Raw genomic sequence first — 72089 nt, 5'->3', positions numbered from 1 at the left:
TTTAGAGAAATAGTTCCAATTTGAAAAGGGATTTAGAGAAATGGCTCCAATTTGAAAAGGGATTTAGAGAAATGGCTCCAATTTGAAAAGGGATTTAGAGAAATGGCTCCAATTTGAAAAGTGTGTGAATTGAAATTTTAAGTCTAAATGACTTTAACCTGAGGCAAAGTACCATGATGAAAACATAGGGCAATTTTATCTAAACGAAGTCGACAAGTCGTACTTTCTAAAATCAAACGACGGATCCTTAAGCTTTTTAGTATTTTATTGGTACGCCCATTCCATGATACATTTTGCGTGCTGATTCTTATAACGGGATGCTGAGAGAGTCCTTACTTCATCTGGTGGCAGAAACCTTAACTAAACATTCGCAGGGCTTCCCCTTAAGCCCAACAGCGAGTGAATTCAGCGAAAACTAATTTAATGACATTTCACCCTGACAAAATAAAAGTGAAGTACATAGATTTAAGAAAACGTTTTTGGCGATTCCTTTTAAAACGGGCGAGGGGTGGCGCTTAAAAGGATATAAGACCGAATTAAATAGAATCGGGTTGCCCTCCCCTTCCTCCAAATTGCACTCGACCAAAATCTGAGTTTTTATTCCAGCGCATCAGAAATAGCGCCGGAATTATACTCTGATAAAGAGACCATTTTCATAAATTGCGTTTTAGTTGACACCGTTGCCTGAGGTAAAGCAGCCATTGCATATCAGGTTATAACTCAGGTTTCGTCGCTGTCTGCTCTAAGAATTTAGAGCCTTTTATCTAGTGGGATTAGAGGTTAAATTTAAAAGCGTAATATTAACTTAAAATTAAGAATTTAATTTAATATTAACTTAAAATTAAGAATTTAATTTAATATTAACTTAAAATTAAGAATTTAATTTAATATTAACTTAAAATTAAGAATTTAATTTAATATTAACTTAAAATTAAGAATTTAATTTAATATTAACTTAAAATTAAGAATTTAATTTAATATTAACTTAAAATTAAGAATTTAATTTAATATTAACTTAAAATTAAGAATTTAGTTTAATATTAACATTAAATTAAGAATTTAATTTAATATCAACATAAAATTAAGAATTTAATTTAATATTAAATTAATAAAATTAAGAATTTAAATTCCAATTCAATTTTTTTTTTCAAATTTTAAGATTTTTTACATTTACATTAGAGAGTCAAGTCATAAAGCGACCCTTAATAATTTATACATTGGAACAATATTAAATTAAAAAATTAAAGAATTTAAGCTTTTCTCACCACCTAAGGTTCGATTTCAGGAATGTAGATGGCGACTTAAGAACCGGACTAGATTTAGCCTTTTTGACTCTTGTTTTTATTCACTCCACTCTTTTTTTTTTCGGAGAGAAAAATAGAGAACGCGGGCAGGGGGGAACCAGAGAATACCGAGTTTTCCGAAAGAGCGCCGTGTATCAAGTGGAATTACCAGAGAAAGGACAGGAAGAGAGGAGAGAGAGAGAGTGCAGTATCGCCGCATCCCGTTCGACAAAATAAGAAGTTGATGAAAAATGGCGTCCCAGACTTAGCATTCCGACGGCCCGCGCGCGCGGGAAGGAGAGACGCCTCTCTAGCGCCATCTATCTTCATCAACCACCGAATCGACTATAGGTCGGATGGGAAAAACGAAAAAAAAAAACTCCTAGAGGCGATATAAAAAAAGATGGCGCTCTACTACGGGATATGGAGATATACTATAAACGTATTTTAACGTCTGTATCGCCATCTATGCTACCAAGAACGAATTTAGATTACTGAAACCGTGTGAGTGGGGTCGTTACCCAAGATCAAACTTAAAATAGATATTAAAGTTGATACAGTAGCGCCATCTGACTGGTACTGGTTTTCATATATTATTTTCTAGACATTATTTCATAATATTTATTATTTTGTGTTTTTATTAAAGTGGCACTAACTAAATTAAAGGTTAAAATTAACACGTTTACTCGAAAGATGAAAGAAAGCTTTCTTAACCGATACTAGATGCCGCAATACAATTAGGATAAAATGAAGATTTGCATTTGAGCGAGGAAATTGGGCGCACCCTTAAGTGCTCAGTAACCTACCTACGTTCTTGATGAAACAAATGTTACGCTACTTAAAGGGGCTATAAAGCTGGCTGACATATTGATAGGATTATGAAGTTACCACATACGCCGCGAGCAAACTTGGCGCGGCGTGGTTAAAGGTAATAGTGAGTGTAGGGAGCTTCAAATTTTAATAAACATCTTTTTGATTGAACGAAAGAGGTAGGAATATTAATAATAAATTCCTTTATTTACGGTTATCAAGTATTTTTGTGAAAGTACATGTATTTTTCTAAACGTCATGAGCCATTTTCTTTGCCGGCTAAATCAATCCTGGAAACGATTTGTGGATCGAGTCAACGATAAACGCCTGTCTCCTGATTGGCTTTAGTGATTACGTGAACCGCAGAAAGGCACAAGCCATCTTAACCCCAGATGGTAGAAAGGATAATGATATAGTTCGATATTATGGTTGAAATGAATACATTCATTGTAAAATGTAAATAGCATGTCGTAACAGATATATTACATAAAGAATGTATTAAGGTGAGCAGAGAATATGCAACATGGTGTTGAATTTTGGGGGTGGAGCTACATAATCAGTTGTTTTGAGAAGCAGGAGTCACGTGACGGAAGGGGAGGAGCTACCTGGAATTCAAAACGAGTTTTTCAAAAGGTGCTTTAATTTGTATTACAGGGTTGCTACAGTACCTGGATTTCCGGGAAAAGTCAGGAAATTTGAAAATGGGTCTAAAAATTAGAGAAAAGTCAGGGAATTTTAAAAATTAGTATAAAAGTCCGCGAATTTTAAAAATTTAGTATAAAAGTCAGGGAATTTTAAAAATTTAGTTTAAAAGTCAGGGAATTTTAAAAATTTAGTATAAAAGTCAGGGAATTTTAGAAAAATCATATAAACGTCAGGGAATTTTAGAAAAATCATATAAACGTCAGGGAATTTTAAAAATTTAGTATAAAAGTCAGGGAATTGAATTTTCGTGGCAATTAATAATGGCCAAATTTTGACATAAAAGAAGTCGGGGAAAATCCACGGAAATAGTTAGGGAAAAATAGTTGTAAATAGGAGATCTTTACTAAAATATTGGTTAACATGGAAAAATCTCAATAAATGTCTACAGAAAACTTGGAAAAATCAGGGAATTTGAATCCGAAAAGACTGTGGCAACCATGTATTATCTGCTAACCTGAATACGTTTTTGATTATATACGTTCTGGCAATACTAAGAAATCGCATTTCTCATATTAGGTTGAGTCAAGAGAAAAAAACTTTTCATTTTGATTCATGAGTGAAAAGGATTGAAATACGAGCGCGAAGTAAAGATGAAAAAGAAACGCCAAGAGAGAGAGAGAGAGAGAGAGAGAGAGAGAGAGGGGGAAGAGTGGCTATTTTTTAGGAAATACAAATTGGCCGGATCTGGCGCTGGGCTCCGAAAAATGCAGGTGCTTTTGGCTCTCTTCACTCTCTCTTCTTCTCTAAGTCCAGATTGATACGGAGCTTGGATCTGCCTACACATACTCCCATCGTGATCGATCAAACAGACCGGGGGCGAAGAAGAGGGGTTAAATATACCTTAAAATAAAATACACGGGCAACACTGGCTCCATCTGAAGTCATAATGTGGAAATCTAAAATACTTTTTTAGGAATGCGTGGAGCATATCAGGCTTTATTCGGGTATTTTGTAAGCTTAACTTATACTACGTGTATTAGGCTACTTAAAGCTGATTTTTAATAGGGCTAAAACGGCATCGACGCAAAAAAATCGCCTTTAAGTCTAAAGGCTGGTTTTTACTATAGTACCATAACACTGCGACGCAAAAATTCGCGTGTAGGGATAAAGGCTGGTTTTTACTAGTACCATAACGCTGCGACGCAAAAAAAAATTTATTAGGCCTAACGGAAATTTTAAAAGTTCAATTTCGCTAATAATTTGATACTAAATATGTTAGTCGAAATAATAACTGATAGCTATGTTTGGAGTGACGAAGCGTTGACGTCATACCCAAAACGATAAGCGCCTCTAGCGATAAAAATACGCAATTTAAGAACAGATTATCACGTCCTACGTTCAGGGCCGTAACCAGGGGGGGGGGGGGGCGGTCGGGCCGTGCCCACCCTGGACCGTATGGTTGTATGTACAATTTTTTATTTTTTATTTATTTGTTTCCATTGCGTGCCCACCCTGAAATCAAATCCTGGTTACGGTGCTGCCTACGTTAAAAGTAAAGAATACAAACACGACATTATTGCGTAAGTATGATGTTTATTTACAAAACCGACTAGTTTCGGCACAACGCTGTGCCATTGTTCTACGTCTTGTCACGGTTCCCTGGGCGCGCTCGCTATGACGTCGAAGCAAAGACCAATGTCTTAGTCTGAAGTCCATCAACAATATATGATTTGACTTACTGACGTCAGTAGTTACTTTTGGGTATAGAAAGTTTGATTTGGGCCATTTTTTGTCTCTTGGCATCAGGGCCGTATTAAAGCATGTTCCAAGTGTGCCATGGCGCACGCCCCCCCGAGGTTAGGGGCCCCATCTTCGAAATAAATGTTTTCAATTTGTTTTTAATATTATTATTTAATTATATTTTTAAGTTCATTCGTAAAATTTATCTCAGACTAAAGTCATACAGCACCAAAGTTGAAATTTTTTAGGGGCCCCAAATTCTACCTTGCACAGGGCCCCCGATAGTGTTAATCCGGCCCTGCTTGGCATTCCTATATTGGTGGTCTGCATATATATATATATATATAATAGCAGTGTTCGAAACCCAGCTTATTCTTCACCAATATCAAGGCTTAGACTACCAATGTTTTTCCGCGTTATTTTCTTTGGTAACATTTTCTACTAGTCTTATATTAAATCCGCAATGTTTTAAGTATGAAAAATCGAGATTTAAAACCAAAACTTTAAAAGTTAAAATCCTTAAAAAGTAACTTATCAAAGTCAGGAGGAAACCAAATGTATGTAAAACGCGCCATCTGGAGTCAATGCGGAAAAGAGCGAGTATTAATAAGATTTGGAGATTTTGATAAATCTTAACGTCTTAGAAAAATCGAGGGTACATTATATACTTTTCTTCCTATAATTCCTACCACAAGATGGAGTATCATACGTTATAAAAAAAACCGATACGGCATAGTACAACGCAGTACAGCCAACAGGCGGGCGACTACATAAATAAAAACTGCGCGAAATAGCGAAAAAAAAGACCCTATAATGGCTCCACAATACGCGCGCAAGTACACAAAAAAGACCAAGGACCGCCCCCACCCGAAAAAAAAGCGGAAAATAATCAAGACAAATGGCGCTTCTTCCGCTATAATCCCGCCAAAAATTCTAGAAAGGACTCGAAACTCGCCCCCTTCCCGCTACCTTCCCACCCTCCATTTTTCCCCGCGCGTTCGACGTTAGAGCAGGGTTTGCGGATAGATGGAGCCAGCGTTCCTAATATATGCGCTTCCTATTTTATTCCGGGAAAAAAATATGGCGCTTCTATTTAAAAATGGACTCAACGACAACAATTCGAGGCGTCTTGATTTATGGGACGTAACTTATAGTGGGTAAAAAATTACTATCGGATTTATAAAGGTTTTTGTTTCGGAGGACAAAGTTGGGCGCGAAATTCGCTCCTCCTTTTGTATCGGGTACGCCTCCTACCAAACGCGACGCAAAAAAGATACAAAGGCTTAACGAAAACCAGCTCTTTGTCTATATAGCGAGGGTTTTCTACCGTTTTTTCTAGGCTAGCACTAACACCAAACGCGATATAAATAATAGTACTGCGTTTCCATTTTACATTTTATTTGATACGCGGTAGGGCAGATGCGTTGGCTCTCTTTAAGGGAAGCGCACAAAAGAAAATAGTGAATATGCATGAGATAGATGGCGACACCGTCCCTGTCTATCTAAAGGCACAATAGCCGGACCGTCGCGGGTGCATAGCATTAGGAGGCGTTTAGGGTTTATTTGGAGACACCGCGTAACCATTAAGGGGTGACACGGACGGTACCCTGTTAGATATTGCACCCCTGACAGTCAGTGGGGCAGTTAGGGGTGCTTTAATACGCTGATATCATCCCTAATTTTACCATTTGCAATTCCTAAACTTGTACACCCGGCCATTCGCGACGCTGTTATTAACGTACGGCGATTGTGGGTAGTATATTCGCTTAAACTCCGAACACGGGGTCGTCTTCAGTCGTGACAAAAAGCCGGAAAATCGAAACGTATTGTTTGGTTAGCGGATTAATACGTGTTCTATTTTGTGTTTCCGATATGGTTTCGGAAAATGAACGGGCTTTTAAAGGTAATTGAGTGTGGGTTGGTTGATAGTACCTTCTGTTCCTAAGGTCGGGGTTTTTTAGTACCATATCGGATTTATGGATTTAATATTAATGTAAGGGGCTTGCGCGGAACAGGTGGATGGCTGCCCAACTGCATTACCATCAAATCCTGCTTTAATAACAGACAGGTTAAGCCAAACATCGACAACGTGAACGGACGAACTTGTAGGATCGTAGATTAGACAGAATAAAGCTACGTCTACACGCCTACAATTTTTACTCTTCACGTTTTCAAGATTCGGTTTAATAATAGACCATTTTTTGTTTACCATTTCTAGTTTTTGACACCTGATTTCTAGATTTTTTTAACATTCAATTTCTGTTTTTTAATATAATTCTATATTTTGTTAACACATTTCTAGATTTTTTTGACATTTTTCTAGATTTTTCAACTTTTTGAGATATTGTTATTATTAATAAAAAGATCTGCTACTTCATGGCTCAAACTGTTTTTTAAAGGTTTTTTCGGGAGCTTTCGAACCGGGATCCTTCGTCAGCCGCGTTTTACAATTGTTTAAACCATGAAGTAGCAGATCTTTTTTTAATAATTACAATATAAGTATTCGCCATGGTAATGAAAGAAAATATTTATAATTATAATTCTAGATTTTTTAATATATTTCCAGATTTTTATCAACCATTTTCTAATTTTTTTTGCATATTTCCTGATTTTTAACAACCATTTTCTAATTTTTTAACATATTTCTAGATTTTTAACAACCATTTTCTAATTTTTTAACATATTTTTAGATTTTTAACAACCATTTTCTAATTTTTTAACATATTTTTAGATTTTTAACAACCATTTTCTAAATTTTTTACATATTTCTAGATTTTTAACAACCATTTTCTAATTTTTTCTACATATTTCTAGATTTTTACAACCATTTTCTAATTTTTTAACATATTTCTAAATTTTTAACAACCATTTACTGATCCCTAAATCTTTTACGACCATTTTCACACTTTTTTAAACCGTTTTAATTTTTATACGTGATTTTGAGGTTTATTGACTAATTTCCGAATTTTAAGTATTCGCCATGGTAATGAAAGAAAATATTTATAATTATAATTCTAGATTTTTTAATATATTTCCAGATTTTTATCAACCATTTTCTAATTTTTTTTGCTTATTTCCTGATTTTTAACAACCATTTTCTAATTTTTTAACATATTTCTAGATTTTTAACAACCTTTTTCTAAATTTTTAACAACCATTTTCTAAATTTTTAACAACCATTTTCTAATATTTATAATTATAATTCTAGATTTTTAATATATTTCTAGATTTTTATCAACCATTTTCTATTTTTTTTTACATATTTCTAAATTTTTAACAAACAATTTTCTAATTTTTTAACATATTTCTAGATTTTTAACAACCATTTTCTAATTTTTTTTTACATATTTCTAGACTTTTAACAACCATTTTCTAATTTTTTTTTACATATTTCTAGACTTTTAACAACCATTTTCTAATTTTTTAACATATTTCTAGATTTTTAACAACCATTTACTGATCCCTAAATCACTTTTTTATCCCGTTTTAATTTTTATACGTGATTTTGAGGTTTATTGACTAATTTCCGAATTTCAACATTAATTTCAAGAATGAAATGTCCAACTAGTCTGTTCAATAGGTTCTAGCTACAAATATGAAAATGTAGAAACATGCTCGAGTTAAATAATATTACTTTTACATGTAATAAAAAAAATTATATGGTTTCCTAAGTACTATAGTACCAGAATATTTCTGGGTTCAATATCGGTCGTTTGATAATGCACATAATAGAAAACAGGATAAATGAACAGAAGGACCAGTGAATAAACAAAATAAAGCTATTTTTATCGACGTCGCGAAGTGTCTACGCTAGGGGGTGCTCAATTAAATTGAAAGAGTCACTTTGGGTCGAGTGACTGAGTTAGCCCCTGTCTGGACGATTGAAGAAGCTACACCCCCGCGCGTCAACTAAAACCCGAAAATTTATCCCAAGCTCCTTACACGCTCCAGTCGAAAAACACCCGCTATTTTAAGCTAATGCCGGAGGACGGGGTAAAAACTGTTCTCTAAACCGTCGTCAACCGGTGCGAGGTGAATGGGAGAGTGGGCCCTCGCCCAGGCGCTAGTGAAAAGCGGCTCTTTTGGCCCATTAGCCTGATTGTAATACTACGTGCTTCGATTTAGTTATTGGCGGAGGTCCCGGCTTTAAGCCGCGGATGGGAGATTAGCGCCTCAGCCCGTCGAGAACCTCTCCGAGATTACAGCCTTCGACGTTGTCAATTCACGGACGCAAAACTCTCCCAGCTTTCGAGAAAGAATTTCGGGCACAAACGACCTGCCCAATTTACCCTGTCCTTTAAATGGATGTTCCTGTATTCGGAGAAGCTTAGACTTAAATCCTACTCAAATTTAAATAAGAATTAAAGTCGATTTCGTAACATATTCGCCAAAGTTAAAGTTTTTCGCGTTACTTTCTTTTACGTAGTACCAGAAGTGCATAAGACACTCGTATTTGAGAAGTAATAATAATAATAATAATAATCAGGCACCACCTTAGGCCTAAGTCATCAAGTGACTTTTAAATTAAGGTGGTCGGGTTACAATGCGTAAAAGGGTGCCCGTCATGTCACGCGAGACAACAGCTCCCTACCCTAACTATTACCGTTAACCTCTACAAGTTTTATGGAAAGGGGAAGTGAATAACTAGGGGGAAAACTTCATTAACCAGTGGGGAGAGAACTTGCAAACTCAACGCGAAAGGAGTTGTTCCGAGTTTTCACACAGTGACACAAGTTGGGATCGAACCTGGCTTCTCTTGCTGCGAGGCGAAAGTCCTAACCATCACTCCGCCACCCCAAGTGTCAATGTTGAAAAAAGATTCCCTAATGAAACTAAAATTAAAATAATAAGAAAAGTGTCATACTTATTGTTATTATTGTTACTTATGGTATTCCAAAAGCGTTAATTAATAACGTTGGAAAGGGGCGAACTGTAAAGTTACTTATACTGCTTATGGTAATCGTTTCAAAAGATGTTTTGAAAGAAAATTGTTTTATAAAAATGATTTTTAAAACTTTTACATTTTACGTTGTTGGGCGGAGTAATACGTAAATACATTTTGAGCAGTAATGCGGTGATTTGCCGAAAAAAGGTACATGTTTCGTTTCAATAGCCTTTCGTTCGAAATATATTATAAACTAACGGCAATTGACTACAAAGTTGAAGAGCTCAAAATCCAAATTCGGAACATTATAATAGCGTCCATAGCCTTGATGTCCAGTTGTAGACGAAGATATTATAGAATAGTTTGTTAGATTTGGATATTTTTTATGGTATTTCAAATGATAGAATATACTTGGTTTTTTTAGCAATTTGATCGAATGACATTGGATTGCAAATATCATTTGATCGAATAGCATCTTATTGCTTTCTAGATATTAATTATATTTAGAATAACAAATTATACAAATTTAGATAAAGAAGATATTAGACATAATACTTAAGATAAAGAAGATATTAGACATAATACTTAAGATAAAGAAGATATTAGACATAATACTTAAGATAAAGAAGATATTAGACATAATACTTAAGATAAAGAAGATATTAGACATAATACTTAAGATAAAGAAGATATTAGACATAATACTTAAGATAAAGAAGATATTAGACATAATACTTAAGATAAAGAAGATATTAGACATAATACTTAAGATAAAGAAGATATTAGACATAATACTTAAGATAAAGAAGATATTAGACATAATACTTAAGATAAAGAAGATATTAGACATAATACTTAAGATATTAGACATAATACTTAAGATATTAGACATAATACTTAAGATATTAGACATAATACTTAAGATATTAGACATAATATATAAGATATTAGACATAATACTTAAGATATTAGACATAATACTTAAGATATTAGACATAATACTTAAGATATTAGACATAATACTTAAGATATTAGACATAATAAGATATTAGTTATAATTCATAAGATATTAGTTATAATTCATAAGATATTAGTTATAATTCATAAGATATTAGTTATAATTAATAAGATATTAGTTATAATTAATAAGATATTAGTTATAATTAATAAGATATTAGTTATAATTCATAAGATATTAGTTATAATTCATAAGATATTAGTTATAATTAATAAGATATTAGTTATAATTAATAAGATATTAGTTATAATTCATAAGATATTAGTTATAATTCATAAGATATTAGTTATAATTCATAAGATATTAGTTATAATTAATAAGATATTAGTTATAATTAATAAGATATTAGTTATAATTAATAAGATATTAGTTATAATTCATAAGATATTAGTTATAATTCATAAGATATTAGTTATAATTAATAAGATATTAGTTATAATTAATAAGATATTAGTTATAATTAATAAGATATTAGTTATAATTCATAATATATTAGTTATAATTCATAAGATATTAGTTATAATTCATAAGATATTAGTAATAATTCATAAGATATTAGTTATAATTCATAAGATATTAGTAATAATTCATAAGATATTAGTTATAATTCATAAGATATAAAATATGAGATATAAGCCATAAAGACATAGGACATAAAATATAAAAATGTGAATTGATTAAAAATAAACTTTTTCATTGTAATAAATTTTATCTGATGGTATTAAAATTATATCTTCGAGTGGTAAATATATTTAAAAAGCAATATATCATCAAAATCATCCGATCTGACTCCCGGAAGTGGTATAATCTTTAACGCGTGTTATTCTTCAAGTCCTTCTAAACTTGTAGCTTAAATTCAAAATACGATTCAAAAACCGTCTGATTTACGAGCGTTTTCTCTATAAAATAGTTCGCGCCAGAAGCTACAGAGGGCGCGATTTACGTCGTCAACTCGCACTGGGAATTAAGAAACCGTAAAGAAGGAGGACCGTAAGTACTTCTTTCTAACTATAGTTTAGTCTCCGCATCAGCCGGGTTTACCCCGTACGTGTGGCTGTTCGGGTTTGAGCGGAGCTTTCTAGGCGTGAATGTAGACGCGTTTGAACGAAAACTTAATCTCTGGACGGTTAATCCCGCCTGTTCATTCTAAGAGCGAGAAACAGGAAACGTCCCGCATTTTGCAAACAGCTCCTGGCGTCAAATGAGGAGCTCGTAAAGTGAATTTACAACCAGCAGTGTCACTGCTATAAGCGACCCTAAATTTGCTTTGATTTACGCTGACCCGTCTAGCGCTTTGCTACTAAATCGTTGTTAGCATCTCGACACCAAACGTGGTTACTCATCAAGACCGCTTAAAGGGAAAATATCGTTGAAATAAATGAATGTGATTATTAAAATGGAAGGCATTTTATTGGCTGAGCGAGGAATACTTTAAAGGCCTAGGTCTTCTTCTACCTATCACCTAGGAGCAACAAACTCAGCACCCCACACAAGGAGAACGCAACTCGTCTAAAGTCGTACATTTTCTTGTGTACAGTTTTCATTCGTTAGACGTTGCCGTCGGAAGGGGAAAATTCTGAAATTGACTTCCCCTTTCCGTAAAACGTGCAGCGTAAAGGCTCGTTCAATGAAATTTGTACACAACACTCCGTTAGCGTGTTTAAAGGCTAGCTGCGTTCTCCTTGTGTTTGTTGCTCTTATAGCTGTCACCCTTTAAATTTACTTTCCTTCCAAACAAATATCCTGTAGTAGAACACGTTGGCCTACCACCAGGGTATTTGTTTGGAAGGAAAGTAATTTTAAAGGGTGACAGGCAGAAGGAAACCTAGGCCTTTAAAGTTGAAATTTTAGCAAGTTCTTGATTTACATCAATTAATATACTTTTTTTGCTATGTAGTTTTTCGTGTAATTCTGTAACATTGGTTTTGAGAAACTTTGGGAATAAACAAAATTATTTTTTGGTTATTTATAGTGCTTAGATTAAACGTTATGGTAACGAAATGTGTTTTGTTTTGGCGCGTTAACTAGCTCGAAAAAGGTTATCATTTTTAGGGAGAATTACTGTGTTGAGCCGATATTATTAAATCAGCAAAAACTGACGTCAACAGACCGCGATTGAAAAGCACACCGGTGACGTTTTTCAGGGTTTGTACAAAATTTCCGGAATTAAATTCCGTGACTTTTCCAGTTTATCCCTGACCATTTTTGTAAAATAAATTATTTTCAAATTCCCTGACTTTTTGGAATCATTTTACAATTACCCGACTTTTCCCTGAATTTTTTGAATTATTTTCAAATTCCCTGACGTTTTGGAATCATTTTCCAATTCACTGACTTTTCACTGACGGAAATTGAACCGGTATACGTGGTACTTCGGCTTGAAGGCCTAATAAATAAATATATTTTAGTTTCCCCAAACGTTGTTGGTCTTTTTTACCTCTTCGACTTTGTTCAATGTTAGCTTTAGACCAACGGTGGTTCTCGTTTTCTAGCTTAAAAGTACACTACCAAGTCGTAATATACCCAAACCTAACTCAACCTAAACTAATTTAACCAAATCTTAAACTAAACTACCTTTCCAACCCTGATTATCTTACCTAACCTAAGACTAAACTACCTTATCATAGCCTTAACTTTAAGCCTAACCCTGATTTTCTAACGTTACCTAATTCTAACCAAAAATATTTAAAACTAAACTACCTTAACTTAACCCCAACCCTCTGACTAACCCTGATTATCTAACCTAACCTAATTCTAACCTAAACAAATATAAAACTAAACTACCTTTCCAACCCTGATTATCTAACCTAAGATAATCCTAAAACTAAAATACCTTAACGACTAATAAATGCGAGGAAATATTTAAACAGCGAAAGTTCTCCCACAATAATCAGTTTAAGGACTTCTAGAGTAGACAGTCTTTGTCATTATAGCGACTTTCTAAAAGCAAGAACATATAAAGTTACATAAGAACGTTGAATCAACCGGGGTAAACTAGAACCTAATCTAAAAACATTGAATAAAAGATAGAACTCCGTACTTTAGACTCGAATACGGTTGGTATCAAATGGCCGGATTAATTTTACTTTGAATAATACTTTTCTAAAACGTATTATATTTACTATATACATATTTATTTTAAAAACTAAAATTTTCAATTTTTGAAAATTATTACAAACTTTGTTTAAAGCTTTCAAAAAATATTTTATTTGTAGAAATCATTTATACACAAAAATAACCTACTTTTGTAACCTCTAGATGGCGCTTCATGCAGATTTTAGGGCGTGGTCAATCAAAGAGTGTCGGAGCATATGGCAGCAGAAGTCAATGCTACCAAATCAAATCAATCAAATTTCTTTGGGACCGAAATCGGTACTTACTAAAATTCTTTACATTTTTATATCCTAGCTGGATACTTATCACAAAAATTATATTATATACTTCTGGTATAAATTTTCTTGTAACTATCAAATAAATGACGATGAAACCAATTTTTCCTTAAACACGCTTACCATCCGTAGCCATCCGTTTTCGGTTCAATTTTGGTTTCTTTTTTGGTACATTTTTGTTCGTTTTCAAGTTACGTATGTCGCAATCTATATTGGGTAGGTCATAAAGGACTGATTTAGTTGAAAGCGAGCATTAACGCGATATTTTTATTTACATTCCCCAACGTTTTCCTGAACGGGTTCCTATGTACGAAATAGGAGACCCCAATTTCCCTGGAAGGAGGGTTTGGGCATGAACTATAAAATTTGGACAACTGTCGGGTCCCGGAGAGCGCGACCAGATGCGTGGACGTTTTATATGGCAGAGGCTGTCAACGATTTAAGTCCTTCGTTGGAAGGGTACCGGTGCCAACCCCTTTCTACGCCGCAACACGCTAGACCAAAATAACATAAATAAAGCCGCTTCGGTCGCGGGTCTGTCAAACTTGGAATCCTTATCGCCATAAAATTAAGAACACGCTTAAATATAACCATTCCACTAAAGCCAGCGGTTCTTAAAGAATTTCCAGAAGTTATAAAGTCGATTTGAAACTGAATTGGACGCGATACGTTTACGATTTTAAAGAAGCCGCGGTGGAAGAAATCTCGAGCGGCGCGTAAGACAGGGTCTAAGCTCGTAATCCCGCGAATGTATCAATCCGCGTGGCTCGCTGTTCGTTCTTTAGCGTTCTCGACGACCTTTGAAGTCTTTCCGGACCGCTTATCCGATACTTTTCGGGGGTTTGGAAAAAAGGGAGTTTTGAGCTTCCGTCGAAGTAGCCAGTGAGGGTCGTCTCCTGGACGCTTGTTTTTGGGCCTTTAGCGATAGTCGTCCAAATGGACAAATCCGGCCGCCATCAGAGTCAATCGAAGCAGTGGATCGGAATATCCCTCACTGTCACGTTCGCTTAGCGGCCACGACCTCCTCAAATTCGCCGATTCCACGTATTTCGTTGGTGGTTAAATCACCCTTCTGTCCTACAGCCAACTTCCCTTGACTAGAAAAAAAAGTGGGTTCTCGAATTTGGTCCAAATATTCTCTAGAGTACACGATCCGATCATGATTTTTGTAGGGACAGATTTCAAATTTGGTCAGGCCGAAAATGTCTAGCTCAAACTATTCATCCAATCATGATTTTTGTAGGGACAGATTTCAAATTTGGTCAAGCCGAAAATTTCTTGCTCAAAATATTCATCCGATCATGATTTTTGTAGGGACCGATTTCAAATTTGGTCAAGCCGAAAATGTCTTGCTCAAAATATTCATCCGATCATGATTTTTGTAGGGACAGATTTCAAATTTGGTCAAGCCGAAAATTTCTTGCTCAAAATATTCATCCGATCATGATTTTTGTAGGGACCGATTTCAAATTTGGTCAAGCCGAAAATGTCTAGCTCAAAATATTCATCCAATCATGATTTTTGTAGGGACCGATTTCAAATTTGGTCAAGCCGAAAATGTCTTGCTCAAAATATTCATCCAATCATGATTTTTGTAGGGACCGATTTCAAATTTGGTCAAGCCGAAAATGTCTTGCTCAAAATATTCATCCAATCATGATTTTTGTAGGGACCGATTTCAAATTTGGTCAAGCCGAAAATGTCTAGCTCAAAATATTCATCCAATCATGATTTTTGTAGGGACCGATTTCAAATTTGGTCAAGCCGAAAATGTCTTGCTCAAAATATTCATCCGATCATGATTTTTGTAGGGACCGATTTCAAATTTGGTCAGGCCGAAAATGTCTAGCTCAAACTATTCATCCAATCATGATTTTTGTAGGGACCGATTTCAAATTTGGTCAAGCCGAAAATGTCTTGCTCAAAATATTCATCCAATCATGATTTTTGTAGGGACCGATTTCAAATTTGGTCAAGCCGAAAATGTCTTGCTCAAAATATTCATCCAATCATGATTTTTGTAGGGACCGATTTCAAATTTGGTCAAGCCGAAAATGTCTAGCTCAAAATATTCATCCAATCATGATTTTTGTAGGGACCGATTTCAAATTTGGTCAAGCCGAAAATGTCTTGCTCAAAATATTCATCCGATCATGATTTTTGTAGGGACCGATTTCAAATTTGGTCAGGCCGAAAATGTCTAGCTCAAACTATTCATCCAATCATGATTTTTGTAGGGACCGATTTCAAATTTGGTCAAGCCGAAAATGTCTTGCTCAAAATATTCATCCGATCATGATTTTTGTAGGGACAGATTTAAAATTTGGTCAAGCCGAAAATGTCTAGCTCAAACTATTCATCCGATCATGATTTTTGTAGGGACAGATTTCAAATTTGGTCAGGCCGAAAATGTCTTGCTCAAAATATTCATCCGATCATGATTTTTGTAGTGACCGATTTCAAATTTGGTCAGGCCGAAAATGTCTAGCTCAAGCTATTCATCCAATCATGATTTTTGTAGGGACAGATTTCAAATTTGGTCAAGCCGAAAATTTCTTGCTCAAAATATTCATCCGATCATGATTTTTGTAGGGACCGATTTCAAATTTGGTCAAGCCGAAAATGTCTTGCTCAAAATATTCATCCGATCATGATTTTTGTAGGGACAGATTTCAAATTTGGTCAAGCCGAAAATGTCTAGCTCAAACTATTCATCCGATCATGATTTTTGTATGGACAGATTTCAAATTTGGTCAGGCCGAAAATGTCTTGCTCAAAATATTCATCCGATCATGATTTTTGTAGGGACCGATTTCAAATTTGGTCAGGCCGAAAATGTCTAGCTCAAACTATTCATCCAATCATGATTTTTGTAGGGACAGATTTCAAATTTGGTCAAGCCGAAAATTTCTTGCTCAAAATATTCATCCGATCATGATTTTTGTAGGGACCGATTTCAAATTTGGTCAAGCCGAAAATGTCTTGCTCAAAATATTCATCCGATCATGATTTTTGTAGGGACCGATTTCAAATTTGGTCAAGCCGAAAATGTCTTGCTCAAAATATTCATCCGATCATGATTTTTGTAGGGACCGATTTCAAATTTGGTCAGGCCGAAAATGTCTAGCTCAAACTATTCATCCAATCATGATTTTTGTAGGGACAGATTTCAAATTTGGTCAAGCCGAAAATTTCTTGCTCAAAATATTCATCCGATCATGATTTTTGTAGGGACCGATTTCAAATTTGGTCAAGCCGAAAATGTCTTGCTCAAAATATTCATCCGATCATGATTTTTGTAGGGACAGATTTAAAATTTGGTCAAGCCGAAAATGTCTAGCTCAAACTATTCATCCGATCATGATTTTTGTAGGGACAGATTTCAAATTTGGTCAGGCCGAAAATGTCTTGCTCAAAATATTCATCCGATCATGATTTTTGTAGTGACCGATTTCAAATTTGGTCAGGCCGAAAATGTCTAGCTCAAGCTATTCATCCAATCATGATTTTTGTAGGGACAGATTTCAAATTTGGTCAAGCCGAAAATGTCTTGCTCAAAATATTCATCCGATCATGATTTTTGTAGGGACAGATTTCAAATTTGGTCAAGCCGAAAATGTCTAGCTCAAACTATTCATCCGATCATGATTTTTGTAGGGACAGATTTCAAATTTGGTCAGGCCGAAAATGTCTTGCTCAAAATATTCATCCGATCATGATTTTTGTAGGGATCGATTTCAAATTTGGTCAAGCCGAAAATGTCTTGCTCAAACTATTCATCCGATCATGATTTTTGTAGGGACAGATTTCAAATTTGGTCAAGCCGAAAATGTCTTGCTCAAAATATTCATCCGATCATGATTTTTGTAGGGACAGATTTCAAATTTGGTCAAGCCGAAAATGTCTAGCTCAAGCTATTCATCCAATCATGATTTTTGTAGCGACAGATTTCAAATTTGGTCAAGCCGAAAATGTCTAGCTCAAACTATTCATTCAATCATGATTTTTGTAGCGACAGATTTCAAATTTGGTCAAGCCGAAAATGTCTTGCTCAAACTATTCATCCGATCATGATTTTTGTAGGGACAGATTTCAAATTTGGTCAAGCCGAAAATGTCTTGCTCAAACTATTCATCCGATCATGATTTTTGTAGGGACAGATTTCAAATTTGGTCAAGCCGAAAATGTCTTGCTCAAACTATTCATCCGATCATGATTTTTGTAGGGACCGATTTCAAATTTGGTCAAGTCGAAAATGTCTTGCTCAAACTATTCATCCGATCATGATTTTTGTAGGGACAGATTTCAAATTTGGTCAAGCCGAAAATGTCTTGCTCAAACTATTCATCCGATCATGATTTTTGTAGGGACAGATTTCAAATTTGGTCAAGCCGAAAATGTCTTGCTCAAAATATTCATCCGATCATGATTTTTGTAGGGACAGATTTAAGTTGGCCGTTGACCAGTTAAAACTCCTTAACCTGGAAATGCCATTTAAACATTTAACAATGTAATAAGATTATAGATTAAATAGAGGCCATAAATATGAAACATGTACTTTTGCAATGATGTAAAATTTTATAATAACACTTATTCTAACGGATATTTGTAAATCATGTTTTTCTGATTTAATAATTTTCGTATTAAATAGTAACTTATATCTTATATACTTCTGTTGTCACTTTTTATTTTATATTTTTTTAGAATCTGAATTTAATTTATACAAGCAGAAGTTTGAAAAATATCTTTTATAAGTAGGCCATTCAAAGAAACATTTACTTACATTTACTTATCTAGTGATTGATATCTTATTTACTTCTCATACAACTCGTAATGGTTTCAACACCCAGAAACCTATTTATATTAGATAAAACGGCTTATCCATCAATATTTTTTATCAAATATTGGAAATGGTCTTATCTTAAAGGCCGACTACATGGTTATTCAGTTTACTCTGTCTTTCACTGGTAGTTGACATGTGTCTTGCAGCGAGCCAGCTTCCAGTGAAAGACAGAGGAAACCGAATAACTATGTAGTCGGCCTTTAATAGGTAGGAGTGGAATTGTGAAAATTCCTCCCTTATTTAATATTATCAGCGTCTTAACGATCAAGACCTGTAAAATAATAATGAAACAAATCCGAAATCGCCTAAAAACCCATCAATCCCGTTCGGGGGTTAAAAATAGTGCTCGGAAAACATGACCTCGCCCGCCAGAGATCCGTATTATATTATGTAAGAAGACGACATTGGCGTTTGATGGACGACGCGTCGGGAATTAGACTCGCAGACTTAATTGAGAGGGGTTAAGGCGGTGCCGTCGGAGACACTCCCTCGACACCTTGAGGGATCCGACATCGACCCGTCGGGAACCCCGAAAGGCATAACTATCTTCGTTAAAAGAAAGTTACGTCCCTTCTTTATTAGATCGACTATGTACCTCTCCCAGGGCTCTGATTCCGCGCCGCAAAGGCCTCCCCGCCCAACGCTAAGGACCTAAAGAGGATCGTCGCACCATTTACTTCTTTCTTATCGTAGCCTACTCGCTCTCCCAGGGCAGGCCACGCCAGCCTTAGCCTCGCGGAGGGACAAAAACGGGTGAAGCAACAACGCCATCTACGGGTTAAAAAGAGCGCTTCCCAAGATTACGGCCATCATGGTAACAACGACATTAGGGGAGAAATTGCGGAGGGAGTAAGGGAGGGGGGTGGAATTGCCCGGCTAATGTTTATAGCGCTCACACGCGCCATCTAAGGTAGATAAATGGCACCAAAGGGGTGTGTTTTTGCTAGAACAGGTGCATATTTCGTTATTGACGCAAAAATATCGCCACAGTCCCACTATGATATACGCGTGATACGGTTGAGAGTCCATACAGTCAACTAAATAAAAAAATTGTACCTTCACTTCTTTTTAACGTAACTAAAGCGCCAATTATCACTAGCTCCTGTTAAACCCACCTCAGAAAAAACCCACTTTAAAATCTCAGATTTTAAATAAAAAACCGACCACTTTAATATATATCTTAAGCCCAGTTCACATTATACAATTATTTGGGCCACTTAACTGTATCCAACTAATTGTAAGCAAGAAAATTTTATAGTGTGAACAGACAAATTGTAACAATTGTTCCCACTTTTTCTGTTCACACTATACAATTTTCTTGCTTACAATTAGTTGGTTTCAATTAAGTGGCCCAATTAATTGTATAGTGTGAACTGGGCTGTATTCTGAATTGTAATGTGATACCAACTTTACAAAGATAACTGACTTGTTAACTTGAAACTTATAATTTAGTACTTCTACCAGTCCTTTGGTTCAGCTTTGCAGTTGCTGTATACTTTTACATATCCTCTAATACAAATATGGAAATTGTAAACTAAAATGAAAAACCCACTCAAATGAAAAAACCCATTAAAAACCCACTAAAAACCCACTGGGTTGGGCTTTTTGAAAAAAAACCGGGTTTTTTCGAACCCCGACTGCACAATTGGGTGTTAATAAGTGTTAAATATAGAAATACTCATTAAATCAATTTATTAATAATAATTTTATGGTTCAAAGTTTAAGAACTTTCTTAATCATAGATTAAAATTTAAAAAAAATGTAAATTGTGTACAAAATATTTTATTTTTGCTTGGGGATATAACGGATGTTGAACCAAAATTTAATAATATAATCTTACTTGAGAAGTATCTATGTAGACCAGAATTTTACCATCTGGTTTTAATAAATCAGTCTATGATATATTTTTTCTTCCGAAATGCGTTTTGAAAAAATCAGCGATAACCTGCGAATGTACATGTTTCAAGAGAATAACATAGTATAGGGAGATGGATACTTATCTCGTAAGACATATTATATACTTCTGATAGAGCTAATAGGCGAAACTATAAAGTAAATTTGGTCTTAACCAACATGTTAAAATGGGAAAACAAAATTACGTGACTACCATATCACAGCCAACTTCGATTCGGTAACTCGTGTTCATAGTTGGCCGTGAGACGGTAAAGAAAAAACTATTTCCTTCCCGATACTGCAGACAGCTAAACTTCCACTCTTCTATTACAAGATGTTTTAAATAATAATAACAATTAGATTATTTAGATGAATCGATAAAAATAATTTAAACTGCCATTAGCAAAAGAAAATGAATAATAACTCGTATTTCTTAGGAGAGATGGCGCTGCAGTTCTCCACAAAGTAACGTGACTACCATCTTTTCAGCCACTCTGGATTTAATAGTTTCGCCTAATTAAGGATAATAGCTATTATCCTTGGTCTAATACGGAACAGCAGCATAGTTTAAAATGACTTTCTTCCCAAATTTCCTGATACCAGAAGTAAATGAAGTTAGATTATTTTTAAGGATATTCTCAAGACTTGTTAAATACAATTTAAAATTATATTTATCAAATTCGCTACTATCCTGACAGAACGACCACTATGACAAAGTATAATGCTATGGATAAAGAACGGCTGATTTGTCAAATGTCAGGGGTGGGGGGGGGGTGAAATATAATCCTAAACAATGGCAACCTAATAAAGCCGATAAGAGAGGAAATCAACTTCAAGTGACGCGTATCGTCCCCCTCAGCCCGTGTGTAACGTTTTTTCGTCGGGCCCAACGCGCAGGGGCGGAGGACAGACATCCTAGTAATTGAGAAGTGTTCTTTTTTATGGCGGCGAATAGCGATCAGGCGTGGAATGACGGGAAATACCCCCTTTGGGTCTCTCTCTCTCGTCTCTATTGTATAAACGCGTAAGGTGGTCCTCCGAGGGGAAGCCCTGGCTGGCATCGAAACGACTTCGTATTAGCCCAATGATGTGTGTTTATTCTTTTTTATTACAAGGGCCACGGAGTTCCTGATGTAAATACGCCCGGATAGCCTCGTTATCCGCTCGGCTGAAAGAGAACGGACGCTTTTCGCGTCCTCGGCCACGAAGAATAGGCCTAGCTCGCCGACTCGCCGAGTCTGTCTCGGTAATCGCGAAACGGTTCGCTCGGAAGCCGATAGATGGAGACGTCGGCGTACACCGTAGTTAGGGCCTCGGTTTGAGCGGGAAACTCCGGGCCTCGCAACGTGACACCCGGAATGACGCCGCAAAAATATATTTCGCGTGTCGGTGACGCGGGGTTGCTAGGGTCAAAAAGGAGCGTTACAGTGCTGCCACCGGGTGGCAGAAGTTGAAACACTGGAATCAGGGGGGGGGGAGGTTTAGGGGGAAGTGGTGGACGCACGGTCCAACGGACTCTCGACGGTCGGGCCAATAAAACACGCGTGTCAAGTGGTGTCAATGGAAACAATACGACGCGGCAGAGCGCGAGAATTTCCAGGCATTTCGATGACATTTTAATACTTGACTAACCCCGGGCGCGGTATAATAGGCCGCCCCTCTCACTCTCTCCAGACAGAATCGATTGTAAACACAGTTGAACGGCTCTTTTGGCAGTACGCGAAGCGACCGACGACTGAATGGCGAAAACCCCCTCGATTGTCAGTCTCACATCTGACGTTTACTAGTCCTTCGTCGATCGTACAAAGATCGTGTCCCGATTTCATCAATAAAGCGTAACGAAGCCTGTCATCTCGAGCGAACATTTGTCCCGAAGAACAGAAAAGGATTACTAAAAAACAAATCCATTATAAATACCGAAATCGATATTTGAATTAAAATGATTTTTTCCTAAAAGACAAGTTGCGTATATTGAAGGCTGATAACTTTCAGTAATCGGTGTACAAGACTGTAGCTTTGACTGTACCAAAAGTAACAAGTACAACAAGTCAATTAGGTAAAATTATCACCAAACTGATTTTCAGAGCTATTTCGCGATCTAGGTGTAGTTTTCAGCTCAGAGGCCCTATAGGGTCAGTGCTGCCCATGCTCGAATATCCCACACTTTCCTGCTAAAAATCGCCCAGTAGCCTATGAAAACTCATAAAATATTCCCAAGGTTTTGTGGCTAAAAAATTGGTTTTGTTTTTATAAAGATTTTACTTAAAAATTGTGTTTTTTTTTTATTGAGGATTATTTTCGAGCTATGCAGTTCAAAATGGTAAGGTTGTGGTTTAAAGTTGGAAAATATAATAATAATAATAATAATAATAATCAGCCCAATTCATCTAGCGATTTATTATGCCTTTAAACAGGTGGCCGGGTTACATTGCTTAAGAGGGTGGTAGCAAGCCCTACATGCCACGTGAGCCAACAGCTCCCTACACTAACTATTACCCTTAGATAATTGATCAATTGATTTGAAAATTCCTCAAAAAATGGAAAATCCCGTGAGACCCTTTGAATTTGTTCAAAAATCCTTTTATCCCATTTCTCAAAAATAGCCATTAAAAATCCCACGATTTGGGAACACTGCCTAGGGTATAAAAAGGACCAACGCGCGCTACTCTGTTCGGTTGCATGTCCAATTCGAAGCTTTTCAGTGTCGAAAACAATTTCGGTCAAGTAATTATGTTTTGTAACTCTTTAAAAAATAACTCTTCTACCTCAAAATATATAAATTCATATTAATTGAGGTATTTATTAATATTATCTTATGTAACGTAATAACAATAAGTATGACAATTCCAATTGTTTTAATGCTAATTTCCTGACCGAAATTTTTTCCGAGACTAACATTCTCGCTAAACTTCGACTTGGACTTGCAACCAAACTGAGTATGTTATCGTCCTTGGTAGTAGTTTATTTCGCCTTTGGCATATTTAGATACTAGGGGGCTCTGTGCTGAGAACGAAATCTAGACTGCGCAATAGCTCTGAAAATCAGTTCGGTGATAACTTTTCCAATTTGACATACTTATTTAATTTATGTTACTTATGATATAATGAAAAAAATGTGTACGAAAATACCTTAATTTAAATAATTCTTTCCAACTTAGGTAACACGTTGTGAAAATTATTTATCCAACCAAGTTTGCGACTCCTACCAACCTACTAACATTAAATCTTGTATCCCGATTGGTTCTCTAAATGTAACTAAAACAATTTGAAATTTAAAATAAAAAATTTATCTTTTTAAGCTTTGTTGAAATATAAAATATTTGGTAGATCTTAAAATTAATTTTTCGTGTGAAAATACGCAGCCATGTTAGGGTATAAAAGCAGGTACTAAAGGCAGTGTCGCGAGAAAAAACGTTATTTTGAAATCGGTCAATTATAGGCCTAATTAAGCGACTCATTTGGCCAGCTTATTTTCACCTGAATCCAATACCTATTGAAAATTGAAACGCTTTCAACGTTTATTTAAGAAAAATAGTGACAAATATTTAAATCGGAACAGCAGATTGAAACTAGTTTCTTTGTCGATGTATTATTTTGAAATTTGCTACAAAACCAAGTAAATCGACTTACGTTAATTTGCAATTTTGGTGTTTTTTCGTAAAAGCATTGGAATAGTTGATTTTATAAAATGTCTTTACGCTTGCCCAGCTTGTTGAAATGTTGCCCTGGAATAGTTAAGCCAATGCCTAAGAATGAGTTCATAATCTCTTTAGTGGGAGAGAAAACGGATCCACAGCTGAAGCGGGGAGGCAACATTTCAACAAGATGACCAAGGTTATTTTATAAAAAGAACTATTAACAATATTTAAATGCCATCAATTTATATGTAGTTTCAAAGCTATAAACATTTTTCCATTTTTAAAAAGCATTATTTAATAACATTATTTACTATTTAAATATATGCAACTAAGGTATCGAGGTATTTATCGCCATCTATGTAACCTGGTAGCGTAGAGAAAGAAGGAAGGGGAGAGATGGTGAAGGCGAATTTCAATGTATTTCCCCTTTTCACGAAGTGGCTCTACGCGTCATATGGCTACCATGGTTACCGACTGAATCTTGTACAATAACGCGCATCGTTGTGCGCAACTACGACATAGTCAAGAGAGAGCTTCAAATGTCAAATTCAAATGTTTTTATTGGAAATTAAGTTCAAAATAGATGGCTTTCTCTGTTCATTTGCATTTTTTGGCAAAGGCTTACCAAAGTTCGGTAGAATCGGTAAAAATTTAATATAGAACTAAAAGTAAGTTATAATTTTATATGACATAATTTAAATTTCTTGACTATTATATCTAGTGTTTCTATTGCAATTTTTATAGCAGCACTTTGTGTGGTAAACCATTTTAATTAAAAGCTCACTACCTAAAAGCACGTGGCAGAACCACAGCTGTCTCTTTCACCTTGGATTAACAATAGTAGTGCCTACCTGGATATATGACTTGGAAAAATCCTGACAAGTAAATGACTTTTGCGACAGCAGCGCCGCTTTGGCGAAGTCAACGGAAAATTTCCGAAATTCCCGTAACACGAAGCCTTTTACAAGGCAGAACCCGTAAAAAACACTTAGGAAATGCACGAGGAACGCTAGAGTGATATATCCAGGTAGGCATTACTATTGTTATTCCAAGCTTTCACTGTGGGTCAAAGTTTCAAATTCTCACATATTATGACGATGCGCAACGGCGATGCGCGTTAGTGTACGAGCTTCTCTCTACCGTCGAGTTTACGTCGCCCCCTTTCTAAATATCTCTCCCCTTCCTTCTTTCTCTATGCTGGTAGATAAATTATTATACGCATCTGAAGTATAATCTTTAGTCTTTGTAGGCGAAATTAAAAGCCCCTTTAATTGTAACGCTTTTGCATTTTATCAGAATGACTATTACAATTGTTATAATTCGCATAATTTTTCAATTTAAGAACCATCTTCATAAATAACTGTCTAGCGAATTACATTTTCGTAATAAATAGATAAATGAGTTTTTTTTCTTCAAGTGGTACCATTTAATTAGAAGCGCATCTCGGGCCTGAGACTAAGCCCTTAATTTAAAATATGTCGACTTGAACTAACTAGAGCCTCGAACAAAAATAATATTTCTCCCTTTGGGAAAAGAGAGCGAGAAATAAAATAAATAATATTTCTAGGAATATTTTCTTAACTTCATCCTAAAAGTCACTTCTCTCTGGCGTTTGCCACATCTGGCTCGTCGGAGAGAGAGAGGGAGAGGGAGATGGCTTCGCGGATGAGGATGCGGGGGATGAGGGATGGGAAGCCCAAAAGCCGAGAGAAGGGGCGGTAGCCAAGCGAGAAACACAAGCGTCGGGGGATTCGAAAGCCAATTATGAGGACTGTCAAATCGAGATATGTCATCGGATGACACCTGGACGTAATACTGGCCCGGCGCATACTTCAGTGATTACGTAATCCCGCCACTGTCTCTCCAACCAAATAATGATAACGGGTACCGCCACAACAGAGATTAAACGTTGTAATAGAGACCACTCCTACTTCTTCGGAGGAGACACCCCGAGACACGGGCCTAGCAGGAAACTTCGCGTGAAAAAAGGGTAAAAGACGGCGTGAAAAATAGTCTCAGGATGAGATTAAAAATGAATAAATGACGACGCACTCATAAGCGAGACTTAATTACAAATTAACGAGCCGACGAGCCAAAGGTCCCGAAAATCCGCGCCGAAAAGGATACGAACCCGGTAATTAAAACGGACGCCCGTTTTATCAACTAGATGGCGGCACTGGGCTTTACTCCGTCGACGCGTAACAATACGAGATTGTAGAAGACCTTACGAATTTTCGACGCGCGTTTTCTGATAAGATTAACGAAGGTCTATTTGATGTCAATTACGTACGTTCCCGTCTTAGTATACATGAAGTGGGAGGGAAATATCGAAAAGAAACTTAGCCCCCCCCCCCTCACCCGAAAAAACCGGCGACTTTTGAAGTTTGTTATTTTTATGGTGAACATGTCACTTTACGGTGTTGCAAAAAACAGCTATCGCTAACATTGAAATTGATTTATGGCTGCTTACAGATAGTATAAAGTCTAGTTTAGTTTAGGAGGCCTTCGGAAAATGTTTGTTTCTGGAGTAAGATATTTAGAAATACAGTTCCACAGAAATAGAATAAAATGAATGAAAACTTACCTGATTATTTAAAATTGAGTATATCCATATCCGTTGATTTCCTCATTAAATCAGCATTTCTTGAATCCTTTATGACAATATAGGCATATTATAAAAATCAAATGTTTCAACTTAGGGTTAATGACTATTTTGAGACATCATGGCCTACTTTTCTACTCGAGCACGAGAGGGGGGTGGGAGGAAGAAATATCTTACTATTAGAGCGTCAGCGGTAGTGCCGGATTTCCTGAAGCTGGGGTCCTACTCCCTAGGCAGGGTTGGCTAGAGCCAGCCAGACTGGATTAAACTATCCTGGTTTAAACTAGTTTTAACCACCAAAAAAAATCCATGGTTAAAACCACTTTTTGTTTATTAAAAAAAGTTGAGAAATTAATTAGAAATATTGAAAAAACTAAAACTTAACCTTCACTTTTTGTCGCAAGTAATGAGAGCTAGATATAAGCAATTAGGGGATCTTACAATTAATTTTGCGCCTCCATGTTAGAGTTTAAAAGCGGGTAAATAAGTCTGCTATACCTCACAATGTAAAGGTACTGTCACTCGCAAAAACGTCATTTTGAAATCGGGCAATTTGAGCAACGTGGGCTAGATATAAGCAAATTGAGCATTTTTTATAAATGGTTTTAACCAGTTTAAGCCACCTGTTACAACCAGATCTAACCATACTGGATTTATAAATTTTTAAAAAGCCGGTTTTTGGCCAACACTGGCCCTAGGCAGATTTCGGTGGGGGGCCTATGTAAGGAAAACGGACAAACTCGCGTGTCCTGAAGCTGAGCTTATGTCACGAGAATAATGATTTTACAAATAATAAAGCAACAAGCCTGATATGTTTTTTCTCTTAAACCGAATCAGTGAAAAATCCATTGGTTTCATCAGTGGTGTTGGCCTTCTGTTGGTGGTGGCCCATAGGCTTGTGCCTAGTAGGCCTAGTCCTTAATCCGATACTGGTCAGGGAGATTGGCGGGATTTCGAGAACGCAAAAAATCGTCTCAAAATAGTAGAAATTAGCCTAATACATTCTAAATTAATTTTTTTATAAGAAATAAATGTAGCTATAAATTATTGCACTAACTGAATTTTTATTTTTATTTTAAAGTATGCTTTGGAACAACAAAAGACATGTCGATCGCTATTTTGTGTTTCATTTTAATAGACCCCTTTATTGTTCACAAATAGAGGGGTTTTAATTTTTGGGAAGTTTATTTTTTTAAGGTAAAACGTTTAATTTTTATACAATGTTCTACCGAAAAAATAAAAGCAACGTAAAAATCGAAATAATGTTCGTTAAGAAATATGACATTTGGTTTTGAGATACAGTCGCTTTTGAGCACTTTTAAGTATTTTTTAATTTCATTTTTTGCGTGTTTTGCTTTTCATTTTTTATTTTTTTTTGGTCTGGACTTTTTTGGTTTTTTGTATTTTTATAATCTTTGTTATAACCGTTATAAAGTTAAATAACGTTTTGTTTATGACGAAGATTTTCACAATATTTACGGAAACATTTAAGGAACTACATTCCATCGTTTCAAGAAAGTCGGGACTATTTACCGACCCTAAATCACGGTCGGTAAAGAGTCGGGAAGACTCCGCGCCGACGATATTCCGAGAAAAAAAAACTCATTTATTTATTTTTTGTTTTGTTCTTTCAAAGACTAGAGAATAGTTTTCTTTTTAAAAACTATATATTTTTTTAAAATTATTTTTATATAAGTAAACTTTACGACAAGAAAATCGTGACAATTTTCTTCTTAGTAACCTATGAACATCAGGAACTAACACGAATGGGAAGGCAAAAAGATCAAAATCACCCGATGGTTGGTTTTTTTTTCATTATTTACACACTAGACCGTTTTGTTAAATAAGTCCTCGAAATAACGTTAGTATTGGGTTAGTCGGCACGATAAAAAAATCGAATATAAGTTAGTATATTATTTTTGTCGAAAGAATGAAAGAAATATGTCTAAAAACTATACGGTTAATAATATTCTTTGTACAGTCGCACCAGCGATGTTCGTTTTTTAAGTTGGTTCGTCAAAATTCAACGCACTTTTGTTTTTAACATCACACAAAAATTTGACGAAATCGTAGTTCGTCAGTTTAGTTAGTTTGTTAGTTAGTATATTTTTTCTTAAATAAATATCAAGTATGTATAATTTGCATTATTTAGTCGGTTGTTTGGATTGTTTATACTGAAGAGAAACTAGCGGTGGGGGGGGGGGGGTTTGATGGTTTAGTACTGATGGTTTTAAATAGAGGGCGCTAATTTGTTTCTCGCGTGTAAGCGGGGGATTTTCCTTAGACAGTTGTCCGGTCTACAGAGGCGTATTGGCATGGCGAGAGGGTGGGCGTTTGCCTGGGTGACATGGGTGTGTATCCGAAGCCGTTCAGGCCGGCCGCCGTGTGCTGTTTGGCCTTGAGTCGAAGGGACGCGATACTCGAAGACATGGAGGTGCACTGCTCCCGGTAGACGTAAGGTGGCGTGGCGGTGGCGTAAGGGCAGGGGGGCGCGTTGGGGTTGCTGAGGCTGTTGACGGCGGGCATGCTGACGGAGGGCACGATGCTGGCGCTGGAGATGCCCGGCGAAGAGCCGTTGAAGCAAGTCATGCCTTGACTGGGCACGACGGACGACAGCGGGTTGACGTTGACGGAGTTGAGCCCGGGCCACGGGAAGGTCTTGGCTCCGAGCGGGCTGGGCACTTTGGCCGCCCAGTTGTTGTACGACGAGTAACCCGAGTAGAGGCTGTCGTCGAAGGGTTGCATCAGACCGTTGAACTGCGAGCCGAAGCCGTTCTTCAGTTCGGCGGCGGCGTTCCTTTCCCTCTTGCGCCACTTCGCTCGACGGTTTTTGAACCAGACCTGCGGGTTCAGGGAGGAAAATTATTAATCAATTATATCGTCTTAAAATTTTTAAACATTTGCGGTATCTACATGAAAGCTATGCCCCTTAAAAGCTGGTTTTCGATTGGGGAAAAATAACGCGACGGCGAGCTTAGATGCAAAAAAATCTCCGTTAGGCCTATATAATACATTTTTTTTGGCGTCAATTAAAAATTTATCCGTTAGACCTAATACTTTTTGCGTCAATGCAAAAAAAAACCTCGTTGGTCTTGGTTTCCACTAGCGCGCGTAACGGCAAAACACTCAACTTTAGGAGGTACACATGTTTTGACGCTCGTAAAGAAAAATGCATTATGACGCGCGCTAATGGAAAACAAGCATTAGACCTAATACTTTTTACGTCAATGCGAAAAAAATACCAATTAGGCCTAATACTTTTTGCGTCAAAAGCAAAAACTCCCCGTTAGGCGTAATAAAGTTTTTGCATCTGCATCAAAAGCAAAAACTCCCCGTTAGGCGTAATAAAGTTTTTGCGTCTGCATCAAAAGCAGTGGCGTAAATAGGGCCCCCGAGAACTAGGGGGCCCCCAAACGTTTATGATTAAAATCGTTGCTATTTAAAAGGGCCCCGTGTCGTTTTTCGCGGGGGGGGGCGAAGTTCCTAGTTACGCTACTGATCAAAAGCAAAAACTCCCCGTTAGGTGTAATAAAGTTTTTGCGTCTGCATCAAAAGCAAAAATTCCCCGTTAGGCGTATTTAGGTTTTTGCGTCAATTCCGAAAAAATCCACGTTAGGCCCAATACTTTTTTTTGCGTCAAAAGCAAAAACTCCCCGTTAGGCGAACTTAGGTGTAATAAAGATTTGGCGTCAATGGCAAAAATCCCCGTAAGGCCCAATACTTTTTTTTGCGTCAAATGCAAAAAACAATATCCATTAGGCGTAATACTTTTTTTGCGTCAAAAGCAAAAACTCCCCGTTAGGCTTAAAATAATTTTTGGTTTCGAAGCGATTTTGCCCGAGTGAAAGGTACCCTGGTATTCATTTAGGCGAACGTTGCAAAAATTATCCGTAAAAGCTGGTTTTCACTTACAAGGAGACTAGGAGAGTACCCGAGGTGTTTATTGCCGATTTAGTTCAAAGTCGGCCGTAATGTGGACCTATATGAGATATGAAATTTCCCAAAAGGAGACGTTGCACTACCCATTCGATTTGCCATTGCAACCGAAAATGTTTTTGACCACTTACAACCAAAAGAAGATTTTTCCCTTATTTTACCCAAAATTTGTTACAAATTTACCCTAAAAATGTTTCAATTTACCCAAACTTGATGAAATTTACCTAAATGTGGTCCAAATTACACATTCGTGATTTTCAAAAATTTTCAAAATTTTCGTAGCTAGGACCCTGTGAAACCGAGAAAATCCCATGCTTTTTTTAAATGGAGATTTTATCGTTTTAAGTGATCAAAAACATTTTCGGTTGCCATGGCAAATCGAATGGGTAGTGCAACGTCTCCTTTTGGGAAATTTCATATCTCATATAGGTCTACAACAAAATCGGCAATAAACACCTCGGGTACTCTCCTTGTTAGACAAAATCGCCCAGGCCTAATACAATTGTTATTTCATCAACACAAGCCGTGATTTTGCCTAGGTGAAAACCAGTCTATAAGCCTTATTTTTTTGGCGTTAACGGTTTGTGGCGGTTTGGTTTTATTGAAAACCAGCCTCAAAAGACGTGAATTATCATAAGACGTCACAACAAAATAACCTCATTTGGATGTTATTTGTTTCAAAAAACCCACTAAATGGTTTTTTAAAACGTACTAGAGATTCAACCCGCTGTCAATTTCTCTCGTAAATTACCGTCGTCTCTAGATTCGTTGCTGTACCACCATTTAGCAGACCACATTTTCTGGAACGCAGATACTTTTCTAGTTAATTGTTCAGCAAAGAATCTATAAGGATGGTCCAAGTTTACGGTTGTCATAACTGGGTGGAATCAGTTTATTAGAGAGGTTAAGCCAGCGCCCGAAAACGTACGTGTAGGGGAAACTTGTAGGAGTGTAGACGTACCTTTGTGCGTACAGACTGCACCTCCTACAAGTTCCCCCTAAACGGGTTTTGGGCGTTTTCTCGTGCTGGCTTAATTGACAGGGTTTTGGTGTATTTCTAGGTGACCAAAGTAAATGTAGTCTGAATAAAGACACCAATAGAGCAGCTCCAAATTGGACTTTGTCACTTTTCAGGCAGGTTTTCACCAGGAAAAACGACCCGACAACCAGGGTCGACGCAAAAATCCCCGCTAGGCGTAATACAATATTTTTACGTCGACGCTCACCGTCGTGTCGTTTTAGCTCTAGCGAAAACCGGCCTTTAAGCAGACGAAGAATATGTCTGTTAAAGACGAGCAAATCCAATTACTCTTTATTCGCGACCGAAACGAGTCTAGGTGGCGTAACGGCGCTAGCTTCACCGAGCTAGTGCCTATGATCTAGCGTCTGCTACAGACAAAATCAAAAAGTCATAAGAGCGTTTTTTTTAAACAAACTTATCAAAATATAAGCAAACGATGCAAATATTATATTACAATGCAAGTATCATTATTTATAAAGTCCAATTTACAAATAACGATGAGGAAAAACTAATAGCGTTTGCTTTAGCCGCAACCAATCTAGGTTTCAATGGCGAACCAAAGGGGGCGTAGTGATAGTTTTCGGTCGCGAATACACTTTTACTTTTGAGGAGGAGCAGAGAGTGTAACACGAATCCCAGCTGCCCTTGACCCAATAGTTTACGATGTACAGTAATTCTCAACACCGAATTAACAGGGCAATAATTATATTTAGGGTACACTTTTAGTAACAGAACAAGAGAAAAGCATCCACCTAGAGAGTTACGAGCGTAAAACGATTATTGCTAGTTTGCCAACAATAAAGTGACATCCCTATTATTATTACAAGGCAACTGGATGTATAGTAATGGAGAGGATGTATGTGATAGTGCCCAGATCGCTCATATTTATGGCTCTCTCGAGAGCTCAAAAAGGGGAGACACCCCGTTACCATCACTTCGCGAGTCTCGTCAATTTTTAATCAAACTAAGCCTTCTTTAAATAAAAAAACGCGTTTTAAAACCGAATATTCAGAACGTTTGATAAAATGATAAACGACCTAGTTTCCGCTATAACGCTACAAGCGCACCCTCGCGGGAATTGCCTACATAATTTATTTTGAAAAACCGCACGGGCCTTTTTCTCTCAATATTGGAATCAACGGGAGAATGATAAAGAAGCGCCATCTATTTTTTAGTTCTTGCCACCTTGATTTAATAAACAGCAGGGGGCTCTGAAGAATGATATTTTCCGGAAGACAAGTTTTTTGTTGCGGGAGAGGACGAGCGAAATGTCATTATACTTTCAACACCTTTTGTCTCGAACTCTTAGACGCTAAACAAACCTTACCGGCCACTAGGTATCGAAACGGGGAAGTAGGTAATGTTTGCGCTTTCAAACTTGACTTATCCCGGTGATCGCGCCTAAGACTTGAGTTAGGCTTAGGTTTTCTGGAAGATCAAAAGGGAGGTTTTACGCCATTTTTTTCCCCTCTCAGTCTTCTCGGTTTGGCTAGAGTCCCTATATGTATATATATAACTCGGGCCATATATCGAACGAAGAGTGTGGCGCCATCTCCCGCTATAATCGAAATAAAATCTTCTCAGGGCCCTCTTTTAATGGGATTTTAAGTCCGAACCATCCGTCTGTCAAGGGGATTGGCGAAACGATGCTGAAAAACAACCCTGATTGGACGGCAGTAAGGTGACGTCATCATTTATTTTTTTCCCTCTTTCGTATTTTTTTTTTCCTTTTTTTTACACGCAGATAATGTTCTCAAAGGAGAAAAATTGCTTTTTTCGTCTCTAACCTCCCGCTTCCATTCCTATGCAAAGATGAGTAGTTTTTACGTATAAAAAAAACTAATGTTTCCTCTTGGGCTTTAGGTCGACCTAAAATTTAATTACGTACGACTCGCGAATGTACCGCCCTCTCTGTTTATTTCGGGGAAACCAAATTTAAACGAAAAAATGTAATGAAGGGGAAATACCTTTAAAAACTTAAGGTGCTCTATTCGCGACCGAAACGAGTCTAGGTGGCGCTGCGGTGCCACTCTGTTTAAAGGTAGCATCTATGATCAGGGTAGTCACGGCATTTGACTACTAAAATAAATGATCTGACTAATAAAATTAATCAAAATATGCTGGCTCACTAGTCAATTTGACTAGTGAAAATTTACCTAAATATTCATAAATAACGGCGAATATGGCGTATAATAAATTCATCATTCATCAATTCCATTTAATTTAAAATAAATTGTGATCGGCCAAAGTCATGTAACTCAAGTGATAATAAATTACTTTTATGATTCTGACGGGTAAAGCAAAATGTTGTTTGTTCTTATTGTTTTTATACACCCATTTTTACCCCCAATAGTCAGTGACTACTAGAGTAAATTAAGATAGGAGGCTCACTAGTCACGCTGACTACTAAAAAAATATCCTTATGTCCAGCCCTGCCTATGATCTAGCGTCTGCTATGGTCAAATTACAGAAAAATGCCTAAATTTGAGTGTAAGTTGCAATTTCCCCGGGAAATTTATCCCCCTCTATTGTCGGGCCAGGGGTCGAAACCCAAAACAGTGTAAAACTAGCGAAAACCTATGAGGTCAGCTTGGGCTTTTCCTTGTTGTGAAAAGTACACAAGTGCCGATAGGTGGTAGTGCGGTTCCTTAAGCATATTAATAGAAAATGCTACTATTAAGTTTCTATCATATAACACATAGTTTCAGAAGGTGAGTTTTTTAAGTATTTATCTTGGAGCCCGCCAAACGTCCGGCGTGATATTTCGGACATGCAAAGAAATTCGACTGTTCCGAGGTCTCCTCCAAAACCGAATGGTGAATGGCTAAAGCATTTTACGTGTCTATAGTCAATCTTGAGCAAATGTCGATCTTGACCTTGAAAAATGGTCATCTTGACCTTCAAAATGCTCATTTCGAAAATTATAGAAATCTGATTATAAAATATTACTTTGGTGATATTAACCTTGAAGTTAGTGGTTTTTAAAAACGTTTGGAAAATTGGGCACTTTGGACCAGCCTGTAAATATCCGCTATCTTGTTGATGGCAAGACTGTAGCGGTTTTGTATTTCTCAACTTCTTACACGAATAATAAAGTTCAATCATCTAATTAATACCCGATCAACTGGTATAAAGGCATTAAAAGTCACTAAATGACTTGGGTGGTGCCTTGGGTTTTAGCCTAGCTGATTATTATTCTGCAAAATGCCAAACACTCCGCGGAAAAAAATATTTTAGAAATCTTGAAATAAAATCGAAAATCTCAAATTCTAGGCGAATGACAGTTGAAAATTTTCCAAAACATTGTAAAACCAATCAATACGAAAATTTACTAACAAAATCAGTTTCGGATTTCCAAACTCACTTTGCAAACCTTACAAGTGTCCTACCCTTAACACTACACGTATCAGAAGTTAAGGGTAACTGGGGCTATAATTACGTTAAAAACGAGAGCGTGTTAGAAGTCGATTTTTCAATTTTGTACATACTCCCTCCATGGATTAAATAACCTTACAGGGATAGTTCTCTGGGTACAATATTTGTTCCAGACGTACCCTGGTGGCCAGAATTGCCAACCACCGGAAGTCGCGATTTTACCGATACACGGGGGAAAATTGCAAAGGGGGTGCAATCGCGATTGATGAAATTATTATTTTTGTAGGCCAAGGCCTATCTATTGCAAACTTGTTTACAGTTTGAAAGCCTATAAACAATTTAACGAAAAATTAAGTGATATACATAAATGGCTAAAAAACAATATGAAAAAGGTCGCTTACAGTACTTATTATTTCCCAGGAAGCTCCAGATCCACTGATGTACTGACCACGATTGAATATTTCAATTTCAAATGTAATAAAACAAACCGTTGGAAAAATATTAAACTCGCCAAAAGCCGCCGCGAGATGGCGCCGTATCAAAAAATCTTGTTCCGGATTTGTATCGGTAAAGGGGGTAAAATTGATAGGACGGCAAAAATATCTGGCAGCCTCGTTTGAAACAAACATTTTCAACTCGTAGTATAGTAAAATGTATTAGAGAGAACTATCCCTGTAAGGCTATTTAATCCATGCTCCCTCTAAGTCAGTCATAAAAACCGCAAAAATTTAAAAAAAATTGTCAAAATAAAAACAGATGTCTCTAGCGTCATAGATAACAGGGTTGGCAAAATCCTTGTTTTTTTTAAAAAGAACAAAAACAATGTTTTTTATTGTTTTAAACAAGATTCATTGTTTTAAACTGTTTTTAAAGCGAACAATAAAAAACACATAATAAACAATAAAAAACTATGTTTAAAACACGTTTTAAACTAATCATTATACTTATAAATCACGAGTAAACTCATTTAAAGAAATATTACGTATCATTAAACGTATTATCATAAGTGGCATAATTACCCTAAGTGTGTCAATAAGATGAATTTTTCCATGATACCTTGTTTAACGAAATTGACGTAAATGACGTCATTTTTCCAGTGACGAAATTTACGTAATGTGTTTGCGAAGCGGCGTCTGCGGCGCGAGCATTAAAAATACCATATAGAGTACTTGAACGGAATTCGCGAGTCCTACGGTTCTTTGGTCTGTTTAGAACAAGCTCAAATTGAAGATTTTCTGTGGGAAAGGCTCCTATTGGCACACTTAGGGTAATTATGCCACTTATGGTATTATAAATAAACTCACAGGGAGAAGAACCAATGAGTACACGCTTATTTAAACGAGCCAAGAATTTCGCTAAGCGTTGTTGACCAACCATTGACGGCCTTAGGGTTTTCGATGCCCCATGCAAATACTACCTAACCCGTAGTAGGGTTTTTAATATAGTTATCATCCTGAAATTTTTGGTCGCATAGAACTAAGAAAAGGGAAAATATCCACACATTGTTTTTAGTTTTGGTTTATTGAAATGTGCACGTCTGCAGTCATAAATCATCACAAATAAGCAATGTTACATAAAATAAGATTTTAGGTACCTCTATAATCTTAAAACTTCCATCACGTCATAAAATTTCTAAAAAATCGAGAAAGGGGACCGAAATCCCTTGATTTTTATCTTGGAGTGCCGCCTAGTCGGTTTTAGCCCGATCTGTCCAGACCGGCCGTGTTTCTTGTTACTTAAAACCCGGCACAACCCGACTAAACAGCAACCCTACTTTTATCTCGTGCATAGGTAGTGTCCCAAATAGATGTATATTGGCAGCTATATAAATTATATTTAAACAAAAAGACAAAATTCAATGCGCTCGTAGGATTTTTGCACTGGTAGGAAATTTATGAAATCATATCGAGCCTTTTCAGTCGCTCTTTTCAGAGAATCTTTAAATCAAACTACCCGTTATAAATACAATTTACCTTTCTTAGAGCCTTGGAATGGTTTTTTCTACCTTTTCCCTCATATTGAATAACGAAAATCTTACAAAAAACAATGAAAATTTACCTTATAAAAAACATGTTTAAAACAGATAGTTTAAAACGTTTAAAACAAATTGCTGTTTGTTTAAAATAATTGTTTTAAACGTGTTTTAAACACTTGTTTTAAACCTTTTGTTTAAAACTTGCCAACCCTGATAGATAACCCTATAAACTCCCTCCACTTAAAATTACACTTCGTAAAGCTTTCGTTTTGATTCCCCTCTCACCTGACCACCATAAGCCAACAAAATAAAAATAAAATAAGATAAAAAAAATCCAGTTTCGAAGAGCAGCCAGCCGACGCCATTACATCTTTTCCCCGCGACTTATTAGCTACCATAAGCTACACGAGTGTCCGGGTAAATCCTCCGTTATAGCTCTTTGATTCGTCTCCCCCTCCCCCTTCTCAAAAATAAGCCCGGGCTTTGAGCCGCGTGTTTGTAAAAAAAGTCGGGGGGGACCCGTAGGGCAGTTAGTAGTTTAAAAAAATTGTCCGAAAGCGGCAGCGGCAAATCCGCATTTTATCCCAGGTAGGCCTGGCGATATCCTAGCGGAGCTCGGTGAAGTTCTCCATTAGCGTGACAGACCATTTCTCCCAGCAGCGTAGCGTAAAGAAGCCGCCGATTTGTCGGACTCTGCGAATGTCGACTTAAAACCCATTGGCCCCGTATATATAAGCTTAGCTTTTACCCTCCTCCCGTTAGGATAGCTCTTTATAAGGAGGTTTGATTCGATAGGGCGCGCGGAAATAGTGGCCTTTATAGGCCTTTGCCGGATTTGGGCGCGCTCAAAAATAATTGGTCACCCGATCGGGATCATATCCACTCTGCGATTTCAGAGATTTTTCGAAAATGGGAAATGTTATTTGGGAATAAATCGAATTATTTTTGGGTTATTTATAGTGATTAGATTAAACGTTATATTGACAAGTAGTTTTTCTAGGGGCAGATCACTTTTTTACAGGGTGTCCTATTAATCATGATTTAAAATTTTATCATGATTTAATCATTTTTTATCTTTGTACAGACAAAGCTGCAGATTTAATTTTAATCTAATCATGATTTAATCACAGGAGGGTGTCCTAATAATCATTGGAGTGAACTGCCCCTCGGAGTATTAGTAAATTGAAATGTTTTTGCATGTTTGGTTCTGGCGCGTTAACTAACTCTGGTATGGAAACATGCGCGGAACTATTTCCTGGATTAAAAAGAAACTTCTCTAACCCTAAAAAGGTTAACTTTTAACAAAAAATGTATTTGTAAGTCGGAAAATCTTCCGCAAAATTACCGAGGTCATTTTTCCAGAAAATTTCCGTATTTTTCTGAAAAAAGGAAAAAAAAAAGGTTTTCAGTCCATATGATTAGCCTAATATGGTTCTCAAATTTAAATTTATCGGAATTTTCACCTCATTTTATCGAATACAAAAGTAAAACTAAACCTCTAATAATAACCCTTAAAAAGTAATATATGTTTAAATTTTTTATTTTTCCGATTTGCGGAAATTTTTCCGCATTCAATTTTTCCGGAATATTAACCACTTTTATTTCTAAGTATTTTTAATGACTATGTTAAACAAAATCCAATCAGGCCGGTATCTTATTGGTTTCCTGATCTTATGCCGAGTAAAAGATGTTCGTCTCAACATAGTAGATGAAATATTTGGTTTTGTACAAAATAAACAACTTCCTATTTAAAATGTAAATTTTTTGGACATTTTAATAATAAGCTTCTTCGTCATTTGACTAAGATCAAAGTGTAGTATCTTTTGGCATCGCCTGGAAAACATTTCTGGGAAAATCTAGCATTAAAATTCCTGGGGAAAATGGGTTTAGTGCCTGATTGGAAACTTCACCTTGGACATTAGAGTACCGCGTGAGGAACACTTTTACAGGGGCCAGTAGGCCAAAAATCAAGTAATGGGTTTTTACAAAAATAATTTATTTTATAATCATCAAATGATATAGAAATAAAAATTGGAAAAATTATTTAATTTCAAAAGTACTTAGTATATATACACTTGGAATCTGCAAAGGTAAAATCAAGGGTCTATTACTCTATTTTCAAATTCATCTTCGCTATTGGAAGACTATCACGATTCATTATCACACTGAAATTCTGTGAGACGTTATAACACTAATCTAGTTCCACGTTAAATGAACTATTAGAGCCCAGAAGGTAAATTAAACCTTATTCTGAGACAATTCATAATGTAGAATCGGTGCAGATTTTAGCTTTAAAGATGGTGCGAGTAAACCACGCCCATCACCACAATCGTCCTTAGACATTCCAAGTGTATACGTATATAATTTCCTGGCATAATAAATTGATCGTTTTACTAAAAGGAAAAGAAAGTAAGTAGGTTCATTAAATAGCATAAATTGTAAATACAATTAAAACTAGGGATGCACCGATATATCAGCCTATTTTTCTTATATCGGCTTAAGCGCAGCCGATATTGGTCGATACCGGTATTAGAAAAATATTTGCAGAAAAACATTTAAAAATAAGAAAATTCTCGATGAACTAACTAATGATAATATTTGATTTGATTGACGGACGCCAGACTTTAGAAGCTGGATCATACCTTTTTTAGACATGGGATTACGAGTGTACTGTAAACAAATAAAAAACAACGATATTCGATTTGTGATAGAAAATATGTATCACGTAAAATGAAAAGAAATATATTCGGATATGCTCTTGCAAAAATTTTTTAATAAAAAATTAGAACCGTCTTTTACCATGATTTTATCATACACTACTGTTATGATAGATAACTTTGTTAATATCGGCCGATATTACCGTCGATATATCGGCGCATCCCTAATTAAAAGTAATTTTAGGAAGATAATAATCGTGAAGTGGTGGCGAAACCGGAAGTGGAGAAAAAGACAAGGTGTTGTCGCGGAGAATAGAGGCTTTTAGAGCTGAGAAGTCCCGCGGTGTCGCGTCCGAGGCTGGCTTAACCACGATCCCCGCTAAGACTGTGGGATGTCCGGAGAATAGCTTCGATCGAAACGCCAGGTGACGTGGGCCCGCGGCGGAGGTAGAGGCGAAAGTATCGAAGAGAAGAGGTCGAGTGGAGGAGAGCGGCCGGCTTAACGAGCGAGCCGCCGTGTTACAGTCATTAAGCGATTTAGCGGCGTCGATACCGACATCTTTTTCTTTCTAATCTGCATGGTATCCGCCGACAGACGGACCGAAGATCGGCTGAATCGCGCGCTCTTAATTGCCGGTGCAGAAGGACTCGCGAAGAACGACGGGACGCGCCTCATTTCGCCGCTTTGAGCCGCGGGGCTTACGCTCGAGATTATGAGATTTCCCGTCAAAGACTTTTGATTCGGCCGACGCCGCTATATACCGACGATTCTCAAACCGCACAGTCCCGCCAGAGACTCGAAAAACAAATACCCTCTAAGAGCCTACCAACCCCCCAACTCCTCTCTCTCTCTCAGCGTCGATTATTTTTAGAATGAGCTATAAAGTTTCAGACATTTACGACGTCTACGGTACCGATCCCTTTTTTAAATAGTTTTAAAGCGATTCCTTTGAGACTTTTAACGTCGTGATTAATGTTGATTGGTGAGCGTTTAATACCAGATTTAATCGAGAAAGAAATTATCTTCTAATATATGAAGATGAGTGTTTGTATACATATTTAAATTGTTAGATAATCTTTTGAAACACTCTGTATATATATATATATATATATATATATATATATATATATATATATATATATATATTTACAGTTTTCATCTTAGGTTGACCACATTTGGTATACTATTTCATGTTAGCCTGACTGTGGTTTTCGACGGTTACGGTCAGCAAAACGACTTTAATTAATTTAATTATACTACCAGATACTACACTTTCGTCTTAGCCAAAAGAGCGAGTTTTTTATTCTTTTTATTTATATATATAAAGATTAAATAATTATTCTTATTTTTTTTAAAAAGCTTCTTCTATAGACACTAGGCCAAAAAAAATTAAGGCAAATTATTATGTAATCAACGTATAATTGGTTAAAATTGCGCTGTTTCTTTGGTACTTCTTGGTTCTTATGTACAAGAAATGTCATATTATAATTTAAATATATAAAAAAATCGAAGTAGTTAAGATTTTCATAAGAAGAGATATTACACCATATATTACAAATCTTCATATTTCCACGGGAAATACCGGGTACGCCTGCTAGTATATATATATATAACTTCTTTCTCGATTAAATTTGGTATTAAACGCTCTCCAATCAATATATATAATTAAGGTTGTATAGAGAACTAATAATTTGCTGATTCTAAATAGATAAATTTAAACGTACATTTCGAGATGTTGCCACTGAATTTATATCAAATTTCTGGATATTCGTGCAATATTTTCCATTTTCTGGGAAGGTAATTCGAAGAGAGATTTATTTATTTATTTATTAATTTTTTAACATTGGGTAACTGGCGCTAGTTTCGAACTTATTTTACCATTTCTGCCACAACGTATATAAGTCGCTACATGTAGTCACGATATTCTGATGTAGAATGTACTGCCTTTAAAAGAATCATTTATTTTTACAACCTTTTCGAGTCATACGAGTGAAAACGAAACGCGGCCTATATAGATTTCTATATTCCAAAGATTATCGTCACCATAAAGATAAAAACATATGAAATAACGGTTTGTAAGAATAAAAATATCTCAATATCAGCCGGTAGAGGTCGCCGTGTCCGTTAAACATCACTATCGAAAGTCGAACGGGAGCTTATATAGGTTGGCTGGGGTAATATATATTTAGACCTATAAAGAAAACTGGGCTATTTAGTCCATTTTATTAGAGTCTGGCCAGCGGGTGGTCAGCGCGAAAAAGTCGCGGCGCCGATGGGGAGAGTTCATTATTCAGGCGAGAGGAAGGCGGCGCGGATGCGGGTGGTGTCAGTCGGCATCCCCGTCGCTCCCGCGCCTCCGAAGATGCCGATCTCGCCCGTCGCGCACCGCGTGGGGTTTTCACTGCGATACGAGCCATCTTCGTACCACGCGGAGAGGAACCGTACGTGAAGGGTATATATAAAAGTCAAAAAGGTTTTCCATGACCCGGACTACAATTTATCATACTTATTTACCAATCAAGTCGACACTATCCCGCCAGCGTAATATCAAAGCTAACACCACCGCGTTTCGGTCGTTCTTATAGTACGGGTAAGGCCTAAATGAAAACGTACCTTTAAAGGGCGTAGCGACGGTACAGTTTATACGTAAACGAACGAAGAACGAGCGAAAGATGATAAATGAGCGTGGGTGGTAGAATGTGACGCGTTATGCGAGGGACTATATTCGGCGGCGGAAGGCGACGCGACTCATCACGCGTTCCCCCGTCGACGCCGGATCAACTGTGGCGGGAGAGAACAATGATTTCCGCGGTTTCATTCTCCGGCGAATCGGACAAAATTAATCGGACTTCGATGGAGAATTGACCGGCCACCGACGAGCCAGTGGGGCTATGAAGGGTTTATCCAAGATTCACCAGGGATTTGTTGTATTCCAATACCATTCATCAATTTTTCCGTCTACAGTACGCGCTGCTTTTAACCCTTCTGCTACGATACACGACTAACAACTAGTCTACTAGTAGTCAGAAACCATTAATATTAAAAATAGAAGAGGTCAATTTTGAACTGGACAGATGTCCTGAGGACGAAAATTTTGACTTCAATTTATTTACTATGCCTATACCACTAAATCTTCTTTCAAACAGTACAATAATAATCAGCTAGGCTAATACCCAAGACACCAGCTTAGCCTACGTCATCAAGCGACTTTTAAAGCCATTAATTCAGGTGGCCGGGTTACAAGTCTTTCAAGCCACGCGAGCCAACAGCTCCCTACACTCACTATTAAGGTTAACCTCTACAAGTTTTTATGGAAGGGAAACCGAAGAGCCCTTAAACCAGTGGAAGATAACTTGCTAACTCAACGCGGAAGGAGTTGTTCCTAGTTTCCACGCAGTGCCACAAGCTGGGATCGAACCCGGCTCCTCTGGCTGCGAGGCAAAAGTGCTAACCACTCCGCCAACCCGCTCAATAAATGTACGAAATTAAAGAATTGAATTCGAAATTGTCGTCAATAAATTATAATTAATTAAACTTACGTTTTTTTTTCTTGCGTTTCAAAAGTTCACTTTGTCACACTTTAAAATGGATTTCGGTTAAATTAAACTTAAATTGTGTTTTTCTTTGTCTAATTTTATGCCGCTCTCTTCCCCCCCCCCCCCCCACACGCAAGCGCGAGAGTCACTGAATAAAATAGTCACGTGTTTTTGTTAATTTTATTTGTAAGACTAAATTTGAGAGAGCGCGCGTGCATTTTCTTTCTTTCAGGTGGCACGTGCGAAATTGAACGAGCCCTTCCATATTGAACTATTAAGCAGCACGTGCTTTAAAATATAACGCTCTTATGTCCTGGCTCTATGTATTACTACTTCTAGGCAAATCGCTGAACAGGTCTATTGCCTTAAATTTTATGAACGTGTATTCAAAATTGTCCATACTCTCTGATCTAAAAGATGCTATTTTATTGGAAGAACACATTTATTAGCATCTATATGATTTTTAAAAATACGTTACATTATTAATAATATGATTTATCAATTAGTTAATATGCTTAGGCCGTGTAATTTTCATTTTACATGTGATAAATTTCAAACCATTATCAGAAACGCATTATTGACCATTTTTGACTTTTTGAGTTTGAATGCTCCTTATATTAATTTTTGTGCGCTGATTCCAAATTTGAAGTCTTTTTTTTCTATTTGGTCTATTTTCCGGGATGTGAAAATGCAAAAACGCATTAAAATCGAAAAGTTTCGAAAATACTCCGCAGAAATGCATTATGTCGTTATGAACCAATAATTTCGTATAATTTCGTCTGCTCTAATTTCTTCAGCTGAATTCCCAGGGTAACAGTCACAATGGCCGTTACTCAGAATAATAATGCGTTTCTGTCAAGAGTTTTAGCCAAATATAAAAGTACAAAACGCATTATGTCAAATTATTCTGAGATGTATTTAATTTTGGCGATAGTCGTTGTCATATTTAGATTTTAGACTAAAAGAAACCCCAGATAACTACTTTTCAGTTACCTAAATACTGTAGCATTGTTATTTTTCATAAGAAATTACAAAGCAAAAGTCGATTTATCTCGAAATGCCATTTTTGGAGATAATGCGTTTCTGAAACGTAGGGCAGTATAGCCAAAGTCCTTTATCCAATAGGGACAATGGTCTACGAAGGTTTGAAAGGGCCTACGAAAGTTTATGAAAAAATTTAATTAAAAAAAATTCTTCTTAGTAATAGAACCTACAAATATCTACGGCACTGGGCATTCTAAACTTTGCTCCAAAATATCCTTCCTTATACTTCCGGCTTGAAACGCAAAATTTAAATTATAATTTATTTTATTTTAAAGGAAAAGTCCAGGTTCGGTAAAACTTGGGTCTATTTGAAAGATCATGTTTAAAAAAAACTCAAAAATTTCAGTCGTAAAATTGTATCTTTTTTAATGACGAGAAATTAATTTTTAAACGAGCGAAATTTACCGCCAAGCGATCTGCCATTTTTTGTTTCGGGGTGACGTTTTAGGACTTTAATCACGCGCTGTTCGCGCTATAACAGGCTTTAACATCGCTCTGTTCCCCGCGCGCGCTTGCTCCGCGTGCGGTCTGCGGAGGGAAGGCGAAAGAAAATGGCAGCTCGCTTGGCGGTAAATTTCGCTCGTTTAAAAATTAATTTCTCGTCATTAAAAAAGATACAATTTTACGACTGATATTTTTTAGTATATTTAAACATGATCTTTCAAATAGACCCAAGTTTTACCCAACCTGGACTTTTCCTTTAATTAAAAGTAATTAGAACCTATTTAGATAAAATTAATATCAATCGTTTATTGTAGCGTATTGAAAGGTGTCAAGGAAAACCATGTAACCGTAGCGTATTGAAATCGAACCCTGTATATCTGATAAATAAAAAATAACCGCAATAAAAAAGCGTCCAATATCCCTTCAGACTATATGATCATCCTGGTCTTTGTCGATGGCCAAGATCACGCAGGTTGACCCCTCCTCTATTTCCCCGCCTTTGATATACATTGATATTGCAGCTTATTATATAATATTCAGCTCGACTTTTAACACGATTTAGGGGCCCCGTCTCCTATCTCTCTCTCATTCTATAGCCATGTAATTCAACCCCCACTCGTATAATCAGAGGCCGGTGGTCGTGCGCGCTCCCTTTCATATTTTGTCACTTTGGCCACCGGCGAAGGCCGAATGGAGGCTGGCGCACGCGATCACCGCTTTTTTCCAACACTCGCGCCCGTAAAGACGTCTGCCCCTCACTCGTCGGCCGCTCGCCGGAGCAGATGCTTTCAGCGGGGGAGATGCGACGGATACGAGGAGAAAAAAAACAGCTTTCGACGGCGTACAAAACGAGACAAAAACCACTTTGTTTAATCGGCTAAACGACCCGAAATAATGCTAATTCTAAATGACAGGCCCACGTGCTTACGCGTTTACCTTCCAAACGATTTTAATGGATAAAATGGATTAGAATCATTGGAATTAAAATAGCCGGTGTTTATAAATCAAATAATCCTTCAATCACTCCAAGTAATCGCTGTAGAGACCTGTAGTTTTGATTACCTAACTGATTACTGATTTAAGTGAATTTGATGTTCTCTTGTTAACATTGAACTACGTCGAAAAGGTTGTTGTTCAATGTTATGTTTAGACCAACGGTGGTTCTCGTTTTCTCAAATTCAAATTCAAAAATGTTTTATTTTTAACCTAATGTACATATTTGGTTAGAGGGTCAAAACTATGGTTCCATAAGGAAAACGTCTCCAATATCGCCAATATCGCGGTCTGATATCTTCGGTTCATTTACTTCTGACGTAACAGAATCACAAATTACAATCCAAAATTATTTGATCCCACGCGACTTGTAATGAAATGCTGGATGCGTGTTTATTCCGGGTGGATGCGTATTTAAACATTGGATCAAATGAATTATTTGTTCGATTAAAATGTAATTTCCTCGTCCAATACGATTGGATGAAACGCAATACCCAAAAGCGAGTTTCCCGGAAGAAGTTTGAAAACTTGCGCGTAAATCCGGAAGCCGTCTACGAACAACAAAACCAAGTGCATTCTACGGAAAACCCAAATCCGTGAATAAATTTCGATTGAAACGGATATTCGGAAAAGCGAGTAAAAGTGTAGCGAAACTCTTTTTATCGAGAAGCCCGGTTTATCCGAATGGGTTTTCCGAGAGACGATATAGAGAGCGCACCCCTGGGCGCCCCTGGATGCCTCGTATACCTGACGAGAAAAATATTAACTTTTGATTGGAAGTGACGCGACTCCCGTGATAAATGTACGGCTCGTCTACGGGCGCCTCTCGCCTACTCCGCGGCGCCTCCAGTTATTACCTCCGCCTGATTACCGGCCTACCCGACGGGGGACGCTCTCTCGCCTTTTCATCGAGACCTATCGAGAGTCTACGGAGAAGTAGACCTAGCGGGGGCCACGCTCTGCGGGGAAGCCGACGCCGTTCCGTCATTTTTTTCTTCTATAGCGAATCGTGGAATAAAAGTGAAAAAACGGTGCGCCTATAGGTCCTGCGGGAGCGGTTTTTGGGGGCCGAAAAGTTTATATAAGTAAGAAAAACGGTTTTCTGTCGGGGTCGCTATTTACCCCCGCTTTCTTACGCGTTTATATATATGAAACCGGGGTCGGGGTTCGCCTGTTTGTATTTCCTTGGGGCATGTGCCCCACCTAGTGACATTTTTTTCTTCTTTTAGTATTTTCGCACGAAAAAACGTAACTTGATAGATTCCACTGCCTATATAGGAGTACCTTGAGTTTTAACTTTCTATCGAAGTAGCCCTTTCTGATTGAATAGAAGTTGGTGATCAATTTAAATGGTTATTTTACTCCAGGGGCATATTTCTGTGACATTTTATTTTATACCGTTATTACTTTTAAGAAATTTTAGTTTGAAAAATGGTTCTTGGCCGGATCCGGTGGTTCAATATTATAAGAATTTCATCTGGTAGCCTAAAATGCTCCAATGATGATATTTCCTTGAAAATTTGAGATCAATATCTGCCTACAAGTTGGTAACCATGGGGTGGCGGAGTGGTTAGCACTTTCGCCTCACAACAAGAGGAGCCGGGTTCGATCCCAACTTGAAAACTCGGAACAACTCCTTCCGCCTTATTATTATTAAAAACATTCTAGATATTCAATGAACTGTAAATTCTGATTATAACGGACCAAATTTCGTAATGACACTAGCGCCATCTCTAGATTATTTTCTGAATCACCATTTAGCCGACGACAGTTTCTAGAATCAAGATACTTTTGCTAATTAACAGTTCAGCAATCAACCTTCACACGCTTGTCGCCATGACATGGTGGGATAGGCCTATTAGAATGTATTTAGTCGTGCCACGGATCGATAATTATTAAATTTAATAGACTAAGTAGAAAATAAAATAAACATTTTCAACATATTTTTTATATTTTTGTATAGACGCTTTCAATTAGAAACAGGGCGATCTCTTTGTAAAGGTTCAAAATCATCCAAATAGCGATTTTAGAAAATATACCAAAAATCGTGTACGCTTCAAAAATCTCCCAATAGATGGGGTTTTAAACTATAATAAGGAGGCGGGGCATCAGAAATAAACTACGTCAAAGAATCACACTACATTAAAACAGGGCCAGGTATAGATTATCGGGCCAGTTATCCAGAACACGATATACAACCAGGTACAGATAAAAATATATGAAGTAATAAAATCATCACCTTTATCAAAGAAGGTACAAAAAACACATCTATTATATTACAGGTAGAGACTTCATTCCTAGATAAAGGGTACATAGATTGACGCCCAGGAACACGGCGCAGATAAAGGCAAAAAAACGCATAATTATAAAAATAGAATTTAAAAAAAATATGCGACACGTAGCCCCGACTAAACAAAAAAAAATGGTAGATAAAAAATTATAAGCTCAAAAAGTGAAGAGAAACCGAACATTGCCAAAAATGTCGGCTCGTTTGTAGATTGGTAGATAGCCAGGGGGGCCATTGGCGCGCAAAAAAAAACAAAGTCCTTCACAATGGCGGCAAAAAAACACGGTAGGCCTATTCGGTTGTTTAGTAAACATTAAATCCGATAAGTGAGAGAAAGTCTCGACCGATAGGGCGGTCTCCTTTTAAAAATATTTAAGTAGGCGAATGTCACGTTGAATCAAGGATGATATATCATATCAAAGGTCACCAGTAGAGGGCCTCAGTGGCGGTTGAAATTCCCCGTTTTCAAAAGAAGCGCGTTTTCGAGTGTTCGATATTACGTGTAGGAAATCAGCGCGACCGCCGAAAGATTAAAGGCCTAAATCTGTTCGATCGCGCGATTAATGTCGGCATGCAAAGGCTTAATACCTGAAGGCGTATCGACTGGCTGTGTACACTCTCCCAGAACTCAAGCTTAGGAACAAAAGGCTCGGGACCATGCCACGATTTCTGACAAATGGTAAAGACTAAATACACAAGAGTATAAATTCAGGGGCTTAAGCCTTTGTTGGCTTATAAAGTCTTAGCGATTGTTAGCTTAATGAATTGCCCGTGGTCCGAGACCAATGATTTTTCTTCGTCGCGTTTCTTATCGAAAAAGATTAGCTTTTAAACCTCGAACATAATCTGCCCGATGAAATTGAAATCTTACGTGATTTACCAGGATTTTTTTAAATAAGATTTAATTTCATTTATTTCTTAAAAAGCTTTCTTTTGATTTAGGAGTGTGAAAGGTGAATTATAAAACTGTAGTCATATTATTTTATAGTGAAGTGTTAAGCAGTACATAATTTTTCAACTGAAATATAAACCATGAATGTTATTTTTAAATTTTAATATAAAACTGCACGTGTATTATTTTTTAAGTGAAATGTTAAGCTGTACATTATTTTACAACTGTATTATATACCGTGTACGTTATTTTTTAAATGTAATGCAAAACTGCACATATATTATTTTTGAAGTGAAATGTTAAACGGCACACATTATTTTTGAATTGAAATGTTAAGCTATACATATTATTTTAGAACTGCAATATAAACCATGTATGTTATTTTTCAAATGTAATGTAAAACTGCACATATGTCACTTTGAACTGCAATATAAAACTACGATATAAAATTTAAGTATTCTTTTGAGCTGCAATATAAAACTAAATGTATTATTTTTCAACTGCAATATAAACTGAAAGTATTTATAAATTGAAATCATGTAATGTTGTGACTGAGATATAAAATTGAAACCATGTAATGTTGTGACTGAGATATAAAATTGAAACCATGTAATGTTGTGACTGAGATATAAAATTGAAACCATGTAATGTTGTGACTGAGATATAAAATTGAAACCATGTAATGTTGTGACTGAGATATAAAATTGAAACCATGTAATGTTGTGACTGAGATATAAAATTTAAACCATGTAATGTTGTGACTGAGATATAAAGTTTAAACCATGTAATGTTGTGACTGAGATATAAAATTGAAACCATGTAATGTTGTGACTGCGGTATAAAATTTCATATATGGTATTTTCAACTACGATATAAAACCGAGGGGCAGTTCACTCCCATGATTAAATCTGCGCTCTTGGCCGATTAAATCCGATTAAATCATGATTAAAATGATTAAATGGATTAAATCGCGATTAAATCAGGATTAAATCACGATTAAATCTAGATTGTGATTATGTTGATTAAATCACGATTAAATCTAGATTGTGATTATGTTGATTAAATCACGATTAAATCTAGATTGTGATTATGTTGATTAAATCGCGATTAATACGATTAAATCGCGATTAAGCCGATTAAATCACGATTAAGCCGATTAAATCGCGATTAAGCCGATTAAATCGCGATTAAGCCGATTAAATCGCGATTAAGCCGATTAAATCTCGATTAAGCTGATTAAATTAAGTTTTGAGAATAAAAGTACTCGGAAAAATTAATATCATTTCTTATAAAAAAAATCATAGTTTCGTCTAAAATAAAATATAGTTTATTCGACGGGCTGATCACTCCGCGTAATCGGTGTACAGAGCCGTACCTTTGACTGTACTAATGGGACTACGCGTAATCTTTGAAGTCCCTGCCTTTGGCAGTGCTAATCTAAGCGTAGTCCGGTGTACAGACTTTCTAAGAGTGGTTAGCCCCTCGAGTTTATTACATTTCTACTTTACGTGCCCCTCTGAGTTTTAGACGGCTCGGTTTTAGAACTTTACGTTCGATCGCTCGCGTCAACGGAATGATCAGTTAGAAAATTCCAGAAAAAAAGTGGCATTCCGATTTTAAACCTTGAGGAGCTTAGTTCGGCATCCATCGATACATTATTATATTGTTTGGGTAAGTTTATATAATCCTAGTCGATAATTCAAAATAACGGTCAAAAATGCCGCCGATCAGTTTTGTAAAATATTTTCGGCGGCGTAATCGTCGGCCATTTTCGGTATGGAGATACAGGCCGGAAGGCAGGCAAGGCTGCCAGATTTCGATAATTAAATGATTGAAAAGATTAGATCATGATTAAGTCTATTAAATCGTGATTAAAAAGATTAGATAATGATTAAGTCTATTAAATCGTGATTAAAATGATTAGATCATAATTTGGTTGATTAAATCATGATTAAAAAGATTAGATCATGATTTGGTTGATTAAATCGTCATTAAGCCGATTAAATCATGACTAAGCCGATTAAATCGTCATTAAGCCGATTAAATCATGACTAAGCCGATTAAATCATGACTAAGCCGATTAGGTCATGATTAAGCCGATTAAATCTGGATTAAATCACGATTAAAAAGTTTAATCAGGATTAAGCCGATTAAATCTGGATTAAATCATGATTAAAAAGTTTAATCATGATTAAATCGGATTAAAAATTTAATCGTGATTAAGTCGATTTAATACATTTAATCGGATTTAATCCGATTAAATCTGCGCTCCAAAAAGGAGTGAACTGCCCCTCGTATAAAACTGAAGTATTATTTTTCAACTTCAATATAAAACTGCAAATATATTATTTTTCAACTGAAATATAAAACTGCAAACATTATTTTACACCTGAAATTTAAAATCATGTATGTTAATTTTAAATTGAGATATAAAACTGAACGCATTTTATTTTTCAACTGATATATAAAATTGCACGTATGTCATTTTAAACAGATATAAAATAGAACCCATATAATGTTGCGACTGCGATATAAAACTGCACTTATGTGATTGTCAACGTATGTAATTTTTATATTGTGATGTAAAATTGCAAATACGATATAAAACTGTCCACATGACATTTCAACTACGATATAAAACTGTACACATGGTACTTCAACTACGATATAAAACTGTACACATGATATTTCAACTACGATATAAAACTGTCCATACACGATATTTCAAATTCAACATAAAACTACACTCCTATGATGTTTCAATTGCAATATAAAACTGCTGTTTCGTCAAAATAACAAGGCAAAGCATTCTTAAAATTGTGATTAAAACCTTTCTAACGTGTACTAAACCAAAAACTTGGTAATTAGTAATCAGGAAATAACTTCGGTAATTAACTCAATTCGTGATGTACTGGGCCTCATTAACCATCTCGGAATAAATAAATTATTACAAGACGAATACAATCGGGGTATAGCATTCAGCCAATTAGTTGAAAATATGCCGCTAACATTTTAATCAGTACTATAGGAGCTTTATCAGTTACAAGTATTTCCAGTAATAAAATGCCATAAAAAGGAGCAAAATAATACATGTACCACTCTTGCAGATGCCCGAACCGAAGTTGTCAAGCACTCGTAGCAATCTGCACTAGTTCTCATGGGTCGACCCAACGCTTACCTAGCGTCGCGGGCTAACCCAACAAGCGAGTACTGTTTACGAACGAAATTGCGCGGGCACATGACCAGCTAAGTCGGGAGCGTGGGTACTCGATGTGAAGAACTTGGGGTAGCTATTAGCTATTCAGCTACTGTTGATATTAAAGGGTCGAAAACATAATGGCAGTAATGGGGGGAAGGTGACCCAATCTCCCCCCTCTTAATGGAGGTTCATAAATTATATATTCAGGGCGGTAAATCATGCTCCAATTAATTTGGGACATCCGGTGTTTCAGACCTCGTTGACAGATCCCCTTTAGTTAAACAATGAATCTTGTCATCCACCATTGCTGAATGAAGCTAGTTGTGTTTATGGCAATAGTAAAGGGTATTTATGTTTAACCATTAACTGGGAAGGGGAGTAGGGGACCCTAAGTACTTTGACATTCATTTAGTACTGATCTCTAGTTGCAAACACGCGATGCAGATAATATAGAAAATGTCTTTTTTAGGAGGATTTTTGACTGTCGTTTGCGGTCATGAATATAACTTTACGAAGATTGCATTGTCAATGAATTATACTGATATTTTTTTTTAATACTAGGTGGCGTTCTATGTCGAGGCGTGGTCATTAACTGTAAATCCGGGATTATAAAGAGTTACTTACTTCCGGCTATTTAAAATTCAATGTTTGGTAAAATTAGAATTGAAAGTGTCTCTTTTTTTAAGGTAAAAAGGAGTATCAAATTCGATATCTATGGTCTATCAATGAATGTAATATTGCTACCACCAGGTTTAACAGAAGCTAGGGATGATTGGCTTAAAAATTAGTTGTTGCTTGTGTTAACAAGGCGATTTTTCGATTAGTTCCCATACTCCCTTTTGGGACCCGTATTTACTAATGTTAGCAAAATATGGTGGCTCAAAATTTACATTTCTACGGAGCGTAGAAATGTAAATTTTCTGTAGAATTTAAGAAATTTAATATTTCACCCTCAAAGGCTAAAAATATGGACCCACTTGCTAGATTTTTGGGATACATTGTGAAATATAACCATAGAAAACAATTGTGCAATGAAAAGTATTATATATAAGTAAAACTTTGGGGGACAAAGTATACCTCAAAATTAAATTGGAATAATTTCGTTGACAGTGAAAAATATTTTATTTCAATATTACTTTGCTTTTAAATAATTCTAGGATTTTCTACCAACGTTAATCATTTAAATTACTACGCGTTGAAATTTGATCAAGTGAATGTTCAATCGCGTTATCTGAGTCCGGTGAAGACCCGTACCTTGAGCAAACATTCTCCACCCACGGTGGGGAGTCGAACAGGAAATTGAAAGTCGCTATTTATGTCAGAATGCGTATCTACACGTTGTAAATTTGTCAATCGAAGCTTACTAAGGTAACGCGGTACCCAGAAGTAGGCGACGACAAAATTATACAACACCAGCGGCTAGCCTGTCACTTTGATAAGTCTATCTATCAAGATAATAATGACATTAACTCACTGGGAAAAACCAAATAAATTAAGGAACTCAAAACCCGCCAGTTACAATTGTGACAAAGCACTGTTACAATAAAGAGAATTTCCTACAAGCTGATGAAATTATATTGTTCGTTCTCTAGGGGCGAGAAGTGTTTTGCTGATTGGCTGTATAAATTAAATTTATTTTCTAACAGATTTTGCATTTTTTAAATTACATCTATATTTTATTTTTAATTAGGTTTATCTTTTTGAATTTATAGATTTTTATGTAAATAATATTTTTGTCTTGTAGCATTGATTGATTAGATTTGGAATAATTAATATAAATTAAAATTTGCACTAAGCAATTGAACTTTATCTACAGTTTTATTGTTTTAATATAAAAAATTATTAAATTTTAAAATAAATGCGTTTTTCCTGTATAATTGATAGATTGATTTGGGTACATTTTTGCGAATTTCATTCGTCCGAACGGTGGTACAAATGTCCGAATGATCATTTGTCCGAATTCCGGAAAATGGGATCGTATGTCCGAAAACGTATTTCATTTGCCCGAAAAATTTATCACAACTTTGTTGGTGATTTAGTCGTTCAATTTATGTTAACTTTACTGGCGAATTTCATTTGTTCGAATAATCGTTTGTCCGTTTTTTCGAACATTAGGAATTGGTTGTTTTTTTAAATATTGTTAATATAAGATAATAATATCATTAACGTGATCCTAACCTAACATAACCTAAAATATTCAGAACATTCAACGCAATTCTCACTTACTATATCGGCCAAAGGAAAAAAATTTAATTCTTGCACTAAAAAAAATCCGGACAAAAAAACAGCAATCAAAAATACTAATTTAGCGACAGAATTCGGACAAGTGATGCTACCGATTCGGACAAGTGATGCTACCGATTCGGACGAATGAAACAAACAAGTTGTCCAATTCGAACAATTGAAACATTTGTAATTTCGGCGGTTCGGACGAATGAAATTCTAACATTTGTTCCACCGTTCGACCGATTGAAATTCGAACAAATGTACCTACCCCGATAGATTATATTGTAATACGTAATTTTAAATAATATTTAATATAACCCAAAAAATTAAATTAGTATTAAATTAGGTATTTTAAATAATATTTAATATAACCCACAAATTAAATTAGTATTAAATTAGGTAATTTTAAATAATATTTCATATAATCCAAAAATTAGCTTTGACTTTAAATATCCTTAAAATTTTTATTTATTCCTTATAAGAAACCCCAAAACATAAATCAAAGCAATATTGTATTTCACTTCAATTATTAGTTGTTATTTGAATTATTTTTTATTAATTCATGTTGTTAAACAGTTTCTACGACAACCACGCCGAATGACGCAACAATTGCGAAATACGCTAGCTAAAAGATAGAGCTTAATTACGCGTATAATTCAACGAATGTCAAAAAGATAATATTTCGTGAAATAATAGCAAACCAAGAGACGATGCCCCAATGGTTCCCAAAACTACCGCTGGGAGGCGTTAAAAGGTCATTTCCGGTAATAGTGAGTGAGATAGAGAGATGGCGAATATGATGAACATTTAACAGCATCGATGGACATCGAATCGTTCTAGACGGGTGAACCCCGCGGAACACTTCACCCAATCACTCCGCATTTTACAAACGAGCCTTCGTACCTTTAAACAGGCGTATATTACTCCGCTTAAAAAATGAGTCCCCACAGAAGGAGACGACACGTCATTTGCGGCTCGCGACTAAAATCGAAGCTCTACTTTTCGCCCCCCAACTAACCCCCATAGTCTGCTATTTCTCGCATTTTGTCACAGGCAAATTCCTTCCCCCTTTCGTTTCCCACCTCGCTCATTTGAGGCGGCGGGGAGGGCCCCAGGGGCATTCGCCCCCTCACCGTATAAATGTGTCAAAATGGCAAACGAGGCTTCGCGTAATAACACAGTTCGGTCGTAGGTATACCGCTTTACCGCCGCCTTTTTTGAATAAAAAACGTTGTAGGAAATAAAAGACCCTTTACGAGTGAGGATATGGAGCGTGGAACCCCCGTCCCCATCTTGTCATCATTCATAACTGAAACGTCATCAACTCTGCTTTGAATATTCGCCCTCTCCCTAGCAGCGCTTCCAATTCTCAGAGGGGATTTCTCCCCGCGCGGTATCATCAGCCGACAAATATTGGTTTTAATCAAAGAATTTATTAACCTCATAACAGTTACGTGAGACTGGAGTTATCACGTCAAATGGAAATTATTTTAAGGAGGCCACCAGGGAGGCGCGCATGCAGGTGACGTGGTTGATGGGCATGGAGAAATTTGTTCGTACGTCACTTTGTAACAACAAACATATGTCGAATATTTTTTGTTGAAATTTTTATGTTAAAAAACCGCAATAAGAAATATATATATATATATATCTATATATATATATATATATATATATATATATATATATATATATATATATATCTATATATATATATATATATATATCTATATATATATATATATATATATATATATATATATGGTGGACACGGAGAAATTTGCTCGTATACCAACAAACATTTGTTGCATCGAAATCGTATATTATTTGTTGAAATTTGTTAAAAACCCGAAATAAGAAAAATTACCAAGGCTTAATTACTTCATATATATTTATTGTGAACTCGGAGAAATTTGTTCGTAACAACAAACATTTGTTGCATCGAAATCGAATATTTTTGTTGATAAAATCAGCAGTTTATCCAGTTAAGACGTAAAAATGTAATGCAGTGGCGTAGCCAGGATTTTATTTCGGGGGGCACGCCATTGAAAAAAAGTAAAAAAATAAAAATATTTGTACGTACGACCATACGTTTCGGGGGGGGGGGGGGCACAGGGGGCACTTGCTCGATGTGATATTCAAGGCTTGGGAATTTCAAGCCCAAAACAGCGGAAGCATTCACCGCATTACGGCTCAAAAATCTATCACTTGTATAATTTGTATTACTCCGCTTGATGATGTAAGCCCCACGGGTTTATAAATCATATTAGTTTTAGAAAATATCAACGTGAGCTTGCGAAGATACATGTTTCAAGCGAACAGCATTAGTAGTATAGGAAGATGGATATTTTTTCAACGAAACATATTATATACTTTTGATAACATTTAAAATGAAATTATATAATCTGTTTCCTCGAAATTGTTCCTTGTAACACCCCTAAAAAGCCATCTTTTTTACAGAGTGAAAATTTGCAATGCAGTTAGTAAATAATTATTTCAATATTCTATTTCTTTTCGTTTCTATAGTTTAAAAATACAAATCCCTTCCTTATAAAATAATAATTTGTCCGAAGGTCAGCTCCCTACACTTACTATTACCGTTAACCTCAAAACGTTTTTATGGAAAGGAGAAACCGAAGTATTCGGAAAAACACCTTTATCCAGTCGGGAGAGAACTTGCAAACTCAACGAGAGAGGAATGTTTCACAGTTTTCACCCAATGCCATACACGGTTCTTCTAATTATTTTATATTTAAATTATATTCTTTTAATTATTTTATAATTAAATTATATTCTTTTAATTATTTTACAATTAAATTATATTCTTTTAATTATTTTATAATTAAACTATATTCTTTTAATTATTTTATAATTAAATTATATTCTTTTTATCATTTTATAATTAAATTATATTCTTTTAATTATTTTATAATTAAATTATGTTCTTCTAACTATTTTATAATTAAATTATGTTCTTCTAACTATTTTATAATTAAATTATGTTTTTCTAACTATTTTATAATTAAATTATATTCTTCTAATAATTTCATAATTAATTTATATTCTTCTATTTATTTTATAATTCAATTATATTCTTCTATTTATTTTAAAATTAAATTATATTCTTCTATTTATTTTATAATTAAAGTAAATTCTTCTATTGATTTTATAATTCAATTATATTCTTCTATTTATTTTACAATTTTATTAAATTCTTCTAATATTTATAAATTCTAGCCTCTCCCTCTCCCAGTGTTGATGTCAAAATATTGCGCTCCATTTTGTGAACTAGTTAACGAAGCCCGACCCCGAAATAGCTTTGACATAAAGGTCTTTAAATCAAGTGCCTCTCCTCATCAAAAAAAAACATAAGTACAAGTCGGGGATATTAGAAGAGAGTTAATTTACAGAATCTCGCAGTCAATGGAAAAGTGGACGAGTAACGTCCCCCAAGGGTTATGCGCGTCAAAATTGTCCCAGCAGAACGCGGGATAAATTTACGAGTGCCGTCTGTGTCACGAGAGAAGGACTTGGTAGTCACGCTGTATATAGTCAATGAGACAGATTTATCGTCTCCTCAGCAACGAAAATCCCCCAACTTTTTGATACTCTTCCGGTGTCTGTCGTAAATCTTAAGACGAGGACGTCTTCGTTCAGACGCCGTAGCGGACGACATTTGGTCCTCCGATGGTCAAACCAGCCCGCTACGAAGTCTAATACGCTGACCGTGGTCCCAAACGGGACGGGACGTGAGTTAGTTACGGGATCTCGGGTTGAAATTTACGAGAACACGGGTGACAAGATCAAGACACTACGCTTGTGGCGTTGAGTGAGAGAGTCTTCTTTTAAGACCATCCTCATCTGTATGTAATACAAACGACCAAGAGGTTCCCGTATCAGCCTCCGCTCGGACACGGATCTCGAGTACTCTCCAAGAGCAAATAAAAAACATATTAGGAGCCGAATGTTTATTTTCAAAAATGCTTTACGACATTTTGATCGTGCTCTTATTTTGGATAAACATGCCAATCTACCGCGGGAAACTTCGCGGGTGTCGTTTTAATTCTTAATTGGACGAGACAGTGATGCTAACTTATGGCCGCGCTTAGTTAGGAGTCCCCTGTGATTCCCGCTGTAGGTCTGAACAACGTTAATTAGTGAAACGGTGCTGCGCTAATAGACGCTACCGATCACTGGACAAAATATTTTCATTTGGTAGGTTACCACTAAGCCTGGTTAGCCAAAGAGGCCAACAACAACCAATACTCGAGTCAACTAAGTTCAAAATTCACGTTCCAAACGTAATTCATTTCCTTAAGTCTGGTTTTCAATTTTTAAATGGGCAAAAACGGCTTGACGCAAAAAATATCCGTTAGGCCTAACACAATGTTTTTTCGTCGCACCGTTTTTCCTATAGTTAACCCCGGTCCTTATTTCCGGCACCGTTTTAAGTTGGAGTGGCAATAAATATAGTATCTTCCTATCGAACAAAGTGGATGAACTCACCCTAACTCTGGCCTCGGTGAGGTTCGTCCACATGGCGATCTCTTCGCGGGTGGACATGTCCGGGTAGCGGTTCCGAGAGAAGGTGGCCTCCAGTTCTTGTAGTTGCTGGCTGGTGAAGTGTGTCCGCTGCCGCCTTTGTCGTTTCTTCTTCTTGGGGTCGTCGTCGTTCTCCTGGCCATCGTTGGCACCACCTCCGTTGCCGCCATTTTTGTCACCCGAAGACGTAGAATCTACCAAAAAGAAAAATGGACGCTTTAGAAATACAACTCAATCATTGAAAACAAAGATTTGCAAACGTATATCTACTTTATTTGTACCAGAAGTTTATTATATATATTTAACGAGAAAGGTGTTAAAATAGCGGATGTGGCTCAAAATTTACCAAGTGTATTACGTACTCCGCTTGACCATGTAATTGGTTAAAATTTCACTGCGTAGGGATATTTATTGATTTATAAATAATATCAATAATAAATGATCACGAATTAATAACGGTTATTCGATAACAATTTATGAAAGTTTTTTTTATAAAAAGCTAAATTTCCAACTAATTTGCGACAAGAAAATTTATAAGGGCCCCTAAAAGTTGACTTTAAATAAAGAAACGGCTATTATTTACTATAAAAAATTCTATAAACATTACCACGTGGTTTATGTTGAAAAAAGAACTTTTCTCTTATAAATTTTATTATTGTGATTTATCTAATATACAACTGAGTTAATATATATGTGATCTGTGCAACGCAATTTATAGTGATATTCTTCAGAACAATTGGAAGACGGTTCTATAGTCATCAAACCATGTTTATGTGAGAGCGTTCGTTAAATTTTGTTATACTGTATAGTAATTGCTAGCTATAATTTTGACTTTTGGATTATTTTTATGTTTAAAACTAAGGTTATTTAAAAATAAATGTAAGAAATGTTTCATAGACTTACAACTATCATTTTAACAGCTTATGTTATTATCGTATGTTAAATTACAATAGTAGAAAATGATTAAATCAGAGGTAACAGCAGCTGCTATAGAAGCCAATTTCAATTATAATTTGTACAATCGACCCTTGCAGAGAATTGTCCTCAACTATATCATCTTAGCACCTTTGGTTAAAGGGAATATAACCTGCAAGGCAATCTTTATGGAAGACCCCTTCAATTTTTCAAGTTTCCCTCTACAGTGGCGCCAAAATTTTTTAAAGCCAAAGGCAAGAGCGGCCAGAGCTGCAAACGTTGGTGTTCCACACCAAATACCTGAGGTTATATTCCCTTTAACATCATTTTTTAAATTACAATAACTATTGTAGAAGAATATGATTAAAGCAGATGTGACATGCATGGGGAAAAAGGAATCTAAGTGATAACTTGGCTATCCGTAATTCCGTATAACCGCGGCCAAAGAATTACCCTGGAGCATTTCTTGGAGATAGCATCACCGTAAGAATGAGAGTCCACCCCAGGGGCATTTTCCCGCGGACATTATTCCCTTAGCACCTAGAAATAGCACCTTAACGAGAAAGGAGCTGATTACGTCAGGAAGGTGAAGAATCCCCGACGTAACACGAGTATACGATGCTAAATGGTCCAATCTGCAGTTGCTATCCCCAGATGCTTAGCAGTCAACATTCACATTTAGTGTCACGGCCTCGGAACGGGAATTGACCCAGCGCGATGGGAAGGTTTGGCGCTCCCCCTGAAGGCAATTTAGGGAATCAAACGCCTTATAAATCATACGGAGAGTAGGCTCCTGAATTATATAATTTACTGGGTAAATATAAAACCGCCAGTAATCGTATATCCAGTTACTTACAGCGGATAATTTACGACCCAAAAACGTGTTTTTTAGCAGCTACCCAAAATAGCGATTTATATAAATATCGATAATTTCAACGCAACCTGAAACAACAAGAGAAACCATTTTTTATATTCTTCGGAATATAGTTTAGTCCCGACTCGGATGGTTGTATAGTAGAACGCGGAATATGGGTAAAGTTTGAACCGCTTATAAATATAGCACCCTAAACAGCCCCGTTACGTAGCGTCCTTATATCAGCAAAATTGCTCTAGGTTTTTTTACGTTAAACGTTTGACAGAAATTAAACGATGAGACAACTGCGGAATCGTTTAGGAGTGTCGGGCCCCCGGCCGAAGAGCGCATCCCGGCCAAAGAGCGATGGATAGTCGGGCAGCCATCCTCTGAAGTCACCGGCTCGTCTTCGGGAGAAGATGGATGCGGAAGAGGAGAGCGGGTCGGATCCGCGGAGCCGGCCCTTCGACGCGGGGTCAGCCGGGCCGGACGAAAAAATTTCGTCACTTCGTTAAACACGGACTCAGAGACACCCATTCATTTTAAGGGTGCCTTTTCGACCTGTCGACGCCGTCGCTGGCTCCCAGCGGGGCCGCGATGTCCCCTTCGTAGCGGGGACCCTCGCACGCTCTGTCTTTTCAATAGGGGCAACGCGAACCCCGACCCGCGCCCGCCAAACACTACCCCTATTTTGTTCCCGACTTTGGAGGTCACCAGTCAACGCTTTTCTATTATTATTAAGGAGACTGACAGTCGCTTTTTTAATAACACAGACGCGTCACGTTCAATATTGGAGAGTTTATATTATATTAAGGATAAGAATGCAAAATACGGTTGTGCAAAAAAGGCGGGTCTCTTCCGCACGTGTAAATGCGGAAGTTGGCCATAAAAACCTTTTAATTCATTTACGTCACTTCTCTTATAACCTACATACTTTTGCTTTTACGATATTTGAAATAATGTTTAAAATGTTTAACGCATTTGAGTATTAACACAATAATAAAATTAAACGTGTTTTAAGGGTAATTAACACATTCCTATTGTTAATTTGTTATGGGATTAAAATTAAAGATATGCGGAAAAAAGGTATTGGAAATTAAGGGTAATATCAAAACGACAGCGTATAACGTGTACTTATCAAAATTGCTAATGAAATCAATTTGGGATACAGCCCATGTTTTGAAGTGGATAATATTACTACATTTAAGGGATACTGCAGTTTTCGATATTTGACAAAGAACGATTAGAGACAGTTTAGTTGAAAATAAAATATATTTATGCTATGGCTATACTTCTATTTTCGATATTTGATAGACAAAAATTAAATACAGATTACTGAGATTAGTTGAAATTAACTTATATTTATGCTTGGGTGATATTTCGGTTTTCAATATTTGACAGAGAACAATTAGAGACAGATTAGTACGTTGAAATGAACTTATATTTACGCTATATATGGTGATATTTCTGTTTTGGATATTTTACAGAACAATTAAAGACAGTTTAATTGAAAAGACGCCTTATTTATGTTAAGAGTGGTATACTAATTCTGTTTTGGATACTTGACAGACAACAATTAGAGACAGTTTAGTTGAAAATAATTTATATTTATGCTATGACGATATTTCTGTTTTGGATATTTGACAGACAACAATTAGGGACAGTTTAGTTGAAAGATATTAATTACATTAGCTGATTTAAGATTAGAGACCGTTTAGTTTTTAGACCTTATATTCATTTATTTAGACGATACTACTGTTTTGGATATTTGACCGAGAACAATTAAAGACAGTTTAGTTGAAAATACCTCATATTTATATTAGATGATACTACCGTTCTTGATATTGACCAAGAACAGTGAGAAACAGTTTGGTGATAAAATGATACTCTGAATGGGGATCTATAAGCATCGATGGTGACGTACCTCTTTTCTTGGAGTCGTGGTGGTGGTGTCCGTCGTGTAAGGTGGTGACCGAGACGCAGGCCGTCTCGACCACGCTCCTGGACAGGGTGACGGCGTGAGTGCCGGACAGGGGGTTCATGCCGGAATGGGGCGGCGGAGGCGGCGGGGGCGGGTGCGCCAGGGTGACGGGCCCGTGCAAAGGTCCCAAGTGTCCCAGAGGCCCGTGATGGCCCATGCCGCTGTCGTGGTGGTGATGGTGGTGATGGTGCGTCGGGGATCCCACGCCGACAACCAAGTCTTGCAAACACAGCGGATCCGTTAATGAGTCCATTGATCAATTACTCGAAGCGGGATTAGCCGACGGAGGCAATCCCTGCCCGAAACGAAAACGAAACCCTCCGAAGCCCCGGATTTGAGAGGGGATAAAGGAGGTTTAAGCGGGGGTGCGACGAGCCCGGATATAGAGGTGGCTCCTCCGTCGAAGAAAAGGGGTTTAAGCTCTCGAAGCAATAACGGCTTAACGGGAACGGGCCTGTTGGAGGACTCGGACGAAAATGATCCGGACGACTTAGGACTTAAATCCCCGACAGATTTTCTTCGGATATAAGAGAGAGAGAGCGTTCTTCGACTAGTAGTCACTCCAGCGCCGAACAGGGGGGCCAAACGGAGAGAGAAACAAACGGATGGATAAAAAAGAGAGCCAGTTCTCGTCCAAAAAGGGGCTAGAATGCGCCGACGACGCGCCGACTTGGAAACGCGTCGCGATCGTTCGACGGAGCCGAGTGTAACCGCGTCATAACGCGAGCGATCAGTGACGACGTTGATTCCCCCACACCGTTGATTAAAGTTCTTCCCAAAAGGAGACTAAATCGAGCCCGGCGTCTCGCTAACTTCTCGTTCTCAAAATACTGACTATGGCGTCGCTACAAAAAATATACAATATCTGGCCGTATAATCGAGACCGGGGATGCACGCGAAAAAAACCAAATATATCGGCAGAGGCAAAAAGTGATTGTCTTCCGCTTCCCCTCCCTCCGCGACCCCCTTTTTGGCGATCGGATCGCCCCCTATATTTTATACGCCCGATATACGCTTTATTTCTTAGCTCCCTCTATGATTAACCGGACGAATCGGAATTTTCGAAATCTATACGCGACGGGCTGGTGAACGAACACCGACTTATATCGTTTATTTTTTGTTATTTTTTTTAGACGCGAAAAATGGCGTTGTCGGTGACTGGGCGCGTGCCTAGAGCTGCGGACGCGGAGAGTGGACTTTTAGCGTGTCCTATTGCTCGGAAGAGTCGGAACGGAGCTAACTTTAGCCTCGGATCCGCCAGCAACGTGAGACGCTAGTATACTACTAGTGACTTGGAAATTTTTCGGAGCCGAACGCGGCGGCCATGCTTGTCTATAAACTATAGCGGTTGCCTAACACGCTGATTTCCCCGCCTTCCCTCCCCTCTCCCTTATCCTCGGGCTTCTCTATCTACGTTATTTATTCCGACCCCCGATGCCTACCCCTCCAACCTAGCAACCCCGCCACTATCTCTATATAAGATAGCGACGCGTTTGCCGGACTACGCCCACTCCGATGACGTCACGACTGGAAGGCAGGCTCGCCGGGACGTGTCCGACTTATCAGGGAAGGCGAACGAGGAAGCGGGGAGGCGGCTTCGTCGACGGAAGAGCGTGCATTGGGAGAACCGCGGGGGAGGATTGGAAGCGGCGGCGGCCCCCCTTCCGGGTGAGTCCCCCTGATTACACGCTACACTAGAGCGCGCGCCCTAGACGCCCCCCTCTCCCTCTCGCCCCCGCCCTTACACTGATTTCTTCTTCGGGGTTTGACTGCAACCACCCCCGCGCGCCGGCGACCCTCCCCGTTCGGGTTTCAGCCTGATGAATTGCATTTTCTACACACGATAGGTCGAGACGTATCTTTCTCTCTGCCGTTCCGCGCTGTGCCCTTTCTGTCCGTTCGTCTTTCTAAATATATTAAGACATTATGACCGGGTTATATTCGACCCCACCGCCGCGTGGAGGGATAAATATTATATAGGCCAAATTTCGCGTCTTCAGATCCTATTCGTATACCGAAGAATTTCACTACTAACGAAAAACGCTCTTAAAAATTGAAGTTTCGAAAAATTACAATTTTACCGGTTAACTTTCCATCTTGGCTAAGACACTATAGAGTAATTTCACCTCGTAGTTTTGGCTATGGCCGCCATTTTGTGCGCGTTTTTTTATACGAAAAAGCATGGATGACGTCGCATCACTTGAGACTGAAATCACCGTCTACCCTAGATTCGAACTCAGAGAGCTTTCCGATTGACGGTTTTGTAACGAAGCGATTACCCACTTCCAGCGCGTGACCTCCGAAAACTCGGCCGCCATCGGTTGCTGTAATACGCTACATTATATTATATTTGGTTACCATGGTAACTATGGGGTTTATTGACTGCGTGCGAGGCAATTTAGTCTTTAGCGTAAACTATGGGTCTATTAATAAGAATTAATTTATATTGTGAGATTTACTGGTAATTGTTTAAATACGATTATCTATATAACTGACTAAAATCATAATATAATAAACTAATTAGGGTTGCCACAGTATATCTGGTAAACCTGCAGTACGTTGTAAGATCCGGGTATTTGAAGATATATCTCTAAAGTCAATGAATTATAGAAGATAAGTCTAAAAGTTGAGGAATTAGAAAAGAGGTCTAAAATTCAGGGAAAAGTCGGGGAATTTGAAAAGAGGTCTAAAATTCAGGGAAAAGTTTGGGGAGTTTGAAAAGAGGTCTAAAATTCCGGGAAAAGTCGGGTATTTGAAGAGAGGTCTAAAATTCAGGGAAAAGTCGGGGAATTTGAAAAGAGGTCTAAAATTCAGGGAAAAGTCGGTTAATTTGAAGAGAGGTCCAAAATTCAGGGGGAAGTCGGGGAATTTGAAGAGAGATCTAAAATTCAGGGAAAAGTCGGGAAATTTAATGGACAACGTTTATTGAAATACAAGTTGAAAATGGTTAAAATTTTACTTAAAAAGTCAGAGTAAATCTCAGGAAATTGGGCTGGGAAAACCTGGAAAAGTTAGGTAAATTGAATCTTAATAAAACTGCGCCAACCCTGTTAAAGTATTAAAAAAAGGTTCCCAATATTTCTAAAACTCTATTCGGTCAAAGTTTTCCTAATTTTAACATTTGGACATAAAAATAGGGAAGAATATAAACTAAAACCCGCAGATAAAAACTAGAAACTCATTTCAGCTATATAAACAAGTGTATAAATCCGCTTGACAAAATCGCCACCAATAGAGAATATGTGAACATTTTCCTCAAAGTAGATTTGTCGTAAGCCGTATCATAAAAATATAGGCAGCGACGGATCGTTTGAGCGAGGCGAAAGTGTAGTTACTAATCCGTTGGATCTGTACATTTAAATTCAATGAGAACGTTAGCAGCGCCACCGGAAAGGCATATCGACCCGCGGCGGATCCATTCAATTTAGCCGGCTCCCCTTTCAAATCGAAGACGGAAAACTTTTACGCATATTCAAAGCCGATCGAATGTTATGGCGGAATTCTAATCGTAGCAGCGAACCAGAGAAGAGACGAGTCTCAGGTGTTCCTGGTGATGGAGACGCCATCATCCCAACGGCTCCCCTTCTCCTTTTCCTCGAGATTGAACCGAAATCCATTCCCCCGCCAAGGAGAGCAACCCAACGATGGAGGATATTTCGAAATAACGCTCACGCTTTCGGCCGAAGGTTTACGCTCGCAACTAAGTCGCTTCTGCAGAATACGTCTCGTAATAAAACTAGATGTAATAGAAATATTATACGCCAGGTTTTCTTATAGTTGAATTTACACGAGAACTATACATGGTGGTACGAAATTGAACGGTTAGGTTTTATGAAGTTTAGTACGAAATTGGACGGTTAGAGTCAATGAAGTTTAGTACGAAATTGGACGGTTAGAGTCAATGAAGTTTAGTACGAAATTGGACGGTTAGAGTCTATGAAGTTTAGTACGAAATTGGACGGTTAGATTCTATGAAGTTTAGTACGAAATTGGACGGTTAGATTCTATGAAGTTTAGTACGAAATTGAACGGTTAGATTCTATGAAGTTTAGTACGAAATTGAACGGTTAGATTCTATGAAGTTTAGTACGAAATTGAACGGTTATGAGATTCTATGAAGTTTAGTATGAAATTGAACGGTTATATACGAAGTAGCCTAGTCCGAAATAGATACGAAATAGCATAGCCCGAAATTTAACCGTTAGATACGAAATATTCTAGCCCGAAATTGAACCGTTAGATACGAAATATTCTAGCCCGAGTATAGAAAAGCGAAAAAGCCTATCCCAAAATTGAACGGTTAAATACGAAGTAACATAGTACGAAATTGAACGGTTATATATAAAGTAGACTAGCCCGAAATTGAACGGTTATATAGATACGAAGTAGCCTAGCCTGAACAATTTTAGATAAAAAGAATCCTTAAAGTTAAATATTTATATTTAACATCGTTTTTCGAATTTTCAAAAAGCACATATTTTAAAATCAAGAAAAATGCACCATTAATCAAATTTCGACGTCAATGATTGCACGTCACGGAAAATCACACTTCTCTTTACTGCCTTAAAATAAAATACGCCAAAATATAATGATATTCTAATTTAAAATTTCGTAATTAAAGTAAAATTTTCATTACAATAACTGATGGTCGTTGTTTGCTGTACTAAAACCATTTATACATATATTCTGAACTTATAATTTCAATATTTTCTACTTGAATATTGAAAATTATGTAAATTTCCTTAGTTAAATTATGGTAATTTGAAGTCACTACAATTTTGAACTGTTATTTTCCCGTTGCCATATTGTCTCTAATTTCAACCATTAAACTGGAATTTAAACGAAATAATAGATGGAATTACAAACTTAAATCCAGTGTCACTGCATGAGGAAGCAAAGAATAAACTAACAAATATTACAACGAAATACGAATGTTAGACAGTGAACCATCCTTCAGTAAAGCATATAATCAATGCCAGACTGGAGATAGTTTTCAATGGAAATTCATTTTCACCCAAATCTAGGAATTCGTACACCGTATTATTCCGTAAAATGTCAAAATTACTTTGTGTCGGAAATTCACTTAAATTATAAACTACATTTTCCCGATATAATATTTTTATAAACTAACTAATTTGACGTCTTTAGAAAAAAATCCGTCGTATAGCCCGCTTAGATACAATCGAATGAACAATATTCGAAGATGGATACTTCTACGTATAAGAGCTATGATACACTTTTGATACACGTAAGAGTATCCATATTTGCCAGTCCTCCAATCTCCCAATCTCGGGTTCTTTTCCAGCGCGTAACTACGCACACAGGGCGAAGGTCTTTTTCTTCTTTACACAGAAAGACAATTTTCCGCGTCTATATCTGTACCTTCTTTCGGAGAGAAAGAGAGTGTGATCAGGTGCCGCGAATACATGTGCCGGCCAGACATTCTATAGTCGGAGCTAGAGAGAGTGGAGGTTGCGGGTAGAACGAGTGCAGGGACGGGACAGGGTTGGGGGGTAAGATAAGGGGGTGAAAGAGGAGCGAGCTTAGGGCGGGATTAGGACGATTCAGCGTCCCAAGTCAAAGGATAGTTTGTTAAATCCGTCGGAACCCGAAAAGGCTTAGGTTATCAAAAGGTGATGCGCGAGACGGCCAGACCAGCCTCCTAATTAGTCGGGACACACGCCGTTCAGTTTGCCAAGCCGCTTTATTTTTGCAGCGTTCCTTTTCTCTTACGAAAGGCCAAAACCGCGCCGCTGAGCGCGACCGCCGTAAGCCGCTGAGCGGTAGATTCTAAAGCCGTTTAGTCCCGACTCACCCGACACTACTCGGCGAAGGCGGATCGAAGGTTACAGTCCATAGCGACGAGGTGGCCGGTGACGGACGCGGGGAACGACTCTGGGTATAGATTTTTAACGCTTTAATACGCGGTGTACGTACGGAAAGCCGACTAAATCCCGACTGTGAAAGAGCGAGCTTTGATTGAACATAAAACGTTTGCTTATAGGATTAATATGACAAGCAAATACATAAAGACCGAGCTCGCTTTTCTCAGGGATTTCGCGAAGCTGCCCTTTCGCTAGAGACTCGCTTAGCTAAGCGAACCCGCCCTTTAAGCTATAGGTATCTTCACCGCGAATTTATAAATTTTATTCCGAGGCTGGTGGCGGAGGAATTAACCAAAAAGCGACAAAAGAGGGAGAGTCGGCAATGATACTTAATTAAATTAAGCTTATTCTTCGAGAGAGTGGATGTGGTAAAATATTTATCTTTCATCCCAGTTACGGATACTTCACTTTCTCGACTTTATAGCTCCTTTTCGCTTACTTTATTTATGGGATTATTCAAAATAAAGTAAAATGGAGAAGAGTTTCTATGTAAGAGAATTAAATTCTGCCAGATAAATATTTTTAATTAGGTGTTACCAAAATGACACCAATTAATTTTTTGTTATTTGTGGAATAATGGAGATATATTTTATTTGGAAATCTTTGCAATTTAAATCAAATTTGGTATAATTATAGTCCAAAATTATTTTTTACTATTTAGGGTTTTTTAATTTAATTGGGGCTAATATTATTATATAATGGAAATAATTCATTAAAATATAAATGTATAAGTTTATATTTGACCATTTCTTTAAAAGAAAGCTATCACTTAAAACATATTTGAAGCAGAAATGATAAAAAATTACGAAAACAATGTTGAAATATTCGAGTGCCACTATCCCGATTTGTCGAAAAAATATTCTTAAGCGTTTCTAGGTTATACGATAAGGGATACTTCTGTCGTAAGATATATTGGTACACTTCTGTCGTAAGATATATAAGGATACCTCTGTCGTAAGATATATTAGTAGACTTCTCTCATAAGATATATTGGTATACTTTTCTCGTATCATATATTAGTATTCTTTACTTGTAAAATATATTGGTATACTTCTCTCTTAATACATATTATAATACCTCTCAAATTTGTTACCATGGTTAAAATCTAATTTAATTAAATAAAGTCTGGTATTTTAAAAACATTTATTTTTAATCTTAAAAGTTTTCGCTATAGCTTTCGCGTACGAGACCCTTTGTCAAGCGTACGTTCTGGAGTTATTAGAATACCTCTTTTGTCAGATATACTTCTGTAAATATCAAATTTTCTTATTTGATTATTTTTGAAAAAGAATTTGCATGTGGTTTAAGTATAAAAATTGTAATAGGTTCCCCTAGTAAATTGAAATCCCTTTCCGAATAGCGGGTCGATCAAAAGGACAAAGCATCAAAATCAGTTAAATAAGATCGAGTCCGTGCTACGAGGCGAAGAACAAATACAGGGGCCTACAAAGAGCCAAGGAGAAAAGATTCTCAGCTTTCCAAAGATGGCCGAGCCGCGTCAGCCTGTAATCTAGCTCGTACCACCAACATCCACTGCAGTACCCGGGCTGCCATCCAGGAGGCGCCCTAGTAGCTAGAGACGGGGTGGTGGGCACCACCAGTTAGGCGCAGGCGCGTCTCTCTACGAAATCGGGCGCGCTTCGAAACAGAAGCGTCAAACAAACCCCTCCTTTCCATCGGTACAAACCGTACCATTCACTACGCCTTCCTTAAAGCAACGGTATAATCCTAACCCAAACTATACTACTTTCGAGAGAAGCAAAGTGAAGATGCAGCAACGGCGGAGGAATACATATAGAGGGATTACCGGGTCTCCGTCTCAATCTAGCTCCCGCTCCCCTCTTAGGTCCCTAAGGACAGATACGCCGGGGTTGAGACAGAGGGGAGCAGGGCGAAGGGGGGCAGGGCGGTGATGGAAAGGCACGAAATAAGCCCGAGCCGGGGGGGGGGGGGCAGCGAAATGTTGGGGCTGTACAGCCATGATGGCATTCTGTAAAAGGGACGCCTCCAAATAATAGCCATCTAAATGCATCAAGCGCCTTCGCTCCGTTCTACCCATCTCGGCAAAACTGAAGCGAAAAAATGTCGAGAAACCCGAGCTAACTGCGTTGGCGCTGCCCCTAAATGCTGACTTCGGTGTCTTACACAACACGTAGTTAGAGAAAAAGAGAAAATAGTCATTTGCCTGCTCTAGACGCCTCGCACTATAAACGATGGGTTTTTTTTTGTTCAGTACAGTATATAGCCTCTTTTCTAGCAGACGATTGGACTCGTATATAGTGTAGTAGTTGTGAAGATGGGGTTGCAAAATTTTAGCATAATAATGAGAGGATTACCTCAGCCTATTTTTATGCGGGCTACACGCCTTATCCATAAATAGAGTTTGGTTTACTGACTGATACAAAAATATCCGCTTCCCTACACGTGCGGATGAAATTGTTAATTTTTACCTATTTCTAAATTAAGTTGTTTTTGGGTGGTATTAAACCACCTAGAATTGCTTTACCTAGATTTATTGTCAGATTAAGGGAAATTTCTACGTCTAGGGTAATTTTGACCACAAAACCCGGAAAAAGGGAAAATGGAAATCAGGGAAATTTTAGCTGGGGATAGTTTTAAATAATAGAATAATAATATCGAATAATTAAAATGTAAATTGGAAACCTCAAAAGCTGCGTGAAATGTTTCAGTTTGTGTCGTCGGATGCTTAACCTTTCTGTTATTTATTAACAATGTTTAGGCGATTGTAGAGGTAGATTTCTAGTGACGTCATCATATTTCTATAGTAAGGTTAGTGTAATCCCTTTCCCCACCATGACCGTCATCCTGACCAAATATTTCGTGAAACCTTATTTAGTTTAAACTATCAAACATTAAAATATATGAATAAAAGTTTCATACCGTAACGAACTCCAGCAAACATCTGTGTTAAAGGTCTAATCTCTCGTTTGTATACTATAGTGCGACTCGGGTATCTCATTTATTATTAATTTTATTTTAATATAAATTTATTTTAAAGCTATTTGAATATAATTTATTAACTGGCTGATTTATCATTAGTAGGCCAAAAGGTAGACCAGTCGCCTGTACAAGTATTCGACCCACAACGCTTCGCTGTCCAAGGTGAAGTGACCCACCAGGCTGACCACGATCAAACCAAAACAAATTACAATATTAACTATTTTCCGACGTTTAAAAACTGATTCGATAAAAATATAAAACCGAGAAAGGGCATCGTACATCGGGCGAGCGCAGTAAAATAGATCATATGCCAAAAAATCAAAGCGACGCAATTGCGATTTAGCTTTCGAGAGTAAAGTTAACGATTTCGGCACCTGCTGGGCTCGTATAAAACCTATTACGGGGATTACATTTGGAGTACTTTCAATGTCAAGACGTACGAAAACGCGCTAATCAGTGAAGGTAGAAATAATCCCTTTATCCGCTTAACTAATCGTCTTCTGACTTAGTATCGATATTAACGAGAAGAGAAAAGCGAAGAGTTTTTCGCGTTAAAGTTTTCCACAATGAGCCTACGTGTTCTCGGCGGACAGTTTAATGGCAGAAGACGCTCTTCAGAAA

At 37.1% G+C, this 72089-nt stretch overlaps 1 protein-coding gene across 1 annotated transcript; it reads right to left on the bottom strand.

Moving 5' to 3' along the window:
• Positions 1-27867: 27867 nt before the first annotated feature.
• On the bottom strand, positions 27868-63505 carry Ptx1 (pituitary homeobox homolog Ptx1). Its single transcript, XM_090159150.1, has 3 exons — positions 62566-63505; positions 58838-59067; positions 27868-29586 (listed from the first exon to the last, which is right to left on the bottom strand). Exons 1-3 carry the CDS (start codon positions 62873-62875, stop codon positions 29026-29028), a joined length of 1101 nt encoding a protein of 366 aa, XP_090015276.1. The 5' UTR covers positions 62876-63505; the 3' UTR covers positions 27868-29025.
• Between the last annotated feature and the right edge of the window lie 8584 nt (positions 63506-72089).

Source organism: Leiobunum rupestre, chromosome 9 (assembly GCF_980474605.1).
Source record: "Leiobunum rupestre chromosome 9, qqLeiRupe1.1.hap1, whole genome shotgun sequence".
Lineage (NCBI taxonomy): Eukaryota > Metazoa > Arthropoda > Arachnida > Opiliones > Sclerosomatidae > Leiobunum > Leiobunum rupestre.
This window is presented reverse-complemented; position numbering and strand designations above follow the sequence as displayed.

Coding starts and splice junctions, on each gene's coding strand:
- Ptx1 (XM_090159150.1), bottom strand. CDS start 62,875: ATGGACTCATTAACGGATCCGCTGTGTTTGCAAGACTTGGTTGTCGGC. Junction 59,068..62,565: donor CCACGACTCCAAGAAAAGAG/GTACGTCACCAT, acceptor TCTTTTTGGTAG/ATTCTACGTCTTCGGGTGAC. Junction 29,587..58,837: donor TCACCGAGGCCAGAGTTAGG/GTGAGTTCATCC, acceptor CTGAACCCGCAG/GTCTGGTTCAAAAACCGTCG.